General features: G+C 35.8%; 4 protein-coding genes across 6 annotated transcripts in view; 1 reads left to right on the top strand and 3 right to left on the bottom strand.

Annotated features, from left to right (window-relative positions):
• LOC137834222 (uncharacterized) overlaps positions 1–3,931 on the bottom strand; it is an 18,439-nt gene extending 14,508 nt beyond the window's left edge. Inside the window, exon 1 of the mRNA XM_068642283.1 lies at positions 3,619–3,931. Coding sequence (XP_068498384.1) covers positions 3,619–3,931 — 313 coding nt within the window. The remainder of the gene's footprint in view (positions 1–3,618) is intronic.
• A 29,290-nt stretch (positions 3,932–33,221) lies between these two features.
• LOC137835355 (probable disease resistance protein At4g27220) lies at positions 33,222–36,509 on the top strand. Its single transcript, XM_068643827.1, has one exon. The coding sequence runs from the start codon at positions 33,528–33,530 to the stop codon at positions 36,507–36,509; it is 2,982 nt and encodes a 993-aa protein (XP_068499928.1). The 5' UTR covers positions 33,222–33,527.
• On the bottom strand, positions 35,548–37,795 carry LOC137835356 (uncharacterized). 3 transcript variants are annotated; one of them, XM_068643830.1, is made up of 4 exons: positions 37,151–37,795; positions 36,734–36,827; positions 36,376–36,581; positions 35,548–36,235 (listed from the first exon to the last, which is right to left on the bottom strand). In XM_068643830.1, exon 1 carries the CDS (start codon positions 37,565–37,567, stop codon positions 37,298–37,300), a length of 270 nt encoding a protein of 89 aa, XP_068499931.1. In that variant the 5' UTR covers positions 37,568–37,795; the 3' UTR covers positions 35,548–36,235; positions 36,376–36,581; positions 36,734–36,827; positions 37,151–37,297. The 3 variants fall into 3 exon arrangements, with proteins under 3 accessions (XP_068499931.1, XP_068499929.1, XP_068499932.1); XM_068643828.1 differs by having other exon boundaries at positions 36,376–36,569; XM_068643831.1 differs by having other exon boundaries at positions 36,376–36,522; positions 37,151–37,789.
• A 13,970-nt stretch (positions 37,796–51,765) lies between these two features.
• Positions 51,766–52,433, bottom strand: LOC137834468 (uncharacterized). The gene has a single exon (XM_068642510.1). The coding sequence runs from the start codon at positions 52,335–52,337 to the stop codon at positions 52,062–52,064; it is 276 nt and encodes a 91-aa protein (XP_068498611.1). The 5' UTR covers positions 52,338–52,433; the 3' UTR covers positions 51,766–52,061.
• Between the last annotated feature and the right edge of the window lie 19,656 nt (positions 52,434–72,089).

Below are 72,089 nucleotides of genomic sequence, written 5' to 3'. Positions count from 1 at the left end.
CAAAATTCAACAAGCTGCAATATTATAAGAGTTGCATGAGGAATCCTACAGAGAGTATAAACAGGTTCCATGCAGGGCATTTGAACCTCACTCCACGTCTAGTTGCATACATCATAGCTTGGCAACTGATTCCTAGAGGGACAAACCATGCTGTCTTACATGAAGAGGATCTCATTCTCCTATATTGCATCATGAACCAGATTAAGGTAAACTGGGTGTTCATTGTCAATGAACACATGCTCAAGTCAAAAAGGTTGGCTGATTACAGATTTCCCTATGCTATTCTTGTTTCCAAATTAATTGATTACTTTGGTGTTGATGTTACAAATGAGAGAAATGACCCTATCAAAGCTGTAAGTGAGATTGATACTTCAACTCTCACCAAAATGGGTTTTCACAAAATTGAAAACAAGTGGGTGGTTCTCAAGGAGAAGGACACTCAAGCAGAACATGAGGATGAGGATGAAGCTGTTCCTATGGATGATGACTCACCTGCTGCCCAATCTGAACACGAGGAAGTTGCTGCAAATGCCATAGTTGCCTATCAAAGTCCAGAATACCGTGGAGAACCAATGTCTATGTTTGAGAGGCAAGTGTTGTACCGTCTTGATGTCATGTCTGCAGAACAAAGGGCACACTTTGAGGCTACTCATGCAAGGTTCCAACACCTTGATAATCAGATTGAAGGAGTTCAGGCACAGCTTGCAGAGCTTTACTACAAGGATCAGTAGTTTTCTGCTTTTAATGCTTTCTTTATCAGTTTTAAAGTTTCTGTAATGTTGAACAATTTGGTTTTCTGTTTCTGAACTATTATGATTGTGGTTTCTGCTCTATATCCCTTTATTCCCTATGCTTATATGTTGTTTGATGAATCCAAAGGGGGAGAAAAATAGCTCACCATGCTAGGTGAAGCTAGCTGAAACAGGGAGTTAATTCTGCACTTTAAAACCATGTCTTATGCTATGCAATACTGCTGTTTTTTTTCTGGTTTAAAATCTGGTGCAATTCTGGTTTAAAATCTGGTGCAAGTACTTAAAGCAACAAAGCTATGAGGTTAGCTATGGGGATTTGTCTCCATCAAACAGGGGGAGATTGTTGAAGATGGTTGCTGCCCCTTCAAGATTGTGTTTGATGAAGACCTATATGTAGTGTTTGATGAAGACTTTTATGTACTTTTCATGTATTTTTGCTTTGCTTTAAGTATGTCTTAGTTAGTGCTTAGAGGTTGTCTAAGAGTAGCTTTTTGCTGAGTAACTCACCTCATAACCACTGGCCATGTGTTAAGAACAAGCATAAGTTTTCTTAAACTGTTTTTCACATGTTTTACACAAAAACACGTTTTACTGCATAAAAATAAATCTGTTCTTTTCTAAATAAACAGATTCATTTTCTTCACTGATGCCTTGGCTAAAGTCTTGTAAAAATTTGATTTTGTGCATCAGGTATTTTGACTAAGTCTTCTTCTTTTCAAAACGACTGAGTTTTAAATAGTTAAACTTTCTCTGTTTTCGTTTTGAAAAATAAATCTGTTCATCTGTAAATGAATAGATTCTTTTTGCCTCTGGTGCCATGTCAAGCTTAAACGTTTTTCAATTTTAGCTCAGCACCAGAATGGTTGACTAAGTCTCCTCACTTAACAAATTCTCTAACTGCCTTTGAAAATAAATCAGTTCATTTTATTTTCAATCTGTTCATTTTATAACAGCTTTAACTGTTTTTCAAAATTCTGTTATAAGCTGGCTTTCTATAAAATGCAAACTTGTTTCTGAGTTTAATAACGATTCAAACAGTTCATACATTTGCAAAAAAAACAAGTTTTGACAGCAGAGAGTTAAGTGATTTCAAAGGATTAGCATTTGTTCTTCAAAGATTTCAAAAATCACAAAGTGCTTGTTCATGGTTTGGTTCCAAAAGCTTGGTGTGAGGTGCAGCTACTGTTCTAGCAATCTTGCCTACTGGTTTAAGGCAAATCTGTGTATCCTCAATCAGGTGTATTCGTTTCACATCTCTTTCTTGTAATAGTTTGGTTGAACACTCTTCTTGATAGGTGTTCTTGAAGAGTGGGTGTGTGTGTATGCTGAAATAGGTTTTTTCAGCAAGAGTACCTAAGTTCTTGTAGGTTTCAAGAACAGTGGGAATTGTACTTGGTGGTACTGTATGTTAGTGATTTCCACCTGTTGTTGGTGAAGACTGGATGTAGCTCAGGTTGAGTGAACCAGTATAATTGCTTGTGTTCATTCTCTCTCACTCTCTGCAATTTCGTTTCTGCATAATTGATAAAACAGCAAAGAAATAAATCTGTTCAATTGAAAATAAATTTGTTCTTTCTGGGCACTGTGCATACTGTTCTTGATTTCTGAAAAAGTTGTTTTAATCTGATAAGAACATATAAAATCTGCTAAAAGCCATTGGAACAGATTGACTGTGATAGGCTGCTCAAGAAACTGTCAATGCTATTAATTGAACCTTAAACAATTGCTTAAAGTTGAAGCTTGCTGTTCTGTAATTCATTGCTCTTAATTTCTGGAAAATTGCTTGACATCAAGAAGAACACTCATAGTCTGTTAAAAGCCATTGGAACAGGTTGTTTGCAAAGGTCACTCAATTAACTAGCATGCTATCAATTGAATCTTAATCACTTGCTTGAAATTAAAGCTTGCTGTTTTGTGTTTCACTGTTTTCCAAATCTGATATCTGTGTGTGTGCATCTGGAAACTCTCACTGCATAATCTTGTGATTAATCTTGCTGTATTAAAAGCGTTTCAAACAGGAAAACAGTGCTGAAATAAATCTGTTCATTTTCACATAAATCGATTTATTTTCTGTAAAACTGGTTAAACATTGTTTCTGCGAGAAAGTTTTAAAAGGTCAATTCACCCCCCCTCTTGAACTTTGGCACTATTAAACCCAACACATAGCCTTGGCTTGGGTGGCCATTTCCCCCTCCATCCGCTCCATCTTGTCAGCCTGCTCACAGCAACGGTCCTTCAAGTCCTTTTGAACTTCTGCATCAGCTTTGACCAATTCCTGAAGGCCCGTTATATGAACTTGGAGGGCGACTTCCCGAGTATAAAAGTCAGCCTGGAGCTCCAATGCCTCTGCCAGTTGCCTCTCAGCTTCTGCTTTGGACTCTTGAGCCCGCTTCAAGGAAGTTTGGTAAGCTTCGTTCTGGCGCCCAGGGTTCTTTTCTCCTCCTCCAGAGTAGTCGCCTTTGTTTCCAAGGCCTGGAGAGTTTGAGCTTGCAGGACCGCGTTTCTGGCCTGGGCGCACCATTCAAGGGCCACCGCCAAGAAGGCCCCAAGTAGAAAGGCATGCCTTCCTTCCTGTCGGTACCCTCTGGCATAGTTCCGCCACTGAAGCCCCTCATCAGATGCATGATTGGAGGAGGGATGGCGATGAAATCGAGGGTGGCAGCGACGGGAGTAGGGGAAGCAGTGACTTCTGCCGGCGGCGGAGGCGGGGCAGATTCGGCGCCTTCGCCCCCTTCCTCTTGGAGTGTCGTGGGGGGAAGTGAGGTCGCACTTGGGGGGTTGTCCATGAAGGAGTTCCCTCCCTGGGGCGACGCCTCTACCAGAAGAGGAACCCGCGTAGATTTTCTCCTCTTGAAAGGTGCCACACCTTCCGAGTCCTCATCATCTGATAAAATCTCCAAGACCCGTTTCCCTTTGTCAAGGGGGGTTGGAGTCGGTGACGAGGCCGTGGCTAGGGGAACGGCGGCGATGGGCGGAGGAGAGCTGGGAGTTGGAAGCGCCTCGGGACTATGTGGAGATGATGGAGATGAGCTTAAAGGAGCTTCGGCAGTGACCGGAGGTGGCGGTGACAGAGTTGGTTGGGGGATCGGAGCAGTAGCAGGGACGGAGGAGGCGCTCGCCTTGGCGGCACGAGCCTCCTTCATTGCTCTCGCCAGCATCATCCTTTTAGAGGCGTCCATCACCGATCCTACATCAAAACAGACCAAGCAGCAGAAATTAGGACCAAAGCAGCTATGCAAAATTACAATACACATAGAGGCGTGAGATGCAAGTCACATGGCACAATATAAAACGAGTAGAATAGTCTGGGGGAACAAACATCCGGTAGCAGGGTGTTCACAACAAGAAGGATGAGGGGAGAGTCCCCTTACCAAAGTAGGTGGTCAGGGCGTGAGCATTGTACTCGCTAGCAACAAGCTTCAAGGTATCAAAAACGATCCCCAGCCCGGCCAAGGCTTTGCTTACCTCCCTGTCAGCGGGATATAGCTCTTCCAGGGTTTTGGCCCTGAGCAGTTTAGGGCGCTCCGTCCAGTAAAGGGGGAAGCCATCCAAGGCTGTGGGATCGTGCTTAGCGCTGCACACTCTAAAGAATTTCCCCTTCCAGTTTTTGTAAGAGTTTTGGAAGAGGGAAAGGAGGATTCTACCCGCGATCCCGGAAAAGCTTACCCAGAAGCTTTTCCCCTGCTTTTTCACCTCAAAGAAATGCAGGAAAACGTCTACGGATGGGAGGATGCCCAGGTGTCCACAAAGAATTTGAAAACCTCTTACAAACGCCCAGCTGTTGGGGTGGAGCTGGGCGGGGGCGGAATTGATTTCAGTAAGGAGTTCTCTCTCGAAGGGGGTAAATGGGAGACGGACCCCTACGCGTTTGAACACTGTCTGGTACATAAAGAAGAAGGGTTTCCCCTTTCTAGGTCTGTCATCCAAACAGACAGGTTCCCCAGGCCTGCCGGGACGGACGGATATGTGGGCGTCGTGTGTGCGGCAGAAGGCGTTAAAGTTGTACAAATGGGGATCCCCACGATGAGCTTCCAGGTCCTGGAAGGAAGTCAGGCTGGTACATTCGCTCAGGAGCTCGTCGGGGGCCCATGGGTAGAAGGCTTTGTAGTTGGACTTGGGGGTCTTGGGGGAGGAATCAGGCTCCGCGTTCGTGCGCGTCATGGTGTAAATAAATAGCTGGAGAAAGAAGAGAGGAAAAAGGGTTTAGCAAGTGTAGCCATGACAGGAAGGGGAGTGAACCCCAGGAAACATCACCCACGCGAGAAAACCCAGAGAAGGAAGGAGAAGCGGAAGAACGCAGTAATGCATGAATAACAACAGTCCCAGGCAGTTCAATAAATCATACAATGCGACGAAAGGGAAGGGTCGTGAGTGTTCGAAAATCATACCTTTGCTATCGAAGGGAAGGTGGAAGAAGAGCACAGGAAGGGGAGAACAGCAATCGCGGAGAAAAGGGGTTTGAAGACGACGAACAGTGCAGAGACGCAGAGGGGATGAATGTAACAGTAGGGTGAGCGCGGGGTTTGGAGTAACTTAAACGTTACATTTCGCAACTCAAGAGGCGCTAACTAAGGGCCGTGAGATCGTACCACGAGTCGAAGGATCAATCGCCCCAGGGAAACGCAAGGGTCTCTAGAGGCTGGCCGTGCGATGGGCCACGTGGCGCGCGATCAAGGGTAGCCCCAAAAGGTGTTATTATCCCCGTTTCAGAGGATGTCCAATCTGTCATTAAGAGCGCTCGTATGGTTCAGAGAGCGTCACGTCAATAATTCGAGAATTGTTGAGTCAGCAGGGAGCGACACGTCATCAAGATGGCATGTGGACGGCGTGGGCGAGGCCTTAGTCTTTACGCTGAAGACAAGTCTTCGGCTTAAGACTGGGGGGCTTGTGTACCGTCCCGTACCCGGGCGTTGACTAAGTCAAGGTCAAAGTCAACGCCAGAGGTCAAAGTCAACACCAGGCGTCGCATAGGTGAAGAGACGCTAAGTGCCAGCGTCACCAAGAAGAGGCGTCTCCAAGGCAAGGCGTCGCCTAGGTGAAGGCGTCGCCCAACCAGGGCGTCGCCAGCTCAAACAGTACTAAAGCAAGGCAATCACAGTGTGGTTCCCCGATACCCATGGGTAGGAAAGACCATGGAGGGAGCGACACCGTGGGGAGGCCTCAAGTCCCGATAACCCGGGGCAATGATAAAGAGAAGGAAAAGGTGGCTTCAAGGCCATAGTAATAGCACCAGTGTAGGGCAGCCTGACTCGTGAAGTACCCCTACCGCCCTAGAGACGCTTTTGGGACAGATACGACTCAAGAGGAAGGTCACGCCCAGGGTAGCCGGGTGCAGGGTACGAGAGGAAGGCAGATACGCTCTCAAAGTAAGTGACTAGATAATTGGGGGCATGAGTTGGCACCCAAAAAAGTCACCCCTAGCGCAGTAGCACTCCCAAGCAGGAGGACTCACACGTAGAAACGCCCCCAGATGGGGTCATGGCGTCGTGAGGCCCTCCACGTGTACGACAGCCATGTCAGAATAGAAACACCCTCTAGTCAAGTGCCAGGTAATTAAAGTCATTCAATACAGTTTTTGTTTCGAACATTCAGGTACTATAATGGCTCCCAAGCGTTTCAACGTCTTAAATGCGCTACGTTTCCTAAATTAGATACGCTGATTGAGTGCGTTACATTTGCAATTAAAGGCGCGTTAAGGCGCTTTAAATGCTTGGGTAGTTTAAATAGCGCGGAGGATGTTGGAAACAGGGTTGGAACTTTTGGTAAATTTACCAGAGAATTCTCTAGTTGCTTGCTCGTGCTTGAGGTTACGTACAAGGGACTGGGGAGAAAACACACACACATATACACAGTTCTTTTTACCACCTTCAGAGTGCCATACGCGGTGCTCAGAGACGGAGGTGCACAGTTTTGGTGTTTCTTGCTGGCTGACTTGAGCGTCGGAGTGCAAACGGCCGCTAGGGCGCCTCTTTGTCCTCTCTTTTGCAGGAATCCACAGGTAACCAGTGGGAAGGAGTCCCTAGCTGACGGTTGAGGTCGCGCACGAAGACGTCCCGGTCAACCGGACGGAACATATGTCTTCTTTTGAAAGATACATGGTGAATAGGCTTGATGGCTTTGCTGAAAATCAAAGAAATCTCCATGATCTTTGTGTGACCAACTTCCAGAGCATTGACAACAGATTCAATAGCATGGATACTCGGTTTATGACCCTGGATGAACATATTGAAGTTGTTCAGAACTAGATCTTTGAACTTCAGTATGGCAAGGATGATTGAAGGAAAAACAACCGGTTGAATGATCGAAACAACAAATTGTTTTTTCCTTGTATCAGTTTAAGTGCTTTTGCTTTTAATTTCTGTATAATCTGGAACAATTGCCTTTTTAACTCTTCTTATTATCTATTTGTGAAGACAAATAGGGGGAGATTTTATGTTGTGTTGTCTTTTATTTTCTGCAAACTCTATGTTTGTTTAAGTGAACTTTAATTTTTTTGCTTTGCTGCTGATATGCTGGTATCTTAATTCTGCTGATATGTTATTTTTGATTTACTGCTCTAACCTTCTATCAGAGATATTGTGCTTTGCTTAAACTTTGTTTTGCAGGAACTGCTTCATATTCAAACAAGACCAGCACAAATAACAAGGGATTTGTCTTCATCAAATAGGGGGAGATTGTTGAATCAAGTGTGTTCAAGCTTTGAAGAATCCAAATCCTTTGTTTTTTATGGAAGGCTAGATGTGCTTGTTGTTGCTAAGGTGCTTTAGAATAGGATCTGGGGTAGATTATATTTGTAATCCACTCATTGTTGAATCTAAAGCTTAAGTGTTTTCAAATCTTTTAAAATTAAAGTGTTTTTCAAACTAAGTGAAAAACACCCTTTTGTTTTATCGAAACAATCGATTGATTCGCTATTTCAACCGATTGTTTGTTTGGAATCCTAACAGAAAACAGTTTTGTTTGTTAAAAGAGCTTTAATTGATTTCATAACTGAATACGCTCATGCTTTAAATGCTTTGACCAAGATTTGAATACAATAAATAGTTTGTTAATGTTTTATAACAAACAACAAGACAGAAAAATAGATTTGAGTTTTTCAAAGAGTTTTGAAGCATTTGAGTTTGAACTTGAGCTTTGGTTATTCAAGAGAGAAGTGGAATAGGATTACTCTATATTGATTTTAGTTGATTCTGTAACAGTGTAATTCGTTATGTGATTTGTGAACATTGTGGTGTTGTAAATCCAAGAAGGGTTGTGTGCTTTTGAGGTTGTCAAGATCAACATTCTTGGTGGTGTATGTGCTGAGCCAAAGGAAGTGTGTGTCTTGAGGGGATCAAGGTCACTTCTTTGGTGGTGTGTATGTAATCTGGATTTGATTACCTAGTGGATTCCCCAGTGGTTTCTGGGAAACTGGATGTAACTCTTGGGTTAAGAGTGAACCAGTATAAACTGTTTGTGCAATTCTCTCTTCCTTAAACTCTTTAATTTCAGTTGTTGTTATATTACTGGTATAAACAACCGATTGTTTCTGCGAAACAACCGATTGTTTTTCTGTTTTGAGCTTTATTCTTGGCAAACTGAATTCCTAAATCTGGTTTCTTGCAAAGAATTTCATTCTATCTTAAAAACTTTGCGAAAACCCTTTTAAACCATTCACCCACCCTCTAGTTTAAACTCATACATTCTAACAAGGGATACGTGTGATCACTGAGCAGACCCATGAGCCAGGCGACCTGAGCCTGCAGGTGAGGTTCAAGAGAAAGAGTTTGCGGGAAAGAAGTTCAAGCTCGACACGTCACTGGGCCCAGAGATGCAAAACTAGATCATCGAGGTTATAACGAGGCATTTAAAGGCTTTTACGTGGTCCGCCTTTGACATGCCTGGCATCAACCCTGACTTCTTGTGCCACCGGCTCATGATGGACGCAAAGGTCAGGCCCATGATTAAAGTTCAACAAGGAGAGAAGCTTGGTCATTCGGGAAGAAACCCAGAAGCTATTCAGCGCGGGCCACATAAGGGAGATCCAATACCCTGAGTGGCTAGCGAATGTCGTGTTAGTCAAGAAAGCCAATGGGAGGTGGAGGATGTGCGTCAATTTTACCGACCTGAACAATGCCTGCCTTAAGGACTCGTATTCGCTGCCCAGCATCGACGCCTTAGTGGACAGTGCCTCAGGTTGCCGACTCTTCAGTTTTCTAGACGCGTTCTCGGGGTACAACCAGATTCGTATGCACCCTCACGATGAGAATAAGATCGCATTCATGACCGAGCTCTCTAGTTACTGTTTTAAGGTCATGCCCTTTGGGCTAAAGAACCCCAGGGCGACATACCATAGATTGATGGATAGAATTCTTGCTCCTATGATAGGGAGGAATGTGCTTGCATACATGGATGACATGGTCGTCACCTCGCCAGAAAGAGATCGGCATGTGGCTGATCTGAAAGAGCTATTTGCCACAATAGCTAAGTATGACTTGAAGTTGAACCCCGAGAAATGTGTGTTTGGGGTAGAGGCATGGAAATTCTTAGGGTTCTTTCTCACTGAGCGGGGAATTGAAGTGAATCCCGACAAGTGCGCAACAATCATAGGGATGAGAAGCCCTACCACTATAAAAGAGGTACAACAGTTGACTGGGCGGATGACTGCCCTGTCCCGATTTTTGTCAGCAGGAGGAGATAAAGGGTATCCTTACTTCCAATGTTTGAAGAAGAATAACGCTTTGTGTGGACTAGCGAGCGCGAGGAGGCGTTTCTCAAGCTAAAAGAGTACTTGGCCAGCACGCCTGTTCTTTGCAAGCCGCTGTCAAGTACTCCCCTCCGCCTCTACTTCGCGATGACAGATCGAGCGATCAGCTCGGTTCTGGTACAGGAACAAGATCAGGTGCAAAAGCCGATATACTTCGTGATAGAGGAGTCTAACGAAGGGAGGAGGGTAAACCTAGATTTAGTTGACGATGTGCGAGAGCAAGCACGTGTCAAAGTCGAAGCCCTAACGAAAAGGGTAGAACGGAAACAAAGGCCCAAGCTTAGATCTCGACAGTTCCAAGCTTAGACCTCGACAGTTCCAAGCTGTCGACCTGGTGATGAGGAGAGCTCACCCCTACCAGTTGGAGAACAAGTTGTCTCCAAAGTGGACCGGCCCATTCTGTGTGGTAGAAGCACTTGGAAATGGAACATATAGGCTCGAGACTCTAGAGGGTGGAGCCATACCTTGAACATGGAATGGGGCCAACCTCAAGTTTTATTTCAGTTGATTTTTTTCAATCTTTATGAACAATCTGAATAATTAAGGGGACGCTTTTTTTTCCTTACGAGGGCTTTTTAATGAGGTCACCCAATGGAAACTATTCTTGGAAAAATATTTTGCTAGAATACTTCATTAGCACGCAAGAAGGCGACTTAATCGATAAGTTATCCGGGCAAGCGCAAAATGTGCATGATCGACAACAAAATGAGGCCACCTATTCCCTTGGTAAGTCTCTATCGCTTAGGTAGCTCGACAATCAAACTATTTAGATATCCTCTCAGAAAGACTCTAAGTTTTGACGCGCTGAATAGGGTTAAGATCATCCACCCGAGGGCAGGTAGACTGACCTCCCTCGGGGTCGGGGAGCAGACTTGGCGAGTAAGCCAACTCCCAAGTCAGATACTCCAAGTAATTGTTCAAAAGTAGACTTGGCATGGAAGCCAAGTCAAATACTCCAATGAAAAGACCTTAATAGAGTAGACATGGTGTGTGAAATAACACCCAAGGCAAACACTCTAAAGGCCTACAAAGTTATGAAAAGGATATCTATAACCGGATATTAAATAGGGTGACCTTTGCTCAATAAGACTCTAAATTAACCACTAAGGTTGATTGGCTTAAATTAGGGGAAGATGACCTGGCTTGGTAAGATTCTGAGTTCGGGCACTCTAAAGCGTACACCATGAACTAGCATGCTTCCTGCTCAGTAAGATTCTGAGTCCAGGAGGTATTGGACCACAATTAATAATACCTAAAAGCGCGCAACTAAGGCTATAAAGAACGACCCACCTCAGTGTTAGTAGAACCACCCGAGCTCGGCCATTTTGTGAAAAAGAACCAAGGGTAACCCTGTGTTAGTAACCACCACGGGGGTATCACGAGTAGACTTGGTGTGTAATCCAACACTGAAGTTAGATACTCTAAATAATGAAAATTATCAAAGGAGTAGACTTGATAGGTGGATTAACATTCAAGTCAGATGCTCTAAGCCACTAAGATCCACCCAAGGGCAGACTTGGTGAAGAAGCTGGCTCCAGGTTAGATGCCCCAGTCACCCCAAGCCTTGGGGAAGGATGAGCCAAGAAAGCAAATGAACCTTCTAAGTGCGCAAGTCCTGCACAACCAAGTCAGAAAATCGAATCCCTTTCTCGTGTAGCTAGTCAATGCTCAAGCAACTGTGACATTCTTCGCAGATAAAGGAACAAGTCATCTATGAAATAGCCCCACTGAGAGCGTTATCATTTACCATGCTTAATCGATGTGTTACATTGATAAGGTGGTTGATTATTATCTATTGTTAAGTTATGATAGTCGTGCTTACTACAACGTGCATGGTTGAATAAGACAAGCAAGATAAATAAAAGCACCAATATATATATATATATATATATATATATATATATATATATATATTTATATATATATATACACATAAAAGGTAAGGGATTGTTCAAAGGATTGCGAAAGGCAGCTAGTTACAAAAGGGCTCAACCTTCTATCCTATTCCTCTTCATCTACCAGGCGCCCATCCACCACGATCTTCCCCAGACCTAGTTAGAAGAAGTCCGTCTTTGGGTAGATCCCTAAGGCTTGGGCAACAGCTTCCTCAAAGCCCGCCATAAAGGAGTTGGCAGCATCATCAGTAAGGGTTTCCATTTCCCTTGCCTGATCTTCATCCTTTCGGAGCAGCTATTCGTTCTTCTTGGCCAACTCCTCCTCTAACCTCTCCACTTTGGCTTGGAGCTCCACATTCTTATTAGATAAATCTAGGGCTTCCTTGGCGTTCTCAGTCTCTGATGGAACTTGGATGCTTGATACTCAAGACCAACCATCCGTCGTGTGAGCTCAGCAGCGTTCTAAGACTCCTCTTTAGTTGAGCCTTTCCACCCTCTTAGTTTGGATATGGCCAGGAAGTTAACAACCAAAGCTTGTCCCAGTTGCCTCGTTGCTTGCTCCACTAGTTTATCCTCCTCCAAGCACTCCAACTTTTCTTTGGCCTCAACGGATAGCAAGGTCTTCTCAAGGTAAGTGGGGGCATCCAAAGTAGGATCCCATAGTCCACCCACTAGCGCCCTTGCACCCTCTTGCACTGCTATGTCTCAAGAAGGAGGAGGGCTAGTGGGAGGAACTTGGGTTCGAGGAGAGGTCGCGCGACCATTTGAGGCAGAATGCTCAGCAGACTCAGGAACAGCCTTTCTCCTCCTTTTGAAGACTGGCCCTGAGTAAGTTTCCTCCTCATCGGAGGGGCCGACCTCAGCCACAACCTTTAGCTTCAGATCCTTTAAGGGAGAAGCTTGGGCAACAACCTTCATTTTCTTGGCCCTAGCCGCCAAGTCTTTCTTGCTCAGTCTGAGCATACTGTCTGCAAGAGAGCACAAGTGAATCAACAAAACAAGCACACAGGTTAATACTAGTAAAAGTAAAAGAATGAAAGATACCAATGTATGCCTTGAGCCCCACAGGGGAGAACTCTTTTTTTATGAGGGTGGTGGTGTCAAAAACCATTTTCAGACTGGAGAGGAAGAGGCACACCTCTCGTTCTTTTTGGGGCATTTCATCCAAACACCTAGGCCTTGGAATCTTGGCTTCTCAGTCAATACAAGGGGAACCCATAGAGAAGGGTTGGGTCCCTCTTATTATAGCGGATTTTAAAGAATTTACCTTTGATGTTCTTGTAGGATTGCTAGAAGAGTAACAACAAAGCTCTCCCAGCCACCCCATTGAAGGACACCCACAACTAGCGACCTAGGCGTTTGGCTTCGAAGAAGTATCGAAAAACCTCCACTGATGGCAGAGGGCCGAATTGAGTGCAGAGGATAGAAAATCCCTGAACAAACGCCCAGCTATTCGGGTGTAGCTGGGTTGGGGCAACGTTGATCTCAGTGAGGAAGGCTCTTTCAAAACTATACAAGGGAAGGCAGAGAAGCAGATTTTTTAAGACAGTGGAGTAGAAGAAACAGAAAGGGCTATCTCGATCCGATGCTTCGTCACAGCATACTGGTTCATCTACCCTACAAGGCACGACCCTAAGACCCCTATCATCTTCCCTACCTAGAATACACTTCTTAGGTCACTCACTCTTCATATAAAGTACTATTTCCTCGAACAATGTGTATATGCAGGTTTCCTCTAATAAGGTATCAGAGGCCCAAGGGTACATGGCTCGGTAATCCATCATTCAGTATATCAAAAACAAGAAAAGCAAAGAAGCAAGGCACAACCACACATTCAGACAATGAAGAACAATGTGAATTCAAGAAAATAGAGAGACTAGCAGAAATAGCAAACGAATGCAGAAACAGTTCCAGAACAGTTGATACAATGATAATGAAAGCATTAAAGGGTATAAGTTCATGGACGTGAATTAAGGGGAGGTACCTTCTTTTGGAAAATGAGACGAGGTGAGGAGGTTGCCCAAGAAGAAGAAGAAGAAGAATCAGAGAGTCTGGGTAAGAGCGCGTAAGTGAAAAAACGATGGAGTTTCGAATGTTATAAAATCCCATGTTGGAAAGGGTAAACGACAACAATTTTTGGCCACTGATGAAAGGCCACGTATATTCTTGTGATGGAGTATGGTGAGACGTCCACTCAAGAAATGCTTCATGCGTCGCGCCGCTTACACCACTGCCCACGGAACACGTAAGTCACCAAGGGAGGACTAGATAACCTCTTCGTCGAATCAAGCTCAGCTAGAGCCTGGAGGGCTTGTGTACTGGCCAGAGCGCTTAGAGCTCAACGCTCGCTGGTCGGAGCTCAGCCTCAGTTAGGTCAGCTCGGCTTCTAAGCCAAGCCGATGGGCCTAGGGGTTGGGCTCAGGACATGGTTTGACTTTTTTTTCTATATACTTAACATAATCCCCTCGTGCAAGGCCCAGGCAGTCGGCAAGAGGTAGTAATGGACTTAGGGGTGCACTTAGTGCATATGGGTCTAGCACGAACAAAATGTTTCCTTTAAACCTAAGCCCATGTGTACTAGGGCATAATGAATAGGTTGCATGTGTAGTACGTAGCGCCTCACCGCGGGTATCTACGTGAAACAAATTGGACCCCTGATGCTGGTACATGAGTTGGTACCCTGGTGGTTATTTTGTTAAAAATTGATGCACTCCAAAAAAGGAGAGATTCTGTTTAGCTGTGACGGTAAGAGAATGTTACCTAAAACAAAAATATCTTTATTGACGCAGGCTTTCAATTGAGAGGGACTCTTGTGATAGAAAGCTGCTACAAGAGGTAGGCTATAAAAGGGACTTTGATGGATTTGTGCCTTCCTATTTTTGGTTTTGTTGATGAATTGTGGAAGCTACATGGATTGGAGATGGAATAAGGTCCTCCTAAGAGTGGTGGTGATGACATTGAGCTCTTCTCTTTTGTGATTTTTTGGTGGTGGCGGAAGCTTGGACGGATTGGTGGTGGATCAAGGCCCTCCTAGGAGGTGTGGTGGCCTTGTAGGTGTAGGAAGAGTAGGGATGTGAGGGAGGTTTGGCCAGCCCTCTTTGGTAGGTGAATGGGTTGAAGATCAATAACCTAAATCTAGAGAGATTGTAGACAAAGGGAGTATATATGGCTCAAGTTTGGCAGCATAACAATACTCAAATTAATCTTGGATTTACATGAGGTAGGCAACTCCTTAAATAGCCTAAGAGGACCATAAATGTACATGCAAATGAAAGGAAAATGCTATCCAAATTAGATGCAAAAGTGAGCACATGAGAGCACATGGCACATGGGAGCACATGGGACACCTAGCCTTCACATGGCCGGATTTGCTAAGAGAAAAGGAGGTAGGTTCTAGAGTCCTCCCTTGTGTGGTTGGTCTAGAAGTTTACGCCCCTTAGGTCTAGCTAATTGGGTCGGCCCCTAAGTTTACTTAGAAATGGATATTTCTAATTAAACTTAGGTTTAGCCTTTTAAGTACCACTTTGCATGTTTCATCATATTTACAAAATGACTTTAAACTATGCTGCTTTGACTAGAAAAGTAAGAAGAACTATCACACACTAGAGTCTATGACATGTAAAAATGTGTCCTCTTGACCCCTCTTTGACCATGACTCTAGTGGTTGCCTCAATGTAGCATTTTAGTGGCCTCTCAAAGGATTGGTGTTGGGGCCTCTTCCATCATCCCCTCCCTCTTGAAAAGGATTTGTCCACAAATCCATTGCTTCTTCTTCTTCAATGCTAGGGGGATGAATGTGGCTGGATGGTGTCCATCATCTCCTCCTTCTTGAGAAGATCTATCCTCAGATCTACAGATTTGATCTCAGATAGCAGCCTCTTGTTTCTTCAACTAGGCTTGTCCTCCCGATCAAACGTCCATCTATGGAAATCTTCAAACAAAGCAAATGAGTTAGTTGAAGTATTTGTATAAAAATCAATTTTATGAAGTTGCCATTCTTTTTGTTTTTCTATTGTTTTGGGCAACTTTTTATAGTATTTCTCTTTTGATTGTTGTGTTTTTTTCTTTAATCCTCTTGTGTATTTTAACAAGTTCGGTTTTTGTTACTTTTCCCTTAGGCACAAATCTTTGTGGATTAGGAAATGGTAACAAAACAAAAGGGAAAAGAGGATTAAGTCCACACACAACTTCAAATGTAGAAATATTAGTAGTCTTGTGGACTACTCTATTGTATGCATGCTGAATATGGAAAAGATACTCATCCCAAGAGTTGTGGTTGTCTCTCATGATTACTCTAGGCATAGTAGAAAGAGCTATGTTTTCAATTTCATTTTGACGATTCTTTTGAGGATGATAAGAATTTGAATAGTACAACTTAGTTCCAAGTTTTTCCAAGAGAATCCTCAAATAATGGTTTTCAATTTTTGGAGCTCTATCCAACACTATGCTTGAAGATAAACCATGAAGACTTATCACTTCTCTAAAGAAGAGTTTATCCATATCCTTAAGAATGGAATCAAAACCTTTTGTTGTCCTAGGAATCTCTAATATAAAATCTAGATTTATGTCTTCCCATGGATCATTTGCAAAAGGTAAAGGAGTATAGAGTTCATGAGACATCGCCTTAGATGTATTTTTGAAACAAGGAATGTATCTAGGGTAATGTCTTTGAACATCTTTTCTCATGGGTGACAAGAGTTTTCCTTTTAGAAGCTCTAGAGTTTTATCAACTCTAATTTGGCTCATGAGTTCTCCTTCATGAAGAATTTCTCTTTTATGTGTGAAGGTAGTCTCGTTGATAGAACCTTTGTTCATGAAAATTTTAATTCTTTGCAATGGTTGTCTCAATAAGACATGACAAGTTTCTTTAGGCACTACCTCACATAAAAATTTGTCTTTGTAGATGCCTATAGATAACTTGACCTTCACTTGGTGAGATCTTAGCACATATGAAAAATAATCTACTACATTTTTATCTATGCAAGCCTCTTTTAAGGATTCTTCTTTTTTTACTAGGCTAGGTTGTTCAACAAGAAGTATATTTTCAAAGGTATTTTCAACTTTTCCTTCTTGTTGAATGACCTTGTGGGAAGGAACACTCTTCTCCCACGCCTTTTGCCTCCCAAGAGTTTTCTCTTGATTTTCTATTTTTACATTTTCATCACTCTCACTAGTTTCTTTTTCTTGGCTACTATCTTCATCTTTGTTCCTTAAGATCATAGATCTTTTATTGGAACATTGAGATGTTAATTGATCATTGCCAAGGTATGTAAAACATGGAATTTTTCTAGCTTGAGTGTGTGAGATATGCTAGGATAGGTTTTGGGAAAGTTCTAGAGATGTTTCTTTTATATGTTCTTCCCCTCTATGGAACTCATCCTTGTCATAAGATACATAGTATGAACTTTGTTTTCGACTTGATTGTTTTCTTAAAATTTGTTTTTCAACTTTAATGCTAAGTTGAATCAAGTCATGTAAATCTCTATAAGGTAAAAGTTCAACTTTGTTTCTTATCTCAAGTTTGAGGTCATTAAAAACCTAGCTATGGTGGTATGGTTGTCTTCGTTAATCCTTGCCCTCTTAATATATGACATCATCTTTTGCCAATATTCTTCTACACTCATATCTCTTTGATGAAGTCTTTGGAGCTTGTCTATCAACTTCCTATTGTAAAGTGAGGGAATATGGCGACATCTCAAGGCTCCCCTAAGGTCATTCCAATATGTAATGGGAGGGTCCTTGTGGAGATGTCTCTCTCTTTTTAGGTCATTCCACCAATACATAGCATCATCTTGAAAACTTAAGGTAGCTAAGGGTACTTTCTTTTCTTCACTCACATGGTTGCAAGCAAACAATTGCTCTACCCTCATCTCCCAATATAGATATGTTTCTACATCTTCTTTTCCATAGAAATGAGGTAGCTCTACCTTAACCTCCTTTAGGTTTTCTTGTCTCTCTTTTCTAGCTCTCCTAGGGGATGGTTGATGATATTCATTTATCCTAAGACTTTCTTCCCCAAAAGAATCATAAACTTGAGAGCTATATGCATGAGAATGTAATTTTTTTAAAATTTGAGACTTCTCATCCTTTGCTTTAGTCAATTCATTAGTTTTGATATCATTCTCCAATTGTTTATATGAAATTGATTGAATATCCTTGGAAAGTTGTTTTAAAAGAGATTTCAAGGATTTCACATCACTTTTAAGAGATTTAGAGGAGTGAGAAGACATGACTAAAACTTTATGTTTAGAAGTGCTTTACTTTAAGAAAGAAGAGGAAAGTTAATGAAGGTAATTTTCCAGGTAAGAGAGGTGAGTCACAAAGGACTACTTAAATACCGAGTCTTGCCTTAGCCAAAAACTATCCCTCAAAATCTTCACACAATTCTTTCTTTAGGTAAATCACTTAGAACACAATGAGGATGTAGAAATCAAATTTTATGCAAGAAAACAATGTAAAGCTATCTAACAATTAAAGCAATTTATCAAAGCTTTAAACAAAGATAAACGTAAGCAAATTAAAGCAAGATTAAGCAAATATTGACGTAAGGAAGAACTAGCTAAAAACAATTAACAAAGGCTAACCTAGAAAGCTTAAACTAGTCGTTCCTAGGTGAGGCTTCTTAGACACTTTGAGCCTTTGAAGACACACTCACCGTCTAATTCGTGATTAATCCACTAATTAACAAGAGTGAAATGTAATTACAATTCAAGAAAAGCAAATAAATTAAATTGCACAAATTAAATTTCAGCTAGGCACTCCTTTGACTTATTGTTACTCTTCTTTGTTGTGTCCTTCAAAGTGTATGCTGTATTTTGGTATTTACGTTTGCTGCTGCCCCTTGCCTTGATCCTCTTATGATTTAAGCAATTAAATTCTCCAAAACAGTACCTACTAAGTAGAGCTAGACTCTCCTCAAGTCAATTTCCACTCAACAAGCACCAATTGAAATTTATCCACCAACAATATAGAGGTCAAGAAAAGAAAGCAAAAAACAATTAAATTTTAAAAACAACACCACTACAATTGGAATTAATGAGATGACACAACTAGAAAGAGTTCAGAATGAATTGGACAAGCAAATAAAATTGGCACTCAATAAAGGATGGCACACAAAAGGAACCTAAAGATTGGCACTAGATTTGATTTGAAAAACCAAAACAGCACTACTGAAAATATTGTGGTTCAGAAAGCGTGACTTCAATGATTTATGCTGAGCTGGCTATTTTGTATTTGCTTCTAAAAATTTAAACACAAAAAATTCAGTGTCTTAACAAATTTTTGGCGTTGGTTTCACTCCAAGCACATGCACCAATTAATTGTGATAATTTTTTCAAAAACAATGCCCAATTACCGCTAGTTCCAGCGCCAGAATGCACACTTTTTTTGTGTGATTTATCTTTTTTTTCTATTTTGTTTTTTCACTGATTCTTTTTGTCTTATTTTGCTAACACTTCAAACCACTGAAATCCAGAATCTAATAATTTTCCTTTGACGTATTTAATTTTCATAAAACAAAACAGCCAGAACAGAATTTGTTAAAATAGAGGATTCTAAATTCGGGAATTAAAAACAGAATGAGATACTTCAAAAACACAATGGAATGAATGTGATGGAATTTGTATGGATCTAGCATACAAATAAGAACTCAAACTAAAAGTAAAAATGCACCAAAGGATCAAATCAAAACAGAATTCAGATTAAGCACTCAAATCCAAAACAAGAAACAAATAAATCAAGAAAAGTACTACTAAGATTTGTTGACAATTTTGGAATTACATGACTAGACAAAACTTATAGATTCAGAAAATAAAATGACTCAAACACATCATATGAACCAAATAGAAATTCAAGAAAGACTCAAATATCCTAAAATAAAAACAGCAACACAATTCACCATGGGACACAAAATTGAAATTAAGATGCTTAAGCACAAATTGAACAATTTCTACCGATTGAAATGCTTAGAATAGCATCCAAATCAAATTAAAAACGTAAAACAGCAAGACAACTTGAACAAAAGATGAACAACATGAAGATAAGAAGAACTCAAGCAGAAAAATAAAAAGAGATACTTATCTCTAGAAGACCATAGCTCTAGATACCAAATGATGACATTGAGCTCTTCTCTTTTGTGATTTTTGGGTGGTGGCGGAAGCTTGGACGGATTGGTGGTGGATCAAGGCCCTCCTAGGAGATGTGGTGGCCTTGTAGGTGCAGGAAGAGTAGGGATGTGAGGGAGGTTCGGCCAGCCCTCTTTGGTAGGTGAATGGGTTGAAGATCAATAACCTAAATCTAGAGAGATTGAAGGCAAAGGGAGTATGTATGGCTCAAGTTTGGCAGCATAACAATACTCAAATTAATCTTGGATTTACATGAGGTAGTAGCCTAGGAGGACCGTAAATGTACATGCAAATGAAAGGAAAATGCTATCCAAATTACTTGCAAAAGTGAGCACATGGAAGCACATGGGAGCACATGGGACACCTAGCCTTCACATGGCCGGATTTGCTAAGAGAAAATGAGGTAGGTTCTAGAATCCTCCCTTGTGTGGTTGGTCTAGAAGTTTACGCCCCTTAGGTCTAGCTAATTGGGTCGGCCCTAAGTTTACTTAGAAATGGATATTTCTAATTAAACTTAGGTTTAGACTTTTAAGTACCACTTTGCATGTTTCATCATATTTACAAAATGACTTTAAACTATGCTAATTTGACTAGAAAAGTAAGAAGAACTATCACACACTAGAGTCTATGACATGTAAAAATGTGTCCTCTTAAACCCTCTTTGACCATGACTCTAGTGGTTGCCTCAATGTAGCATTCTAGTGGGCTCTCAAAGGATTGGTGTTGGGGCCTCTTCCATCAGGTGGTGACCTTAAAGGTGCATGATAGGTAGGATTTGAGAGTGGTGAGGCCAACTCTACTTGGAAAGGGCGAATTTGTGAAGATTAAAAGCCTAACCTAGGAGGTTTTGGGCAAAGAGTGATATTGGCAAAATTTTGGCAGCAATTCACTCATGCATTAATCTTCAATTTACATGACCCAAGTTCCCCTATATATAGCAAGAGTGGGCTGAAAATGAAAATAGAATTAGAGGGAAATTCAAATGTTGGCACATGGGAAGGTGGCTCCTAAATTCAGCACATGTGAGGTAGGTTCTAGAATTCTTCCATGTGCTAGGAGTTCTAGAACCTTACGCTCCACTTAGGCTAAATGTGGGTTGGACCTAAGTTTAATTAGGAGTAAAAAACTCTAATTAAACTTAGGTTAGCATTTTAGGTACCACTTTGCATGTTTCAACAAAAATACAAAAGAATTAAACTATGCTACTTTTGACAAAAATTGTAAAAACTATTCCACGCTAGAGTTTATGACATGTAGAATGTGTCCTCTTGACCCCTCTTTGACCATAACTCTAGTGGTTGCCTCAATTTGACATTTTGGTGGCCTTTTAATGGATTGGTGTTGGGGCCTCTTCCATCATCCCCTCCCTCTTGAAAAGGAATTGTCCTCAAATCCAAGGCTTCGTCCTCGTCATTAGTAAAGGGATGTATGTGCCTGGATGGTGTCCATCATCTCCTCCTTCTTGAGAAAATCTATCATCAGATCAACAAAGTCGATCTCGGATAGCAGCCTCTTCCTTTGACAACTATGCTCGTCCTCCCGGATCAAACGTCCATCTATGGGAATCATCAAACAAAACAAAGGAGTTAGTTGAAGCAGTTGTATAAAAATCAACTTTATGAAGTTGCCATTCTTTCTGTTTTTCTATTGTTTTTGGCAACTTTTTACAATATTTCTCTTTTGGTTGTTGTATTTGTTCTTTAATCCTCTTATGCATTTTATCATATTCAGTTTTTGTTACTTCTTCCTTAGGCACAAATCCTTGTGGATTAGGAAATGGTAACAAATCAAAAAGGTAAAGAGGATTAAGCCCACATACAACCTCAAATGTAGAAATATTAGTAGTCTTTTGAACTACTTTATTGTATGCATACTCATCCTTAGAGTTGTGTTTGCCTCTCATGATTACTCTAGGCATAGTAGAAAGAGCTATGTTTTCAACTTCATTTTGACCATTAGTTTGAAGATGATAAGAATTTGAAGAGTTCAACTTAGTTCCAAGTTTTTCCAAGAGAATCCTCAAATAATGGTTTTCAAATTTTGGAGGTCTATCCAATACTATGCTTGGAGATAAACCAAGAAGACTTATCACTTCTCTAAAGAGAGCTTATCCATATCCATAAAAATGGAATCAAAACCTTTTTTTGTCCTAGAAAGCTCTATTATAAAATCTAGGCTTATGTCTTCCCATGGATCATTTGCAAATGGTAAAGGAGTATAGAGTTCATGAGACATTGCCTTAGATGTAGTTTTAAAACAAGAAATACATCTAGGGTAATGTCTCTGAACATCTTTTCTCATGGGTGACCAAAATAATTTTCCTTTTAAAAGCTCTAGAGTTTTATCAACTCTAATTTGGCCTATGAGTTCTCCTTCATGAAGAATTTCTCTTTTATGTGTGAAGGTAGCCTCGTTGATACGACCATTGATCATGGAAATTTTAACATTTTGCAATGGTTGTCTCAATAAGACATAACAAGTTTCTTTAGGCACTACCTCACATAAAAATTTATCTTTGTAGATGCCTATAGATAACTTGACCTTCACTTGGAGATATCTTAGCACATAATCAAAATAATCTACTAATAATCTTGTATGTGTTCCTTTACAAAAGGTAAGGCTTTGAGGTTGTTCAACAAGAAACATATTTTCAAAGGTATTTTTAGATGGATTTTCTTGTTGAATGACCTTGTGGGAAGGAACATTCTTCTTTCACGCCTTTTGTTCCCTAAGGGTTCTCTCTTTTTCTATTTTGATTTTTCTTTTCTCTTCATCCCTCTTTTGTTTCATTTGTATTTGATCTCTTACCACTTGGGAATGTGGTAAAGGATTAAGTACAAACTTCTTTTCTTTGTGGGTGAAGGTAATCTCATTAGTTAGACCATTATGCATGGTTTTCTTGTCAAATTGCCATGGTCTACCTAATAAGATATGGCAAGCTTCCATAGGAACTACATCACATAAAACATTGTCTTTGTAGTTTCCTATAGAAAACTTGACTTTCAGTTGTTTATCTACAGCTAGTTCCTCATCTTCATTTATCCATTGAAGCTTGTAAGGTCTAGGATGAGGGACTACTTGTAGATTTAACTTTTCAACCATCCTAGTGCTACAACAATTGCAGCATGAGCCACTATCCACAATGAGAGAACATATGTTTTCTAAAACTTTGCATCTTGTGTGAAAGATGTTCTCTCTTTGTGTTTCCATGGTTGCACTAGTTTGGTTGTTGAAGGTTCTTTTAATCATCAATAATTCCCCCTCTAAAGGATACACTCTTTCATCATCTCCCCATTCTTCTTTCTCACTAGGTTCGTCATCACCACCAGTATACTCATCTATTCCTTTTAAAAACAAGGTTCTTTGGTTTGGACATTGAGCTTGCACATGTCCTCTCCCAAAGCATTTAAAGCATTTAACATCCCTAGTGTGAATGGGTGGAGTGATCATATCTTTACTTATATTTTTGGGAGTCTCTTTTGGTGTTTCCTTAGATGTACTCGCCTCCCTTTTAATTTCTCTTTTTGGATAGGAATTGGAGTATGAACCTTCCTTATGACTTGAAGTTTTCCTTAAATTTTGTTGTTCAACTTTGATACAAAGTTGAACCAAGTCATTCAAGTCTTGATAAGGTAGAAGTTCAACTCTATCTCTTATCTCAAAATTTAGCCCACTTAAGAATCTAGCTATGGTGGTGGACTCATTCACCCTAATGGAGGCTCTCATCATGTATAGCTCCATCTTTTGCCTATACTCCTCTACACTCATTGTTCTTTGTTGGAGTTTTTGGAGCTTTTCCATCAACTCCCTATTATAATAGGAGGGTATATGACGGCGTCTTAGGGCTCCCCTAAGATCATTCCAATACTCTATGGGAAGTTCCCTATGAAGACGTCTCTCTCTTTCTATGGATGTCCACCAATACATAGCATTCCCTTGGAAACTAAGAGTGGCTAAGGGTACTTTTCTCTCTTCACTTACTTTATGGCAAGCAAATAATTGTTCTACCTTCATTTCCCAATCTAGATAGACTTCTACGTTTTCTTTTCCATGGAAATGGGGTAGGTCTACCCTAACCTCTCTTGGTCTCTCTTGTTCTCTTCTATCTCTTCTAGTTCTCCTAGGAGGTGGTTGAATATACTCATTTAACCTAAGACTTTCCTCCCCAAAAGAATCATGACTTTGAGAACTAGATGCATGAGAACGTATTTTTTTAGATTTTTGAGAATTTTCATCCTTTTCTTTAGCCAATTTCAACTCCTTGATTTGGGCCTCATGCTCCAATTGTCTATATGAGAGTGATTGAAAGTCCTTGGCTAATTGTTTTAGCAGAGTAAGTTGACATGACTAAAGATTTGTGTTTAAAAGTATTTTACTTCAAGAAAGAAAAGGAAAGTAATGAAGGTAGCTTTCTAGGAAAGAGAGGTGAGTCACTAGGACTTCTTAAGTACCAAGTCTTTCCTTGCCAAAACCTATCCCTCAAAAACTTCACACAATTCTTTTTCTAAGTAAATTACTTAGATCACAATGAGGAATGAAAAGTCAAATTTTATGCAAAGGAAAACAATGCAAAGCAATTAAACAAACAAGCAAATAAGCAATGCTAAACAAGTAATTAACGTAAAGCAATAAGCTAAGCACAATTAAAGATTGCTAACTACAAAGCTTTAAGCTAGACGATTCCTAAGGTGAGGCTTCTAGACACTTGGAGCCTTTGAAGACACACCCACCGTCTACTCGTGATTAATCCACTAATTAATCAAAGGTTGAATGTAATTACAACTCAAAGAAATACAAAGAAATTGAATTACACAAATTAAAATTCAGATTTCCTAAACTATGCACTCCATGGCTTGTAATTGCTCTTCTTTGTTGTGTCCTTCAAAGTGTATGTGTTTGGTATTTGTATTTGTGTTTGTTGTTGCTCCTTGCCTTAACCTCTTATGAATAGACAATTAAATTCTCCAAAACAGTACCTACTAAGTAGAGGTAGACTCACCACAAAGTCAATTCCACTGAACAAGTACCAATTGAATTTATCCACCAACAATTTAGAGGTCAAGAAAAGAAAGCAAGAAACAAATTAAATTTTAAAACAGTACCACAGCAAATGGATTTGAATTATGTGACACAACTTAGAAAGAGTTTAGAATGATATTGGACAAGCAAATAAAAATAGACACTCAATAAAGGATGGCACACAAAAGTAACCTAAAGAAAGGCACTAGAATTGATTTGAAAAACCAAAACAACACTACTGGAAAATTCAGGTTCAGAAAGCGTGACTTAAAATATTTATGCTGAGCTGGCTATTTTGAATTTGCTTCTGAATATTTAACCACAGATGATTCAATGTCTTAGCAAACTTTTGGCGCTGGAATCACACCAAAACTATGCACCAATTAATTGTGATAAATTTTTCAAAATCACTGTCCAACTACCATATATTTTTGGCACCAGAATGCACTCTTTTTTTGTTTTATTTATCATTTTTTCTCTATTTGGTCTTTTCATCTGATTCTTTTTTTTCTTGATTTTCTAACACATCAAACTGTATTAATCCAGATTTTCAAAATTTTTCTCCAACGTATTTAAAATTCATAGCAAAAAAAACAGCCAGTACAGAATTTGAAAAACAGAGGTAAATGAAGAACACAAAAATTAAAATGAAAGAAGACACTTAGCTCTTGTAGAACCGGAGCTCATGATACCAAATGATGGATTTGTGTCTCCTTTGTTGCGGTTTTTGTGTGAATTTGCGGAAGCTACACGGATTGGAGATGGAACAAGCTCCTCCTAAGAGTGGTGGTGACCTTGAAGGTGCATGATAGGTAGGATTTGAGAGTGGTGAGGCCAACTCTACTTGGAAAGGGCGAATTTGTGAAGATTAAAAGCCTAACCTAGGAGGTTTTGGGCACAGAGTGATATTGGCACAATTTTGGCAGCAATTCACTCATGTATTAATCTTCAATTTACATGACCCAAGCTCCTCTATATATAGAAAGAGTGGGCTGAAAACGAAAAGAGAATTGGAGGGAAATTCAAATGTTGGAATATGGGAAGGTGGCTCCTAAATTCAATACATGTGAGGTAGGTTCTAGAATTCTTCCATGTGCTAGGAGTTCTAGAACCTTACGCTCCACTTAGGCTAAATGTGGGCTGGACCTAAGTTTAATTAGGAGTAGGAAACTCTAATTAAACTTAGGTTAGCATTTTAGGTACCACTTTGCATGTTTCAACAAAAATACAAAAGAATTAAACTATGCTACTTTTGACAAAAATTGTAAAAACTATTCTACACTAGAGTTTATGACATGTAGAATGCGGCTTTTGACCCCTCTTTGACCATAACTCTAGTGGTTGCCTCAATTTGACATTTTGGTGGCCTTTCAATGGATTGGTGTTGGGGCCTCTTCCATCAGACTTGAGATCCTAGGTAAAGGTAGGTTGTTTCTAAGACTAAAACTAGTTACTTCTTGTTTCTATAAGCCATGTACTGACTTTATCGTCAGAATGCAATCAACAGGTAGGGCCCCCTCTGTCTCAACGGAGCCGCGTTCCAGCACCCCAAAGGGAAGAGTCCATCAGAGATAGACGAAGCCAGAGCTTGGGATTGAAGTTGCTCGGCAACTTGATCAACCGACAAGAACAACTGCTTTATAATTTGTTGCATTATTTGTTATAACTTAGATGACATTTTCTTCCCCAACCTCTTCAACAATATCATCCATCGTTTTGAAGTTTTTTCAGTTGTCTTGCATATACCAAATGCATCAATAGACTTCAAAAGATAGTGCCCTTTGGACTATTAACCAAAAAATAAAGTATAGTCCTCCTCTTTCTATCGGTCCATCCATCTATCATTATTGTACATCCAGTTTTTTTCCAAACAACTTTATGTTCTTTTAGTATCAGATTTGTCTTCTCAACCTCTTACTTCAAATATTTCACTATAATTTCATGATATGATGGTGACTTTAATTCAGGACCATGTCTACCAATTAAATCAACCATTCTCTTAAATTCCTCATGTTAGAATATATGGTCTTAAACGAGGGGGGGTGAATTGTTTAAGAAAGATTTTAGTAAACTTTTAAGCTTAGAATGAAAAATACTTCAAGAAAACCTTGATTAAGAATTCAGTTTTTCAAAACATAAAGCAAAAGCACAATACTGGAAAAACAATCGGTTGTTTTACCGAAACAATCGGTTGTTTATACCAGTTATTAATTGACAAAACTGAATTTAAGAGATAGGGATAGAGAAATTGTACACAGTTGTTTATACTGGTTCACTCCAAATCCAGAGCTACATCCAGTCTTCTCAGAACCCTGAGGAAATCCACTGAGCAATCACCACTTGATCACTTACACAACAACCAAGAGAATGACCTTGAACACCTCAAGAAACACACTCTCCTTGGCCAACACTAAGATTGCTGATCTTAAACACCTCAAGAACACACAGCCAATCTCAGCAAACACAGAACCAAATTGTTCAACAGAGTACAAGGATTACACTTGTTACAGAAGATAATCTGAAATCAATACAAGCAGAATCTCATTCCAACACTTTGATCAACCACAAACTCTTAGCAATCTCAGCACTTTGAAAAACTCTTTAGAAAAACTTTGTCAAAGATTCTTAATTGTCAAATCTGTTTTTCTGAATTTATTCAAAGATGTAGTTTGTTATCAAATCTTAACAAACTCTTAAATTGCATTAAAAGATTGGTCAAAGCATTTAATGACTGGAGTGTAATCAGTTAAAACATTTAAAGCTCAGTCAATAGAGAAAACAGTTTTTCTGTTATGGTCCCAAAACAAACAATCGGTTGTTTCCTCGAATCAATCGGTTGTTTTGGTACTTTAACAGTTCAACCATTCAAAACAGTTTTCAATCTTTTTCTCAAAACACCTAAGTATAAACAATCGGTTGTTTCGACAAAACAATCGGTTGTTTTAACTTAGTTTGAAAACATTTTACTTTCACAAAGATTGAGAATGCTAATGCTTTAGATTTAATCACATGGTGGATTACAACATATAAACTTCCCCAGAACAAAGCTTAAACCAGCACAGCAACATCAAGCATAGCAGAGGCTTCAACATCCTTCAAAGGATTTGGATTCTTCAAAACATGAACACCACTTGGTTCAACACCTCACTCTTTGCTACATTGAAAGGAATAACATTATTGTAGAAAAACCAAGCAATCTTTTGATATGCATCCTCTCTGTCATTCTTCTTGAAAATGGAATTAATAGTACTTTGAGTTCCATTTCTTTTAAAAATATTTGATGAGTTCCCAATCTCTTCTTCACTTGATCTTTTTCTAGGAGTTTCTGTCTGTTCCATACAACTTTCTTCTCTACAATTTGATTTCCTTAAGAAATTTTGTTGTAGACTAACAACAATATCCAACATTGATTTTTTAACATTTTCGGGCACTGATACACAAGTTCCCACATCCTTTGAAGTCCCTGCTAGATGGTGCTTTAATCTGTAAAACCCTTCTGTCAAAACTTTCTCACAGTATTTATATTTTAAGTTCCTTGTTTTTTCCATCAATAGAGACATAATGCTTCCAAGCAGGATCAGTTCTTCCACTTGCCATAAGTTATAACCCAAATCACGCAAGCAGTGGCGGAGCAGAGCAAATCACACGAGCAGTGGCGGAACAAAGCAAATCGTGCGAGCAGTGCAGGAGGCAGTGCACGGTGGTGTGCAGTGGCGGAGGCAATGCAACGGTGGTATACAATTACAGAGACAGCGTGTGCGGTGGCAGAGGCAGCGCGAGCAGTGTGTGTTGTGGCAGAGGCAACATGCGCGGTGGTGGAACGGCACAAACGGCGAAGGTGAAACACACCACTTGTGATGGCGACACGTAACGCGAACAACGACGACGACATAGGTTCTTCAAATTAGGGTTACATTTTAAATTTAGGGTTTTTTAGTATTCAAATTATGGTTTTTTAGGTTTTATTGGATTTTGGGGTTCTTTTTGGGTTGCGTCAATGGATCGCGGAGGCCCATGGATCGTCCGATCCAACCCATGGATCGCTGGATCAGAGCGATCTGGTGAGATTCCGATCCAGCCTCCGATCCAACGCGTTTTGTGCTTGAAAGATCACAAGATCGCGAGTTTTCCGATCTAACTCGTGATCTCGACAACACTGATACTAATAATGACTACCACAAGACTTTATTTATTTGAAAAATTGAATTATTTATATTCGAAAATTATTGAATTATTTATTATAACTAATATGTAATGATTTGTTTACACGGGATATTTATTTAATATGTTCCAAAATCTACACATTACATTATCAAATCATTCTAAAAAATGATAATTGAAATTAATTTATATAATTTTATAGTATTTTTTATTATAATTATTTTATGATATATTATTATGAAGGTTATAGATGAAGAGAACAGTGACAAACCTTTTGGTGGTAAAGTTGTTGTATTAGGAGCTGATTTTGGGAAAATTTTGCATGTTGTCATGAAGGGATCGAGATAAAACATTGTAAAGGCAACAATAAACTTTTTTGAATTATAGAAATACTGGAAAGTTTTGAAACTTTCAGAGAATATGAGGTTAACAAGTCAAGAATTAGTAGAAAGTGCTTCAGACATCAAAGAATATGTTGATTGGATTCTAAAGTTTGGTGATGGAAATATGAACTTAAATGAAATGGGAGAAGGCATAATTGAAATACCCAAACATCTCTTAGTCAAACATAGTGATTTGTTAAAATGTGTGGCCAAAACAAGAGAGAGGTGAATTGTTTCCACAAGATTTTCGCAAAGATTGGAAGTAGAGTGAAAAAATCTGAACAATCAACCAATTGACTTTCTGTTCAACTGGATAAAATTTAAGTTTTATAGTTCTTTATAAAAAATCAACCAGTTGTTTTCTCAAAACAACAGGTTGTTTATACCAAAAACAAAGAACAAATTTGCAAATCGGTGTATAAGAGAAGGGATAGAGAGATTCACACAAAGATATTTATGTTGGTTCACTCCTAACCAAAAGCTACACCCAGTCCTCAATTAACCACTGAGAATTCACTAAGCAATCAAAGCAAGATTACAAAACACACACCAAGAGTGTTGATCTTGAATCCCTCAAGAACACACAACACTCACTAGTAACACCACAATTTTCATAAACCCTTTTTTGAAACTGCCTTACACAAATTTACAGTATTCAAAAGAAGGAAATAGAATACACTTGGGTTTTACAAAGCAATAGTACAAAAGTATAGAAATCCAAGCTCATATTTCACACACAAGTGAAGATCCAAAAGCCCTTGAATCTCTTGAAAATGTTTTTAATAAGCTCTCTTTCTTAGGTTCATGAAAAGATCATAAAATAGTCTTTATATAGACTCAAAGAAGTGGTTAAAAATATCAGATCATTAATCAAAAGCAATTGGAAACATTTAAAAACAGTTTGGAACTCTTAACAAAATTTTGTTAGAAAGCAACATATTGTTTTACAAAACAACTGATTGAAATTATTATTTGTTAAGGATTTCATATAAAACAACCAGTTGGTTTATCGAAATAATCAGTTGTTTGAGTTTTACAGAAAATACAAAATAAAGCAAAGCTTTTTCAAAACCTTTTGAAAACCACTAAGTGTAGAACAACCAGTTTTTTCGACAAATTAACTGGATAAAAAACTTGCTATAGACTCAAAACCTTTGAGTAACATCTTTTTCAACAAATTGATTTGAAAAACAACTAACTAAAATTTCACAACTTTTTAGAAAACACGAATTTTTAAAAATAATAAAGAATCAAGTGAGATTGGATCAATACAAGATATGAATTGAAAATTCAAAAACTACTAAGCAACACATACAAACACTGCAACAAGTTCTTCTAGTCTTTGAATAAGATTTGGAAGAATTAAAGCACCTTGTTCAACAACCTCCCTTATTTGATGAAGAAAAATCCTTGGTTTGTTTGTGTTGTAGGTTTTGAACTTAAGAGCTCATGCAAAACATAATTATACACTACACAATGCAAGTATAATAGCATGATAAAATAGGTTCACAAAGCACACTTAAAGAGCTAGTTTCTGCATAGTCAGAAATGTAGAAAAAAAAAACAGAAAAACTCAAAGTGTTTTAATGTAGAGTAGCATCAACATAATGTAGTGAAATACAACCAAATCAACCATAAACTTCTCCCCCTATCTGTCTTCACAAATAAACAAAAAGAATAGATCTATAAATAGAAAATAGAATGATAAATCAATAGTCCAGCAATATAGAAAATATAGAGCATAAAAAGAAGCAGAAAGTGATACTTTGAGCTTTCAAGCATCCTTGCTATATGGGAATTCAAAGAGTTGGGTTTGCACAACTTCAATTTGCTCATATAGATGTTGGAATCTGGCTTCACAAAACTCAATGGTTCCTTTGATCACTTGCCATGTTTTCCAAGCGGTTGATAATCAATCTTTCAAATTGTGACATGCAGAGCAAACTCTTCTACAGCTCCAGTACTTGGACCAACTTCATAATTCGTATCAGTAGCTTGCACTGTTTGATTTTCAGTACCTTGTTCAGTTTATTCTGGTTCATATTGATTTCCAGCATTTGGTGCAGCTTGTTGTCCATCATTTGTTCCAGACTGATCTTCACGAGAAGGAGCCACTTGTTCTTCCTCTTTGCTAACCCATTTGTCACCAACTTTGATGAATCCCATCTTGCTCATAGACTCTATATGCTCCTTGAAGACATGAATCCAATTGACTTTGATGTTCTTCATTATGCAGTAGATTAAGACAAGGTCCTCTTCAGTGAGGACAACATGATTACTCTCCCTTGGAGTGAGCATCCATGTGACAATGAAGACAATGATCCTTTCAAATTATTTTCTTGTGTAGTGTATTAATGTTTTGTAGTACTATATTTTAACAAACATTAATATAATTGGGTCAATTTACACTACAATTACTCAAATTTTCATGATTAGATCATTTTCAATCAGTTTCAACTTCTTTTTTTGGTTTATCGGTTATATTTATTTCTCCCATTTTCCACTTCTTCTTTGGAGTTATTTATAGTTATTTTTCACCAAATTTTTATCAAGCCATTGTCAAAACCGTGTAAAAAATATAAATATGCCTAACTTAACTAAATTTAGATAAATAAGGTTTTACTTCTTTTAATTTACATAATTCAACTCGACTCATAAATCTTCCCATAGAAGAGGCAATGCAAATTTAAATTTTGAGATTTGAATATGTGAAATTCCTCTCTAAATAATGTAGTCAATGATCTAATTACAAAAGATACTTTAACATAATTATCCATTATTACTTTTAAGCGTTCACGACGGATTTAGAATATAAACCAAAAATGCAAACAGTTGCAGACAAAAGAATAAACTCATATTTCCAATTGTTTTTTTATAGAAGCAACTGTTCTTGTTCTTGATGGAATTAGCCCCTATATATCTTTGTTGCCTGTTAAGGTTTAGATACAAACTGTCTTTTTGTATATGTGTAAGGAACCATCAAACCTAGGTGGGATGTGCGAGATGAGGTTTTTTGGCTGGTCATAGAATTTTATTTTATTTTTGTAATAAGGTAGGAGTATCCTCAAATACTTTTATTTATTATATTCTTTATTGTTGATAAAGAAAAGTTATAGACAAAGAAAAGTAACATATTAAGCTATTTTTATCAAAGACTGACGACAAGTGTGTAAAAGAAAATTCGTACATTTGACTCACTTCAAGGAGAATGAATCTTCCAAGGAACAAAACATAATTTATTTTTAAATGTAATATATTATTATAGTAGATTGTTAAGTAGACGTTTTTTTTTTGTGTAGAAAGTAAATTTTTCCAACAAGAGTACACTCAAAGAATATACTGAGAATAAACAACATCTTGATCTGGTCAGTGGTATTAGGGTGTTTGCGCGTGAGTTTGATTCAGTTTTATTATTAGAAATGGATGCAAAGCAAATTGTAATTACTTTAATATATTTTGAGTTTTTAACAAGTAAATGGTGATTATTACCAACTAACTTGTTTTTTCTACGTGCTGACTTTTCAAAGACAATACCATGCAGTCACGGCAAAGACTTGGGAACACCAGTGGACTGGCATAATTTTTTCTTCTTCTTTTGTTTTGGCAAAAACTGAATTCTATATTGCATGCTCATATTTTTCCATATGATTCTTATGCCATGCTTGGTTGGTCGTGTTGGTTCACATGCACATAGATCATCGTGCTATCATTTATACGCCGAATAAGGATCCCTGGATCAGAAAGCTCTGTTGATTCTAAGAATTCAAATCTTGTTATACTCAGGTAAGCATTAGCTTCTTAGTTCCACTGTTTATCACTTTTTTTTTTGTTATTTTAATTCCTGGCCCTCAATTGAGTAAATTCAATTTCCTTTTTCTTGCTGGATGGAGACTAGTAAAAGTTGTTTGTTTTCTTTTGCAACTGTGTTTTGTTGGCGTGTTGGTTATTCGAATGTTTTGCCTGGAAAGATGATAGCATGCGTTTCTGGTTCTCCACAATTTAGTTTGAATAAACGACCTTTTATGTTTGAACAAGTGAGTATAATTTATTGATCTGTTTTTAAGGGATCATACGCTTATAATGATTTCACATAAATAATCTTATACCAGACACCGTTCCTTAAGAAAAATTAGAGAAGCCAGGAACATGAACATGTTAATTACGAATTTCAATGAATTTCCTTAAATCTAGGAGATAAATGGTATTCTGCAAGCGCACTCCGCAGACTGCATAATTGAACCATTACAGTTTACAAACATTCTTTTTGCATACCAGTAGTTGGTTTATTGAATAGCATTCGAATTAGAACATTTTTCTTTTATTTTTCTTGGTACTATTTTCCTCTTGCGTTTTGTTTAGGGAACTTTTCCTTTTAGAGCTTTCTTTGGCAAACAACTGCTTATCTTTTTCCCTTCCTTTTCTGTTTCTTTTTTCTGCAGGAGCATGTTATGGCCACTAGAATCATAGAAGGCTTGGTGAAAACCCGTGAAATATATACTCTAATCTTGGATATGCTCTGCGGATTCAACGGCTTCAATGACAATGTACAAATGCTCGAAATGAAGCTAGAAGAGCTTTGCAGCCTGGAACATGACATAAACAAAGAGCTAGAAATTGAAGAGCTAGAGCATGGCAAGAAAAGGAAACGAGAAGTTGAAAATTGGTTGAGAAATGTTCACAGAAAGAAAAATGAAGTGTATGGCAAGGTTCAGGATTTGAGATACGGTGGAGTGTTTAGGAATTTCAAGCTAATTGTACAAGTAAAGAAACTAACAGGACAAGTTACAGATCTTGTGGGGCGTGGTAGGTTCCCTGAAGGAATTGTGGGCAGTGCACAGGAATCTAGAGGATATGCATTGTTGACAACAGAATTAGCTGGTGCAATGTTTCAGAAAAATGTTCGTAAGATATGGGACTGGTTGATGAACGATGGTGTGTTGATGATTGGTGTGTATGGCATGGGAGGAGTGGGGAAAACAAGTGTGCTAATACACATACATAATATGCTTTTAACAGCGGTCACCAACTTTGAAAGTGTGTTTTGGGTGACTATCTCACAGTCATTTAGCATTCACAAATTGCAGTGTGATGTGGCAAAAATAGTTGGCATAGATATTTCAAAAGAAAGTGATGAAAGGAAAAGAGCAGCAAGATTATCATGGGCCTTGATGAGAAGGAAGAGATGTGTTCTTTTTCTAGATGATGTGTGGAATCATTTTCCTCTAGAGAGGGTTGGAATTCCTGTGAGAGCAGATGGGCTAAAATTGGTTTTGACAAGTCGTTCGTTAGACGTGTGTCGAAGGATGAATTGTCAAAACAGTGTCAAAGTTGAGCCTCTTTCTATGGAAGAAGCATGGACTTTATTTGTGGACAACCTTGGACAACAGACTACTTTTTCTCCAGAAGTAGAACAGGTTGCCAGATCTGTTGCAAAGCAATGTGCTGGTTTACCCCTAGCAATTATTACAATGGCCAGAAGCATGAGGGGAGTGGAAGAAATTTGTGAGTGGCGGCACACACTGGAAGAACTAAGAAACACAAAAGTAAAGCCGAAGGAAATGGAAATGGAGGTGCTCGGTGTGTTGAGATTTAGCTATGATCACTTGAATGATAAAATGGTCCAGCAGTGCTTCTTATGCTGTGCATTATATCCTGAAGATTTTGAAATAGACAGGGATGTTTTGATAGAAAGTTTTGTTGATGAGGGACTGGTGAATGGAATGAAAAGTTTGGAGGCTACGTTTAATGAAGGACACACCATACTGAATAAGCTTGAGAACATCTGTCTTTTGGGGAAAGTGGAAAATTATGTTGGTGGAAAGAAATGCACAGGACTACAGGATGCCAGCAGTCATATAGCTATCAGCATGATGAAAATGGGATGCCAACATGTGGAACCAATAGATAGTGTGGAAGGCTACTATGTGGGAAGTCAATTGGTGAAAATGCATGATTTGGTGAGAGCAATGGCTATTAATGTTATAAAGGTGAACAACCATTTCCTGGTGAAGGCTGGATTGCAATTGACAAAGATTCCTGATGAAGTAGAATGGACTGAGGACCTAGAGAAGGTTTCCTTGATGTGTAATTGGATACATGAAATTCCAACAGACATATCACCTAGGTGTCCTAAACTTAGAACCTTGATTTTGAAGCATAATGAATCCTTGACTAGGATCTCTGATTCGTTTTTTGTGCACATGTCTGCTCTTGAAGTTCTTGATTTGTCTTTCACAGACATTGAGGTTTTGCCAAAATCTGTGTCTGAGTTGAGTACCCTCACTGCTTTGTTGCTAACATCTTGTAAGCGATTAAAGCACATGCCTTCACTAGCAAAGCTTCAGTCCTTACTAAGGTTAGACCTATCTTTTACTGCAATCACAGAAATGCCTCAAGGTTTGCAAACGTTAGTAAACCTTAAATGGCTTAATCTTTATGCAAAAGATTTGGTGTCATCAGGAAAACAAATAGCAAAATTGACTCGTCTCCAATTTCTTATTCTCCATTGGTGGTCAAGAAAGATAAAAGTGAAAGTAGAGTATATATCATGCCTGAGAAAGTTGGAAACTTTTGCAGCTAACTTGTACAACATGCACCATTTCAATGCCTATGTGAAAATAATGCATATATATGGACCTAGAAGTTACCTTCTTCAGTTAGACACTGAAGAATCTCTTGGTAACTCTCCGTGGTGTTGTTTTGCTGAGGTTTGTTTGAGGAAGGATGTGATAATTTCAAATTGCAAAATCAGAACAGGAGAAACGCCCCTTATCCTCCCTCTAGACATTCAACGCTTGAAGGTTGAAAGATGTCATGACATTCAGAGCTTATGTGATGTTATGTCATTAAAAAACGCCACCTCTTTTAGGCGCTGTGAGATTGCAGACTGTGATGGACAAGAGTACATGTTTTCTTTATCTTGCTCTTCCTCATGTTGCACCTCTCTTCACAGCTTAGAATCATTGGAACTCTATAGCCTGAAAAACTTGCTTAGTCTATGTAAGGAAGATGAAGTTGTGGCTCAAATCTTTCCACCAGGAAGAGCTTTTACTTGTTTGAAGTACTTTTTCATCTACCGTTGTCCAATTATCAAGAAGCTTCTGACACCTAGATTGCTAGCTTATCTACCAAACATGGAAGAGATAACTGTTCATAACTGCAAGTCAATGGAAGAAATAATTTCAGTTGATGGAACAGATTATGAAAGCTATGGGGGTAAAAAATCTTATGTGACTAATAGAGATACTATTATAGTCACACATTCAAAGTTAATGTCATTATCATTGAAGCACCTACCAGAACTCAGGAGCATAAGTAGTGGACAAATGTTGTGCGAGTCTCTCCAAAACATTAGGATCTTTAAATGTCCAAAACTAGCGAGGCTCCCAGAAACCGCTACCCCAGTTCAGATTTTGTACGATTCCTTCTAACTCTGCCCATACTCTGTATTGATATGTATATATTGGAAGTATGATGACTGTGTTGGGTAACTGGAATGAAATCTAATTGAAACTTAGTTGATTGAAATGTAAATATTGGGAATATGATGACTGTATATGATTAATTGATTGCACGAGCTAATTTCTCAAATCCTTAGAGAAGACTGTTCAGACAATTATACAGACTCGTGGCTAATGTTAATGTAGAAGTTTACCATCTCAAACAGTTCCGTGTTTCTTTCATTGACAAGTCTTTAGCTTAGGGAATAACAGACTTCTAAATTTTGCTCACTCCATCCACAGCATCCTCTATTGAATCAAAGACAGAAAAAAGATCAGTTAGATTGATTGATCCGATTAGGTTTTCTTAATTTTGCCATCCATTGTTTATTTTAAGCAGAAGGCAGTAATTTGATCAAAATAACATGAAAGCATTGTGTTATTTGCATCCTTTACTTGTTCATTTTTTTATAGAAAGTAAAGCCAGATCCGATTAGGACATTGCTGTTATATGGATTTGCCCACTAAAAATAATTCACAGATCCATATACCCACATAATAAAAAAATTGAAACATAACACAAAAACTGAAAATTAGACCTCAAATTTCATTTCATAGGATCATATATTTACCATTTCATGGACAAAATTTTGTATGAATCAAAGACATGCATAACATAAGGTATTAGGATGACATCACAAAGGCTACAATGCAGTATAGGATCAAACTTGTAGCATAATGATGAATGGGATCTGAAAGGGTGACATTCACTTCCCACTCTAAAACCTTATAGTATTGGGACCCCAACAACCCAAGTCCATGACTTTCCTCATGGACTCCTCCTTGGTCCTATTAACCTTGTTGGGAACTGCAGCAGAAGTGACAGAGGACAAGCTCTTGGCCTGAGTGTATGATCTGATGTTGCTCTTGGCATGCTGCTGGAGCGACCTCAAGGCATAGTTCCACCTGCACACCCCCAGTTGATCCTTCAAGGCCTCCACTGCCCCTATGCTGGATGCCACAATCCAAGCTCTAGTAGCTGCACTCATGTTAACTGCTATGGCTTTTGATGAAATATTGGGATGTGTTGTTTTGATGCGTGGAGGGAATGGTATGTTTCTTCCTATATCTATATATATATATATATGTGTGTGGGTGATTGAGGGATTTTGAAGAAGGTGGTTGAAACCAAACCACAGGCTTAATTGGGGCGGAAGGGAATTGAAGAAAAGCAAAACCAGAAAACCAGGGGCGTTGTAACCCACTGTTTTAAGCAGAATCCTAGGACTTAACTCAACAAAGTTAAATATATATCTATGAATCAATAAAAATAAAGATAAATAAAGATTTAGAAATAAATATATATAATAAAAGGTAAATTTAGAATTAAATGATATGAAAAATATTAAAATAATAATATTAAAAGTTATAATGTGATGGTATAAAAATTGTTGATCGTTAATATATCATTAAAAAAAATAAAAAATAATAGTGTTTTTATACATGTGTAAGAAGTAACTAGGGAGATTTCTTTTAATTTTCATTTAAATAAAAAGATTTATGCTGATTTTGTATAAGATTGTTGTATTTTACTTAAATATGTTTATATATGTATTTTATTATAATATATAATATATAAAATTAAATATTATATCAATTTATTTAAAAAATTTAAAAATATTTAATTATGTTATTAATAACAAAAAATAATTATAAATAATAAAAATAATATAATAAAATTATAATATCAACAATATATATATAATAATAAATATTATTTTTTATAGTTTTCAATATATTTAATAAATTTATTTCAATTTATCATAAAAATATTTTTTATTACTTTTTTTAATTTTTATTAAAAAATACAAGTAATTATGGATATTATATTAAAAATATTTAATTAATTTAAATCTAAAAAAAAAATATTATAATTCATTATTCAAATATTTTTTTAATAATAAGGATAAATTTGTAAACTTATATTTGACATCTTTAAAATAATTTATAAATTTTTCCTCAACTATCACATCACTCATAAATTTCAATCAAATGTCCTCACAAATCAAATATCACATCACCCATCCCTCAAACCAAACAACCTCACTGTTCTTGCCGGTTGACTTCGACGACTGGTTTAGGCTTCACCTGTCTCCTCTAAAATCTGCACTTCTCTTGATTGTTGGAAGCTTAACTTGTAGAGACAAATGACACTCTTACGGTCGTTTGCACTCCGTCGCTCAAGTCAGTAAGGGCTTAATAAAGAATAAGAAACAACTAGTTTTAGTATTCAAAAGTGTATTTAGAATTGCGTACCTTCACCTAGGACCTTAAGTCCCTTTTATAGAATATCGCTTGGTTATCACTGACAACTACCTTTCCTCTCGAGACTCCTATCTCCAGTGAGAGTATATTCAATAATAATAATAATAATAATAATAATAATAATAATTATTATTATTATTATTATTATTATTATTATTATGTTATAGGGTGCGTAATCTTAACAACACAACCGTGTAGAATTCTATCTCCTTGGGGTGCAACAAACCCTAACAGAATAACCACCTGGGCACCAACGAAGGCAACCACTCTTGGGGTCCAAGTTGTTTTCAAGTATATTTGTCTGCTTTTACGTATAACATATGCAATGGCTCCAGGAAAAATAAAATCTCAACTAGAATATAATTGGAACATTATCTTTTATCTTTTACCTTTAAGGTGTAGACCGCAAGTAATTACGAATGGATAATCCTATTTTTAAGATTATATCATGCATCAAACAACTAATTGCGACCCCTCGTACCATGCATGCATAACGTTCCATAAACCCTAACGCACCTGGGCTTGGGCTTACACATGATGCTTTTTCCTATGCGGGGTCTAAATGCGCTAAATACATCCCTAGATCCCTCGATACCCTTCGTTGGCCAACCAAGCCTTATACGCGAGGAATTATATCGAATGCATGAATGCGAGTTATTGCACAAGTACCTGATTCCAAACGCGTGACCCATCACACCTGCCATAGACTTGGACGTGTTAAGTACACCCATAGGCCTATTTAATGTCTTTACCTTAGCAATTCATAAAGGATTACCTTATATGCATGTATGAGAGTCAATATATACGTATACCTGGGACCTAGTCACAAAGCCAATGAAACCCATGTGCCGAGCTGACCTGTATGAGGGAAACGACATCACCTTATAGCAATAGTTGGCATGCTTTGTCAAGAAAGCGGTATTACTTTCATCTCGAGGGTGCATACAAATCTAGTTGTACCTCGAGAACGCACCTAGAAAGCTAAGAAGTCAGCACCGGATGCACTATCTACCAAGATGTCGATGTTGGGCAGTGGATACGAATCTTTAGGGCAAGCTTTGTTGAGATCTGTAAAGTCCACGCACATTCTCCACTTTCCACTAGCTTTTTTTACCAAAACCACGTTTGCTAACCACTCGAGGTATTGGATTTCCCTTATATGGTCAGTCGTCTAATAACTTTAGCGTCTCTTGCTTAATGACGAGACGCCTACCAATAACACTGATGGTACCATCTGTAAGAGACGCCTCGCTTCGTTGAATTTTCTCCTCTTCTGAATGACTGGTCTAACCTTTGGGTCCATCGTGAATCGATGACACAAAAATTCTAGATTAATGCCCGACATATCTGATGCGTACCATGTAAAAGCATCTAAATGTTGTGTTATCACCTCGACGATCTTCTCTTGCAATTCTTGGCTCAGGGACTTGCCAAGCTTGAATTTCTTACCTCCGATCTCCCTTTCCTGAACCTCGTCCGCCGACTTAGGTTGCTTATCAGTAGCGATTTGCACGCGCGAGGTGTCTCCCTCTTTTGTTGGTCGAGCGGTGACCATGCACACTCCTCGCTTTATTTTTAGGTTATTTTCGTAGCATTTTCTTGCCACCTTTTGGTCGGACTTAATAACAATTACACCCCGTTCTTGAGAGGGAAACTTCATCTTCATGTGCCTCGACGAAGCCACCGCTCCTAACTTATTTATGGCAGGTCTACCCAGGAGGATGTTATAAGCTGAAGGAGCGTTCACGACTAACTACCTGATATTAATGATCTGAGATGAGACGCCGTCTGAGAAGGTCGTCCTCCGCTCTACGTGCCCCCTCACCTCTACTTGGTCCCCTGAAACCCATACAAGCAACCATTGTAAGGCCTCAACTAGTTTGGTGACAGTTGCAACTTATTGAATGTCGACCAAAATAGCACGTCGGTCGAGCTTCCCTGATCCACAAGAACCCAATGTACCCTTCTTCCAGCGGTGACTAGTGATATTACTACGGATCATTGTCGTGTGGGACAATGTCTCTCAAGTCTGCTCAGGTGAAACAGAGATCAGGTTTGGTTGGTTGTTCTAATCCTTATGCATCCACCGCCATTACCTCCCTCACGTACCTCCACTAGTGCAGAAATGTAAAACAAATGCGGCTATTTTACATTTACAAATGCGGTCATAGAACCGCATTTGATCAGCACGCATTCGTAAATCTGGCATTTACAAATGCGATCCTATGACCGCATTCATAAATCACATTTACAAATGCGATTACCTAAAATAATCGCATTTGTATATTATTCTGAATTAGGGAGTGGGTTTGGGGTTTAGGATTTATGAATGCGGTCTTGGTAAAAACCGCATTCATAAATCACTATTTACAAATGCGGTCTTGGTAAATGACCGCATTTGTAAATAGTGCTTTTTTTTTAAAGTTCACTTTGTTTTGTGCAGAAACCATATATTTTAATAACCTGCATAATGATCAAACTCAGCCAGACAAATACAGAAATATAGTAATCAATTGAAATCATCAAAATGTACATTTACAAGTGATCAAATTACATATAATAAAACCACTATTGTTTACCTATGCTAGAGTTATAAAAAGTAATGAAATATGTGGACCAAGAATCTTTAACATATGAAATGCCTTCCTCATTCATTGGTGTTTCTTCTGTGAATAACTGCATTGCAAAGTTGACATAAATTAGTTTTTAGATATATATATGTTCAAGAATTATAAAAATGATTTAACATATATAGTACCTCTTTCCAACCAGTTTTAACACCTAGTCTTATAATGGTAATCATCCATTGCATAATGTAATAGCCACACTCATAGCTTCCTGGTTGTTTATTACACTATAATTCAATAAAAAGTAATATATTAGTATATTGATAAACAATGATAATAGAGAAAGAAAAAAATTACAAACCTTTACTCTTATGTAATTCAAATTATTTGAACTGGATCGACCTTTTAGGATGTTATATCCACGCCATGAACTGGTTAATACAAAAAAACCTCGTTAGTAGATGGTTAATTAGTAACATACAAAGTTAAGTTTATACTATACTTACTTATCAATGATATCCTTAAATTTTGTGGGCATCTTCTTGTGTAGGGAACAAAACCACACAGCAGTCTTATCAACCATTGATAAGACAAGTAACTGTCAATGATGCCTATATGATCAATGAAAAGAGTTAGTAAATATTTAAAACATGAAATAATAATAATTGATGACATATAATTAAACTTACTCATTAATATAAGGGCATAAATAAATTTGTTTTCCCTCTTTTTCCAGGATGTTAGTGATGTATGCTTGAGTCTCAGTTGAGTTTGGTCCAACGGGATTAGTATATGCAGGATCTAAGAATCCATACATATTTTCCTTCCCCTCAGTGATACAGACTCTATGCAAAAACCTACAAGTTTTTAGTTAAAGCATAATCAATAATAATTTAACATAAAGTAAATTGAATAATAGGTAAAGATACTTACATCATAAAAAATTGAATTATACTTATATTGAGCTCCTGTTTCCCAGATATAAATTCTGATAAATCTGTGTTGTAAATCATCAGTGGCAGTTCAGTGTTTATTTGAAAAAATGTATCATCCCACAGAACTGGAAAAGGATCATTGCCAATCTGACTAGCAATGAGACGTCGGGAAGCCATAGGATCGTCAACTGGAACCTCACGCTTCTTTTTCGGACTTGGTGGCTGAAAAGGTTTCTACAAGATAAACAACATTTGTATTAAATTATATGTAATATATAAATATAAATAAAAAATAATATAATGAAACGAAATTATTACATGAGGTTCGGGCATAGATCGAATGAGCTCTCTGGGCCAGGCAACGAATGTCTGAAATGCATCGGCCACAGTGGTTACCTCATCTGAAGGTAGTGGAACACGAGCATCAGGAAATCGTACTTTTTCAACTGTTACCTTCGCCACATCAGGGGAGAGAGGAACATTATGTAAGGTGGTGGCGTTTTTATAGACTTTTCCAAGTGCCACCACCCGAGGAAGTTTGCCGCCCACTACCAGTAGCTCACAATCCTCTGTCTGCCCATTGATATCATCCCCTGATGTTGAAGGAGCCGCACAACTCCCCTTTGTGCTCTTGGGAGTGGGACTAACAAGGGGTTCAATCGGCTTAGCACAAACTTGTTGCGATAGAAACTCTTGTCGCATTCGATCATTCTCCTTTTTCATCTCCAGCCACATCAAATCAGTCTCCTTTCTCATCTCCTCCATTATTTCTTCACATAACTTACTCTTCTTGGAGGATGAGGATGGCTGTCGTTCTGAAACTCCAAAATAAAGTTTAATTCCGACCCCTTGTCCAGCGGCACGAACACGACCAGAGTGTTCAGGTCGTCCAATTGCTTCAACCAGGATATCGTGACGACCTTCAGCAACAAATTTACCATCGGATTCCAAGGAATCCTGCAAGAGTACACAAAAATCATATTTTCAATCATTAATATAATTAATGCTTTAAAAAAATTGAAAATAACAAAAATAACTTACAATTTTTTCGATTATAACCCCGGATTGCTCAGAACTTGGTGCACCCGACTTTTTAATTCGGGCCCTCTTCCATTTTACATGGCGAAAAGGTGGTGATGGAGGAGAAGTGACCCCTGTTTCCACATTCTCAGACAACGTCCCCTGTTGAGATTTCTCCTTTTCCACCATCAGTGTTTGCTCAAGTTTTCTATACCCCGAACGAGACATAACGTGCGGGGTAAGATTCTTCAAAGCTATCTCTTGAGCTTTCTTCCGACGATCCTGTCATAATTGAAATAAACAAACTGAAGTAAATAAGATAAACTTATTAATGTTATATAAACAAAAAAGTTACTTCACTTACCATCCAAGCCTCATTTTCACGGCTTTCTCTAAAAAGACGCCATGTCTCTTCATCAATATGTTGGTACTTTAAACATGGATTTTCGTCTTTAAGGTCGCCAAAAATGTATCTCGAAGTCAGTCTTGACTTAAAGGTACGAAATTTAAGTGCGATATTGGATAATATCTTTGATCGAAGCGGTTCCACATCAGGAATGTCAAAGTTTGCCTGGAAAATAACATCATCAAATTAAAATTAATTAATCAATATTAAAAAGCATTATATGATAACAATAATAATGTAAAGCTTACCAGAACATCCTCCCATAGCATGTTCCGATCAACCTCTGAAACCTCATCCCATGAATTAATCAAAATGGAGAGCCTCTCACGAGAAACAACTCCAAGATAGCTCATAAACTCATCTGCCTTAGGACCAAAAGCAACTCCAGTGTTGACGTCAATGTCAACATGTGTCTTCTCACCAGCAGCACGTCTCAATGCAAGACGCTTCAATCTAGTAGGTCCTCTACTGCCTCGTCCAGATCGAGGTCTGTCTGGAGTCTGGTCGTCATCCATGTCTCTGTTAAAAAAATTAGGTAACAAACATTAGTTAATGTGCATCGAATTAAAATCATATAAAAATAATACAAAAAATTCTAAATGTTTATTTACATGTTGCATGTGGGTTGAATGTTTATATGTAAATTCCTTCACTGTGGTCTTTACGGGTTGCATGTACATCATCAAGTACATCGTCATCTTTATTAGTTATCATTGGTGTGAATGAACAAGTTTCGCCATTTTCAATATCATCTATGGCTTCCCCTTGTTTTTTCCCGTGTAAAACGACATACCAATGTTCTGACGTAGGATCTTTCACATAGAAAACCTGAGATACTTGTTGAACCATTATAAATGGCTCATCTCGATACCCTATCTTTCAAAAGTCCACTAGTGTGAATCCTGATTCATCAATTTTAACCCCACTTTTATTGTCAACCCATTTACACTTGAAAACTGGAACGGAAAACTTAGTGTAGTCAATCTCCCATATCTCTTCTATAAACCCATAGTATGCCATTGATCCAAGTACTGGATTTGTATCTTTCGAAGTCGAAAACTGCATTGACTCGGCTTCAAGAGTAACACCAGAATTTTGAACTGTACTCTTTTCATCCATGGACTTCGTGTAAAATATACAATTATTCACTTCATACGCTGTACATGAGATGACATCAAACTTCAATCCAGGAGCCAACCAAGTCAAGGTCTCTGATGCCATTGAATCCTTGAACACCTCATCTTTAAACCAAGGCATGAAAGTTCTATTATGTTCCATCAAGACCCATTTCTCTGCTTGTCTTGGGTTATTTGCCTTCACAATGGCTTTATGAGCTTCTATGTAAGGTACAACTTCATCTGTGTTATTCAATATGTACAAATGTGCTTGCAAGACTTCTGATCGAGATTTGCTTACAATATTCACACCATGTAAACATTTAGTTGTAGAACGCCTGTGGTGCCATGAATTAGCTGGAACACCTATTGGATTTGCTTTTGTCATGTACTCTGAACAAAATTCAATACTTTCTTCAGCTATGTACCTTTCAATCATTGAAGCCTCTGGACGATAATGATTTTTCACATAACCTTTCAAAATTTTCATATACCGCTCAACAGGATACATCCATCTTAAGTACACTGGTCCACACAATCTAACCTCTCTTACCAGATGCACCACTAGATGAACCATGATGTCAAAAAAAGACGGAAGAAAAAACATCTCCAATTCACACAAGATAACAACAATTTCATTTTGAAGTTCATCTAGTTTTGAGGGATCAATGACTTTACAACAGATGGAAGAGAAGAATGAGCACAAACGGGTTATGGTATGTCTAACATTTTTTGGTAAGATCCCACGGATAGCTACTAGCAACAACTGTTGCATCAAGATGTGACAATCATGAGACTTCAACCCAATTAACTTCAAATCTTGCATTGACACTAGGCTCTTCACATTTGAGGAATGTCCTTGTGGCACTTTCACACCCTTTAGACATTGACAAAAACTAATTTTTTCATCTTTTGACATTGTGTAACAGGCTGGGGGCAAATATGTACGCTTACCCATTTCTATGGGTGCCAACTCGCCGCGTATGTTCATCTCAATCAAATCTAAACGAGCATTTAGACCATCCTTCGTCTTCCCGTTAATGTTAAGAAGTGTACCAATTAAGCTATCACACACATTCTTCTCAACATGCATTACATCTATACAATGTCTGACTTCTAACCTTGACCAGTACGGAAGATCAAAGAAGATTGATTTCTTCTTCCAAATATTTGTCACAGATGACTTTTTTTTGGACTTTCCGAAGGTGTGGTCTATGTTATTTACCTTTTCGTAAACCTCAACACCGGTTAATGGAGTTGGTGGACCACTACCCTCTTGGTGTCCATTAAAGGCTTTTTTCAACCTCCGGTAAGGATGATGACTTCTAAGAAACCTCCGATGCCGAAGATATACTGTTTTCCTTCCATGTTTCAATTGTTGAGAAGCAGTGTCTTCTTCGCATATTGGACACGCTTTGTGACCCTTAACACTATAACCTGATAAGTTACCATATGCCGGAAAGTCATTGATGGTGCAAAATAACATGGCATGAAGCTTGAAAGTTTCATTAGCAAATCCGTCAAATACTTCGACACCCTGGTCCCACATTAACTTCAAATCTTCAATTAGGGGACTTAGATAAACATCAATATCATTCCCTGGTTGTTTCGGACCGGATATCATCATAGACAACATCATGTATTTTCGCTTCATGCACAATCCAGGAGGTAAGTTGTAAATAACTAGTAATACAGGCCATGAACTGTGATTTGTACTCATATTACCAAACGGATTCATTCCTTCTGTAGCTAAACCAAGTCGGATATTTCTAGATTCTTTACCAAATTCTGGAAAGTCATCATCAAATTTCTTCCATTGAATAGAATCAGCTGGATGTCGGTACATGCCATCGCATTTCCTCTCATCTGCATGCCATCTAAGATTCTTAGCATCGTCTGGGTTTGCAAACAAACGCTTCATCCTTGGAATGATGGGAAGATACCACATAACCTTCATTCGGGGTCCATGCTTTTCCATCTCATCAATAGAATCATCATCTTTTTGTTTCAACTTATAACGTGATAACCCACACCTCGGACAACTTTTCAACAATTCAAAATCTTTCCGGTATAATATACAATCATTAGGACATGCATGTATCTTTTTGTACTCCATATGCATTGGACAAAGAATCTTTTTGGCCTCGTAATTACGATTAGGTAGACTATTTCCCTCTGGAAGCATATCCTTCAACAGCTGGAGCAATTCCGTGAAGCTTTTATCAGTCCATCCGTTTATTGCCTTCAAATTCATCAATCTTAACACCGCCGACAACCGTGTGAAGTTAGTTGATCCAGGATACAAAGGAGTCTCTGCATCTTTTGACATACTTTCATATCCATGCGCTTTTGCAAAACACTCAGCTCCCACATCACGAATCATGTCCTCCAATCGATCATCATCTCCATCATCGTGTACTGCTTCATCCATGGTAGAACCCACATATTCTTCAGTTACGGAAACACGTGGTAAATTTAATAATTCACCATGCCATGTCCAAGTTGTATAAGATCGAAGAAACCCATCACATAGCAGGTGTTCCCTCATGATATTCACATCCAATATTCTTCCATTCAAACAGTTAACGCACGGACACCTGATCTTTGCTCCATCATGACCACTAATAATCGCGTTACGCTGCGCAAATTGTATATTCCTCTACTCCCCTTTCGTACTCATCACTTATACGAACAACATTAATCCAACTTCGATCCATTATATATTCTGGAATATAGTTAGGATTTTCTAATAATTAGTATTCTATTCAATCTCACACATTTGCCGAGGGTCGAACACCCCCGGACTCAATCCAAACACGATATTTCTATTCTAAAAGTAACAATAACTAACATAACATAAAACTTTTATTAAAATGTAATTAACAACTAACTAAATATATAATATAAATTTAAGAAAATAGAAATTATATAATGCAAAAATTCAAAATACACACAAATATATAAATTATTAGTTATTAGTTATAAATTCCAAGTTGTATTAGTTATTAATTAAATATATATTATAATACAGAAAAATAAAAATTCAAAATATTAAATAAAAATTCAAAATATTAAATATAAATTTAAAATATTAAATATAAATTCAAAATATTAAATAAATATTAAATACAACACCAACCTTTAGGTTGATGGTGATCGAAGTGGCAGAGGCACAAGACGAAGGCGAAGGCGGTGGCAGAAGTTGTGGCGGTGGCGGAAGCTGTGACGGTGGCGGAGCAGAAAAAACCAGCGAAAACCAATAGAACAGTAACCTATATGCCACAAACGAGTTAGGAAACGAAAATGACAATGCCAAGGAAGTGAATAATGAATGATGCAAAAACGAAAACGAAAACAAATGAGTGAAACGAAGAGCGGAGAGAACTGAAACTTACAATGCAGAGAGAACTGAAACTGAGAACGTTGAAACGAAGAGTGGAGAAGACGAAAGTGAAAGTGAAAACTAGTGGCGCGCTTCAATTTTTAGGGTAAAATTGATTTACAAATGCGGTTCTAGGGTAAGACCGCATTTGTAAATCAATTAAAATTATTTACAAATGCGGTTTTTACTATGACCGCATTTGTAAATCAATTAAAATTATTTACAAATGCGGTTTTTACTATGACCGCATTTGTAAATCATTCTGAATTGATTTACAAATGCGGTCTTACCCTAGAACCGCATTTGTAAATCAATTTAATTACAAAAATGTCACCGCGTTTTTTACAAATGCGTTTAAGCGCAAAGCCGCACTAAATAAAGGGTCGTTGTTTTCATATTTTGTACTAGTGCTCTTTCGTTGGGATGCGGTACAACCTCCTCCAGAGAATCCTCCAGATATAGTATGGATTTCACCATGGATGGGCACCTCATGCCTTTGTTCTCCCGTCGATGCTTCTTCTGTTGTTCCCTCTTGGTCTCCCTGCACATAGTCGTGCATGAAACCTTCTTTCAGCAATCTTGAGAACTAATAGCGCAAAGCTAAACAGTTCTCCACGCTGTGTCCATAAGCCTTATGGAACTCACACCAAGTAGTCTTTCTCGGTCCCAAAACCTTATTGGTCTTCGATGAGGACTCCAGCTTTTCCGCAATAGCCGGGATGACCAGTAACTCCATATCGATTTAGGAAATCCTTCACAGATTCCCTCTGGTTTTGAATCACCCCAAATAGGTCAAAAAGAATAGGGGGTGGTGCTTGATTTACCATGAACTGTGTCCCTAAACAACGTGGAGAACTAGTCAAAAGTGGTTATGAGGTCGTTGGGTAGGCCAATAAACCACTTCGGTGTTGTGCCTAAGAGTGTGCCTACGAATAGTTTGCAATGTGCGACTTATGTGCCTCCTAGAATCATCGTCTGGGCCTCAAAGGCTGCAAGGTGGACGCTCGGATCTTCGGCACCAGTGAAGGTGATCTTATGCGTCGTCATGTTTTTTGGTACGACTGCGTCCAAGATCTCTTGTGAGAAGGGCATTGTGTGGGCCCTATTCTGAACAGGTGGGTACTGATCGCCAGCGACGCGTTGCCAAGTCCTGCGCAGTTCCTTATTAGCTGCCCGTGACGCATCCAACTCAGTCCTGAACTGGTCTTGGTTTTGAACCTGCTCAGCCCTGGTTGCAGCCACTGTCTCTTGGGGAGCTGTGATGATCTCCATAAGCTGCTGGTTGTGGGGGCATCGACTTCTTCAGATCCTGCGGAATCGATTTGTCGAGTATTCCTCATGTCTTCCAATTGCCTTGCATACCAATGTGGATGGGACCTAGTTTTGTCGGGTCCCACGGTGAGCGCCAAATGTTCTTGCCGGTTGACTTGGTTGTCGGTTGACTTCGACGACTGGTTTAGGCTTCTCCTGTCTACTCTGGAATTTGCACTTCTCTTGATTGTTGGAAGCTTAACCTGTAGAGACAAAGGGCGCCCTTACTACCGTTTGCACTCCAACGCTCAAGTCAGTAAGGGCTTAACAAAGAATAAGAAACAACTAGTTTTAGTATTCAAAAGTGTATTCAGAATTGTGTACCTTCACCTAGGACCTTAAGCCCCTTTTATAGAATATCGCTTGGTTATCACTGGCAACCACCTTTCCTCTCGAGCCTCCTATCTCCAGTGAGAGTATATTGAATAATAATAATTATGTTATAGGGTGCGTAATCTTAACAGCACAACCGTGTAGAATTCTATCTCCTTGGGGTGCAACAAACCCTAACATAATAACCACCTGGGCACCAACGAAAGCAACCACTCTTGGAGTCCAAGTTGTTTTCAAGTATATTTGTCTGCTTTTACGTATAACATATGCAATGGCTCCATAAAGAATAAAATCTCAACTGGAATATAACTAGGACATTATCTTTTATCTTTTACCTCTAAGGGGTAGATCGCAAGTAATTACGAATGCATGCTGCTATCTTTAAGATTATATCATGCATCAAACAACTAACTGCGACCCCCCGTACCATGCATGTATAACGTTCCATAAACCCTAATGCACTTGGGCTTGGGCTTACACATAATGTTTTTCCTACGCGGGGTCTAAATGCGCTAAAGGTACCCCTAGATCTCTCGACACCCTTCGTTGGCCAACCAAGCTTTATACGCGAGGAATTATATAGAAGGCATGAATGCAGACTATTACACAAGTACCTGATTTCAAACGTGTGACCCATCACACTTGCCATAGACCTGGACGTGATAAGTACACCCCTAGGCCTATTTAATGTCTTTACCTTAGCAATTCATAAAGGATTACCCTATATGCATGTATGAGAGTTAATATATACGTATACCTGGGACCCAGTCACAAAGCCAATGAAACCCATGTGCCGAGCTGACCTGTTTGAGGGAAATGCCGAAGTCTGATCGGTGAGCTCTGAGCACTACGAGTTCAGATCCAGTACACTCACATATCCTCAAACATCCTCTCTAATCCTCATAAACTCACTCCCTCATTTCCCTACAAATCCCCTCCCCAATCCAAAGCCTAAGTTATTTAGAATATTTTAAATAGTCTTTTACATTTTCAAAGTTTGTAATTAAATTTCTTACATTTATGAATTATTTTCAATTGGATCTTAACTTCACTTTTATTAAAAGTATGTAATAATACTAATAATCTTGGGTTTAGGGTTTAATTGTTTAATTTCTTCGTTAATTTTAAAATAAAATGTGTTGATAATATTTTTTAATAAAAAACATTTTTATTGTACACGTCTGTAAACTCTGTATTTTAAATAAAAAAATCAAATAATCGGCTCACAATATTATGAAAAACGACAAGAGGGTACAATAAAATCTGCAAGAAAGAATAACTGATTCAATAACACATTACACAACTAAGAAGATTTAACTATTTTGTTTTGTATTTTTTGAAGAGTCGATATATTATATAGTGTATATTTTAAAAAAAGAAAATAGCAATTTACTCAACATTTCACTTTATAATCTAAAGACAGAACATATCATAAATAAAAGAATCGTTAAAATACTTTTTTAGTTTTTTATAATATACAACTGATTTCATTTTGTTTTTCTTTTTTAAATTATATATTACAGGAAAAATATCATAAATAAAAGAGTAATTTAAATAAGTTTTTATTTTTCTTAATATAGAATCGTTTTCATAATTTTTAATTAAAAAATATTTTATAAATTTTCATTTAAATATCTAAAATTATTATTTGAGTTTCTATTATAAAATTTTGACATGTCTTATTATTCAATCTTTTATATATATATATATATATATATATATATATATAATATGTATCTTTAAATCAGATGTAATTGTATTTGATTTTAATTTATATAATATTGTAGTTTTATTTTGATATAAGCAACAAATTAATAGAATAGGATGATTTTTTTTTATCAACTTCAGTTAGATAGATCATGAGAAGAACTACTTGATGTCCATGACAATCTATTGGGAAATATTTCTGGGTAAAGTACAGAAAAAGTTACAGAATTTGAAACGAATCCAGAATCTTCCCGCCCGCCATAGGGTCGTAGAAAATACACCTAATTTTTTCTTTGTATGGATTTATAGTAGCTATAATTGGATGAATTAGATAGAAAAGTTGAGTTGGTGAAAGGAGTGGGAATAGGTCAGTAGTTTTTGCAAAGGAAGAAGATTGGAACAAAAAATAGAAGGCTGCATAATGGGATTGAATAATGCAGATCTAGAATCTGGTAGTGGTGGGACCCCAGCAATTGAATTCCATGACTTTGTTCATGGACTCTTCTTTGGTTCGGTTGATCTTCTGGTGGGAAAGTGAAGCAGAAGATGCAGCAGAAGAGGATTTGGTAGCTTGACTATAAGATCTGATGTTGTTCTTGGCATGTTGCTGCAATAACCTCAGAGCACAGTTCCATCTGCAAACCCCTAGTTGGTCTTTCAAGGCTTCCACTGCTCCAATGCTTGAAGCAACCACCCATGCTTTTGTTGATGCACTCATGGTCAGAATCTGAAATTGGTTTGGTTTATTTGGTTGAACCTCCTATGGTAAGAGAATGATCCTTAAATATGTCTACTTAGGAGTGAAACCACAGGTGAAAACACAAAACCAGGTGCGCTCCAAGTGTTTTGCACAACTTGGAAACTTGGTGAGTCAATATTTGGATACCAAAATTTGTACTGCAGTGGATTCACCTTATGATTCCTCACACCAACCATTTGTTTTACCTTTATTTATTAGTGAGTTTCAATGTTATTTACTTTTTTAACAGTTATAATGTGAAATAATTTGGAGTAACTTACTAACTTGTGCACATATCATTTACTCTTGCGTATAATATGACAAACTGTGTAATAATTTTATTCCATTTTTATGTCAGAAATTTTCTACTTGTACAGGAAAAGCTTTACAGAAAAAAGGCAAAACTCCCTTTTGCAATTTATATATTTTTGGAATATTATTTAACTTTTTTCTGTCTATGCTTTGTCTTTGTTTTTCAACTAGTCTTTATATTTAAAATAATCCAATTTTAGTTCAACGGTTTATTTTTCATTTTTATATTTCAGTTAGCTAAATTGCTTTCTAATATTTACTACTTTAAATTAACTTGTTAAAGATTTCCATTAAAAGAAATAAAACGGAAATAAAAAAATTAAAAATTAGAATTTTCTGAAATATGAAAAAACTAAAATACTAGAAAAATGGAAAAATAAAATTACAATTTCAAAATCCGTATGTGACCGTTTCGCTTGTATTTTAGGTGAAAACCTTTGGCAGAGTCAATAATGGAGGAAATGAGAAAGCAGGGAAAATGAAAAAGACAAACAACCAATTACCAAACTCAAATTTCTAAGGTTTTTCTTACCAATTATTCATTAATCGGTTAGAAATTAAATTAAATTTTTAAAAAATAACTATTTAATATTTGGATCTTCAGATTTATCATCTATCTTCTACTACTGCAAGTAATTTTTATTCCTTTAAAAAATATCACAAAATCCTCAGAAAATAATTACGATTTCTAATCATATACTTTTTTTTAAATAACAAAATTGACTATCTTTTAAAAAGTTCACAAGGTGAAAACAAATACTTCCCACTTGACTCCTTTGTGATGGATTCAGAAGATTTTGGTATAGAGTCAATATAATATAGAAAATAATAAATATTTTAATATTATTAAAATTTAAATATTAAATGAATGAATGCTTATGAGTTGGAGCATAATGAAGATTCAGGTGGCTAGCTTCATCCCACCGCTCAAACAAAACAAAACTACTTCCTAAACAGCCTTTCCAAAGTGCCGTGATTCTCGACTTTTCAAAAAATATAAAATAAATATATATTATTTCAAACTAACAGCAAAAAAAAGCTCTAGCTAAAAAGGTGAAGCTGAAAGTGGTTAAAAAATGTATTTTTCTTATATAATTGTATAAAGTTTCTCAATTTTATAAATAAAGTTAATCCTATAAAAATCATTTAATGTTTTTCATAAAATTTAAAAGTAATCATTTTTCCAAAATTGTGTCATAAAGCATGAATTTGGGATCTTAAAGTTGGGCACTAAATTTGAAATTAATGTTGGGTATATGAGAAGAAAAAAAATACCAATTTTTTTTGCTTTATTTTGTTGTTGTGGGAATCAGATTCAACAGCTGGTTCAATTACCTGAAAACTGATTTTTTTTTTAATTAGGATAAAAAATGATCGCGAAAAACAATGAAAAATTGATAAATTGAGTACTTCAATAAATGGTTAAAAAATATGTATTTTTTTATTGTATTGGATTTTTTAAGATATTTATAGTTGCTAATGAATTTTATTTATTATTTTTAACTTACTTTTAAGTGAAATTTAAATTTTATAAATTTATGTGCATAATTTTTAACTAATGCCACTCATACATTATATTATTATATAATTGTTTTAAAAAAATAACATTTTATTGAAATTAATTTGTTTTGTCTAAATTTTTTAATCTTAAAGTCATTTATTAATCAGTAATTGATCTAATTTTAAAATACCCAGAAAATAACATGCCATAACGATGTCTTGAAGAATTTTTATGCAAAAAATAATTGTTTATGACTTTCAATAGAAAACTATTCTTACATAATTTTCCTATTTTAAATTATTGTTTCTTTTCAAAATGATAAAATATTCTAATTTTAATATATATATAGGAAAAAAGTATTAAGTTCTATAATAATTACAATCTATTTAATTTAATGGATTTTATCAACGTTATAAATAAAATTAATTATTCAATAAATATTTATTAAATATCATGTGTAGTCAAATTATTAAAGATCAAAGTTAATAGAAAATAACAGTACATTCATATGTTATACTTATATAATTTTTGTTTATTTTAAAATGTGTTTATATAACAATTATTTTAAAAATTAAAAATATTAAATTTTTACATGTTGTTTAATTTGTTGATTGAACTTACACAAATATTCTTTGGCCTATGTTGCTATATATAAAATTCACACATTTTTTTGGTAATTATTTCATTTCTCTAATTTTAAGTGTAGTACATACACATACATAATATGTGTATGCATACAAACGTAGCACGTATGCACACGTGTTCACACAGAAAACACATGTGAAAATATGCACAAATTCAATACATCTACTTTTCTCATAAAAGTTAATTAAAAATGTAAAAAGTATCCTTTTTTATATACTTTTAAAATAGTACTCTAAGTTAAAGAATAAAATTTTCCAAAGTAATTAAAAATTTAAAATTTTAGAATTAAATTTTGAAAGAGTATTTAAAATGTGTTCTAACATATTTCTGGAAGTTCTTAAAAAATTTATTTGAAAAAATTAAACACTTTTTTCATACATAAAGCATATTTTCAAAACGTCATATTCGAAAAGTTAAGAGTAGCCTTCTGGAACTTGTAAAAGCTTTAAAAACTCTGTGTTTTTTCATGCCTTGTATTTTCTTTATCCTACATTTATTTAAAATATCCAAATTCTTTTGAGTAATTCAGAAATAAGAGGTATTTAGTAAGTAAAAGGTATTTTTAGAATAAAAAATTTAAAAGACAAAAATCATTATAGAAAATATCTTTTCTAGAACATATTTTGTTTATTTTTAAAATGATAAATTTGGAATTCATAAAATATATTTCGGAAAGATATTCCAAAAAAAAAAAGCTACAGATTGCTCTGCTCATAATGTAATATGCATGTACTCAACCACTTTATAATATAATTTGTCATTCTACCAATTCTAGAATAAAAAAAAACAAGACTTACCTTATTTTTTTGACAAACCACACTTTCAAAAACATTCAGTTACCACCAAATTATAGTTGAAAACTATACACATCCACTAAAAACACACCAAAATTATTGAAATTTTTAAAAATCTCAAAGTTAATTTTGTAAATTTAAAAAAAATGTAGGAAAAAAATGTTGAGTGAAAAAAACAATCCATTCCGAATTTGGTGATTAAACTCTACTGCGATGAGGTGACGATACTGTAGGGGAGGTCCTGCGGAAAAATAGCTCGGTGTCAGGATGATAAAAAGCTTAACACCTCTTCACATTATGACAGTTTCTTCCTGCACCCCTATATTTTTCTTCCGGAACCCCCACAATTTTTTAAATTCCAAAACTGACCCTCACAATTTCGAAATCTGGGAGTGTGCTACGGATTCATCAATCCGGAAGTGAATCATGTTGCATTCCGGATGAGGGGTATTCCGGAAGCAAAGTTTGCATAAATTATTTATTTTTGGATTGCTGAATCTGGAAGCCTAATTTCTATTACGGATTGGTGGATCCAGAATGATTTTTTTCAATTATAGATTTCTGAATCCGGAATGCATATTTTTAATTACGGATTGGCGGATCCAGAATGGTTTTTTCAATTATGGATGTTTTGCATTTTTTTATTTTGAATTAACACTATCATTCATGTACTACCGGAAGCATCAATCCGGGAGATTACTGGATGCACCAATCCAAAAATTTACTGGGTGCACCAATCCAAAAATTTACCGGATTTTATAATCCAGAATACAAAAAAAAAAAAAATGTACAGTTTATATAGGGACAATTTTATCTTTGCGCAACCTTGTGGAGGTGCAGGAAGAAAAACATAGGGATGCAGGAAGAAACTGCCTCATATTATTTGGATAAAAAACTGTAAATTGGCCCAGAATATGTTAAAGCAAAGGCAATTGCTTCCTGCACCATATCACTGCACCCGATCTTAGTGGAAAAGACGAAACTGTCCTTAAAAAAAATTTCTGAAATATGTGTTCTGGATTTTTTTTTCCAGAACGAAATTTTATATTGCGGATTTTTTTATCCAGAATGAATTTTTTATTTTTGTTTCTGAATTTTCATTTCAGAAACACAATAATTTCTTTTCTGGATTTTTTTTTTCGGAATGTATTATTTTTCAATTCTGGATTTTTTTATCCGAAATAGAATTTTAGTTTTTGTTTCCAGATTTTTATTTCCGGAACTCAATAATCACTTCTGGATTTATTTTTTCGGAATATATTATTTTCAATTCCGGATTTTTATTTCTGGAATTAAGGGCAGTTTTGGAAATTAAAAAAATATGTTGGGTGCAGGTTAAAAATAATTGGGTGTAGGAAGCATTTGCCTAAATCTAAATCCTTTGGTCCATTTATTACAAGCCCAAAAGTTGCTGGACAAGGATTACTTTATGGTACTACCAAAATTGATCTAAATCTAATCAATATATTTTTTAATTATCAATTTGCCCATATGATAATTATTATAAATTTAAAATTTAATTAAAATTAATAAATTTGACAAATTTTATTTATCTAAGTAGATATTTCGCTCAATATTATTAAAAAAGATAATGATAACTTTTATTATTACAAAAAATTTAAAGTAATTTTAAACAAAATTAGTACATATAAAAATATATTTAATCAATAAATTATATACACACACAATCCTCTATTTCAAATTATCTATATCATAATATCATAATAGATTACCTTATATTTTTATTTTTAAGTTATAAAATAAAACAATGATAAGTAAATATTGTTTTCATATAAAAAATTCATTGAGATTATGTAAATGATATTGCGGGTTTTTAGTAAACTTCTTTGAATATTATGAAATCTAATGATAGGTGTAATATTTAGAAATTTTACATTTTGATGTGAGGAAATTTTTTAATGAGGATGATTCATTTACCATAACAATTCATGTGAAGATGATTCATGTACAGAAAAAATTGTAATTTATCTTTACCATCTGTAAAAATTCATTGAACCAGAAACTATCATAGTACCACAAAGATAATTAGTTTGGATCTATTGGAGTTGACTTGAGGAATAGGTTAACTATAATATGTCAAGGTAATAAAGGAGTTTCTGAGACTCCAGGCAAACAATTCGTATAAATAGGTAAATTAATTGTTTTTTTTTTAATTATTTTCTATAATCAAATCACATAAAAATATAAATTTTAAAAATTTGGCGGTATAATAATATATTCAAGAATCAATCATTCTATAATAAAAAATAGTTTTAATGAATATTTATTTTTATATTTATAAGGATTAAAATATTCGTTAAATTATTTATTCTTTATTACGGTTCATGTAAACTATTTGTTGAGAACGTGTTTCCAAGAATTTTTTACTAACCTTAGGAAACACGAAATTTGGCCAGAGTTGTGTACCCTCTGGTATTTAACGAAAGTTTCAAAATTCCCACTCACTCGTGTGGGTCTAAAAACGCTGTTAATTATTATGGGTTTTGAAACCTTCATAAAATATCATGGGGTTTCAGAGTCTTCATAAAATATCATGACATTAGAACATACTAAACTATCATGGGTTTCAAACTTTGATACGTGATAGGAAATGCATTAACATTTTTTTGTAACACAACTTATAAACCTATTCAACAATGCTACAATTGGTTCTCGCTATTCCAGTTCACAAAAATCCTATCATCAACAGATAAAAATGAAATATCATCAATTGTTAATTGTTTTCTAACTTTTGTGCCTTCATTATTTGTCAAAAGAAATGTAAAATTTATTGTTAATTTAAGACAAACATAAAACACAAATATTATGTGAGTTGGAAAAATACACATAAAAAGCAAGAAATTAACAACTACAATAATCATCTTACATATTATTGATCCAAGCTTACCAATGACATCAACAAGTCATGATCTTTTACGTGATACATACTTTGATTGTTCAGTTTGCATCTCAATATCCATATTTTTTGCCCCTTCACTGTCAAATTGTGACTTTATTGTAGGTTTATATGTAGATTCATGCATAAATTCATTTGTAGATTGATTATCAAATTTTCAGGGTAGAATTGGTCTTGCTAGTGGAAAATAACCTCTTCTTTAAACATCCTAGAAATTAAATCAAGCCATTAAATAAATATATAGTACATGAAATGGTATGTAAGTGATATGTACGTAACAAAATGATACGTAAGTGAGACATCTTCCTAAATTGAAATGTTGAAAGTATTGAATTATATTGAGATGCAGGTGAGAGTGCAGGCTGCTCCTTATTATTCTATATAGGATAGGAATTCAGACGAGGTGTTACATAATAATTAGATGAATACATGTTAAAACTAAGATACTTTTAATAATAAATATTTATCTTTATATCCTTTCTTCCATCTGCTACACAAAAGAAAACCCTTACACAACACCTATCTATAACATAAACTGTCCACAACATACAAAATAAAAGAATAGACAAAACAACACTCTGCACTAGCTTAATGATTGCAGGCAATTTACAAACTAGTAGTTTTATCTTTATTTTAGAGTGGAAGTAAGCAATAAATATTAGAGCAATAAATATTAGAGTTGTCTATGATTAACCAACGTGTAAGTCATGAGTTGGTGAATTTTTCTTCAAACATTACATAAAAGATAAATAAAGAAAAGGCAAAACAAACCAGTTCCTCACTTCTCAATTTATGTCCCAGTTTTAACATTCTAAATGCGTAAATCGAATCATTCTTAATATCAAGGGAAGACCATAACAATACTAAAAAAATTATCCTTGTAGCCTATTTCAGGGAAAAATGTTCATGTATCCTTGTAGCCTTGTGGTGGTGTTCTTGTAGACTTATAAACAAAAACAAAACATAGCATATAGGAAACAAAATTGCATAGAGAGCAAAGGGACATAAAGAATTTCAACTTACATAATAATAATATTTGCACACCCTTGCCGCTAACCTTGCCTCGTTGTGTTTGCTTTTTGTTCAGCCACCACAACCACAATCGAATTGGTGCTTCGTATAAGCCCCAAAAGTATTGAAAATGTGGAAAAAGATCTTTTGATAGTGTGTATAGTCACAAATAAATATGATATCACAATTAATTGTCAAATCATATTTAAATTTCAAAATAAAATATAAAATGTCCATTACATTGAAAATGACAAAAAATAAAATATTCAACAATAAATTCAAACTTGCATATATGAGATGAGACTTAATTCTACTTCAGAACATTTAAACTACACAAACATTTTAAAAAATAAAAATAAATGGTATTTAATATGATGGATTTGTGCCTTCCTATTTTCGGTTTTGTTGATGAATTGCGGAAGCTACATGGATTGGAGATAGAGCAAGGTCCTCCTAAGAGTGGTGGTGACCTTTAAGGTGCATGATAAGTAGGATTTGAGAGTGGTGAGGCCAACTCTACTTGGAAAGGGTGAATTTGTGAAGATTAAAAGCCTAACCTAGGAGGTTTTGGGCAAAGAGTGATATTGGCACAATTTTGACAGCAATTCACTCATGTATTAATCTTGAATTTAAATGACCCAAACTCCTCTATATATAGCAAGAGTGGGCTGAAAAAATGAAAATAGAATTGGAGGGAAATTCAAATGTTAGCACATGGGAAGATGGCTTCTAAATTCAGCACATGTGAGGTAGGTTCTACAATTCTTCCATGTGCTAGGAGTTCTAGAACCTTACGCTCCACTTAGGCTAAATGTGGGTTGGACGTAAGTTTAATTAGGAGTAGGAAACTCTAATTAAACTTAGGTTGGCATTTTAGATACCACTTTGCATGTTTCAACAAAAATACAAAAGAATTAAACTATGCTACTTTTGACAAAAAAATGTAAAAACTATTCTACACTAGAGTTTATGACTTGTAGAATGCGTCCTCTCGACCCCTCTTTGACCATAACTCTAGTGGTTGCCTCAATTTGACATTTTGGTGGCCTTTCAATGGATTGGTGTTGGGGCCTCTTCCATCATCCCCTCCCTCTTGAAAAGGATTTGTCCTCAAATCCAAGGCTTCGTCCTCGTCATTAGTAGGGGGATGTATGTGACTGGATGGTGTCCATCATCTCCTCCTTCTTGAGAAAATCTATCCTCAGATCCACAGGGTTGATCTCGGATAACAGCCTCTTGCTTTGACAACTATGCTCGTCCTCCCGATCAAACGTCCATCTATGGGAATCATCAAACAAAGCAAATGTGTTAGTTTGAGCAGTTGTATAAAAATCAATTCTATTAAGTTGCCATTCTTTTTGTTTTTCTATTGTTTTTGGCAACTTATCATAATATTTCTCTATTTGTTGTTGTATTTGTTCTTTAATCCTCTCATGCATTTTTTTAAAAAATTCAGTTTTGGTAACGCCTTCCTTATGCACAAAAGTTTGTGGGTTAGGAAGGGTTAACAAATCTAAAGGAGCAAGAGGGTTAAATCCATATACAACTTCAAATGGGGAATTATTGGTAGTCTTGTGAACTACTCTATTGTATGCAAACTCAATATGGAAAAGATACTCATCCCTAGAGTTGTGGTTGTCTCTCATGATTACCCTAGGCATAGTAGAAAAAGCTATATTTTCAACTTTGTTTTGATCATTCGTTTGAGGATGACTAGAAATTGAAATTCTCAAATTAGTTCCAAATTTTTCCAAAAGAGTCCTAAAAAAATCGCCTATAACTTTTGGACCTCTATCCAAAACTATGCCTTTAGGTAATCCATGACATCTTACCGCTTCTCTAAGGAAGAGCCTATCCACAACCATAAAAATGGAGTCAAAACCTTTTGTTGTCCTAGGAAGGTCTAATATAAAATCTAAGCTTATGTCTTCCTATGGAACTTTTGCAAAAGGTAAAGGAGTATAAAGTTCATGAGACATTGCCTTAGAGTTAGTTTTAAAACAAGAAATGCATCTAAGGTAATGTCTTTGAACATCTTTCCTCATGGGTGGCCAAAAGAATTTTCCTTTAAAAAGCTCTAGAGTTTTATCAACTCCAAATTGACCCAAGAGTTCTCCTTCATGAAAAATTTCTTTTTTATGTGTGAAGGTAGTCTTGTTGGTACGACCATGGAGCATGAAATTTTCAATACTTTGCAATGGTCGTCTCAATAAGACATGACAAGTTTCTTTAGGCACTGCATCACATAAAACTTTATCTTTGTAGGTGCCTATAGATAACTCTACCTTCACTTGTTGGTTATTTTCTATTTTCATATTTTCTTCACTCCCACTAGTTTCTTTGTCTTGGCTACTATTGTTATCTTTTTCCCTTAAGATCACAGATCTTTCATTGGAACAATGTGATGCTAAATGATCATTACCAAAACATTTAAAACATGGATTTTCTCTAGTTTGAGTGTGTGAGATATGTGCGTATTTGGGTAGGTTTTGGGAAGGTTCTAGAGATGCTTCTTTTATATGCTTTTCCCCTATTTGGACCTCTTCCTTGTCATGAGATACCGAGTTTGAACTTTGTTTTTGACTTGATTGTTTTCTCAAAATTTGTTTTTCAATTTTAATGCTAAGTTGAATCAAGTCATTTAAATCTTTATAGGGTAAAAGTTCAACTTTGTTTCTTATCTCAAGTTTGAGACCACTTAAAAACCTAGATATGGTGCTATGGTTGTCCTCATTAATCCTTGCCCTTATTATATATAGCATCATCTTTTGCCAATATTCTTCTACACTTAGATTTTTTTGATGAAGTCCTTGGAGTTTGTCCATTAACTTCCTATTGTGGTAGGAGGGAATATGGCTGCGTCTTAAAGCTCCCCTAAGATCATTCCAATACTCTATGGGAGGGTCCTTATGAAGGCGCCTTTTACTCTCAAGGGCATTCCACCAATACATAGCATTATCTTGAAAACTTAGGGTGGCTAAGGGTACCTTTCTTTCCTCACTTACTCTATGGCAAGCGAACAATTGTTCTACCTTCATTTCCCAATCTAGATAGGCTTCTACGTTTTCTTTCCATGAAAATGAGGTAGATCTACCCTAACCTCTCTTGGACTCTCTTGTTCTTTTCTTTCTCTTCTAGTTCTCCTAGGGGGTGGTTGATAATATTCATTTATCCTAAGACTTTCTTCCCCAAAAGATTCATGATTGTGAGAACTAGATGCATGTGAATATTTTTTAGATCTTTCATCCTTTTCTTTAGCCATTTTCAACTCTTTGATTTGTGCCTCATGTTACAATTGTCTAAATGAGAATGATGAAAAGTCCTTGGCTAATTGTTTTAAAAGAGTTTTAATGGACTTTATATCACTTTCACTAGATTTAGAAGAGTGAGTTGACATGACTAAAGCTTTGTGTTAAAAGTATTTTACCTTAAGAAAGAAAAGGAAAGTAATGAAGGTAGCTTTCCAGGAAAGAGAGGTGAATCACTAGGATCTCTTAAGTACCAAGTCTTTCCTTGCCAAAACCTATTCCTCAAGACTTCAGACAATTCTTTTTCTAAGTAATTTACTTAGATCACAATTAGGAATGAAAAATCAATTTTTATGCAAAGGAAAACAATGCAAAGCAATTAAACAAACAAAGAAAATAAGCAATGCAAATCAAGTTTAACAATACAAAACAAGTAATTAAAGCAAAACAATTAACTAAGCACAAATTAAAGATTGCTAACTACAAAGCTTTAAACTAGACAAATCCTAAGGTGAGGCTTCTAGACATTTGGAGCCATTGAAGACACACTCACCATCTACACGCAATTAATCCACTAATTAATCAAGGTTGAATGTAATTACAACTCAAAGAAATACAAAGAAATTGAATTACACAAAATAAAATTCAGATTTCCTAAACTATGCACTCCTTGGCTTGTGGTTGATCTTCCTTGATGTGTTCTACAATGTGTATGTATTTGTATTTATATTTGCTGCAGCTCCTTGCCTTAACCTCTTATGGTTAGCCAATTAAAATCTTCAAAACAGTACCTACTAAGTAGGGATGGACTCACCACAAGGTTAATTTCCACTTAACAAGCACCAATTTGAATTTTGTTCACCAACAATTTAGAGATCAAGAAATGAAAGCAAAGAACAATTCAAATTTAAAATTAGGACAACAGCAAATGGATTTGATTTATAGGACACAACTAGAAGGAGTATTGAATAATATTGGACAAGCAATAAAAATAGGCACTCAACTAAAGGTAGCACACAAATTGAACCTAGAGAATGGCACTAGAATTGATTAGAAAAACCAAAACAGTACTACTGGAATTTTTAGGTCCAAAAAGCGTGACTTATAAAATTTATGCTGAGCTGGCTATTTGAAATTTGATTCTGAAATTTGAACCACAAACAATTTGACGTCTTAGCAAAATTTTGGCGCTGGAATCACACCAAAACTATGCACCAAATAATTGTGATAAAGTTTTCAAAATTCTTGTCCAATTACCGTATCTTTTGGCGCCAGGATGCACACTTTTTTTTGTTTTATTTATCATTTTTTCTCTATTTTGTCTTTTGATTTGATTCTTTTTTCTTGATTTTATAATACATCAAACTGTATAGATCCAGATTTTCATAATTTTTCTTCAATGTATTTGAAATTCATAACAAAAAACAACCAGCACAGAATTTGAAAAACAGAGTAATCCTAATTCTGGAATTTAAAAACAGAATGAAAAACTTCAAAAACACAATGGAGTGAATGTATATGAATTTGTATGGATCTAACATACAAATATGAACTCAAACTAAAAGAAAAATGCACCAAAGGATCAACAAACACAGAATTATAGATCTGGACTCAAATCAAATCAAGAAACCAAAATTATCAACAAAATCAGCACTACATGGAATTGATGACAAATTAGGAGAAACATGACTTGACAAAACACAATTGGATTCAAAAATCAAAATGAGTCAAATGAACACAATATGAACCAATTAAAATTGTAATAAAGACTCAAATAAACCAAAAACAGAACAGCAACACAAACTATATGAAATCCTACACAAAATTGCACAAGGATTGCTCAAGAACAATTGAACAAGATGCACCGATTGGAATTTCCAAACAGCACACAAATTCAAAACAAAAATTAAAAAACAACAAGACAATATGGAAGTGATGAACAACAAGGAATCTAGAATCAAACACAAAAATTAAAATGAAAAGAAGAAGGCACACTTAGATCTTGAAGAACCATAGCTCATGATACCAAATGATGGATTCGTGTCTCCTTTCTTGCGGTTTTTGTTGATGAATGCGGAAGCTCCATGGATTGATGGTGGAACAAGGTCCTCCTAAGAGTGGTGGTGACCTTGAAGGTGCATGATAGGTAGGATTTGAGAGTGGTGAGGCCAACTCTACTTGGAAAGGGCGAATTTGTGAAGATTAAAAGCCTAAACCTAGGAGGTTTTGGGCAAAGAGTAATATTGGCACAATTTTGGCAACAATTCCCTCATGTATTAATCTCGAATTTACATGACCCAAACTCCTCTATATATAGCAAGAGTGGGCTGAAAATGAAAAGAGAATTGGAGGGAAATTCAAATGTTGGCACATGGGAAGGTGGCTCCTAAATTCAACACAAGTGAGGTAGGTTCTAGAATTCTTCTATGTGCTAGGAGTTCTAGAACCTTACGCTCCACTTAGGCTAAATGTGGGCTGGACCTAAGTTTAATTAGGAGTAGGAAACTCTAATTAAACTTAGGTTAGCATTTTAGATACCACTTTGCATGTTTCAACAAAAATACAAAAGAATTAAACTATGCTACTTTTGACAAAAAAATGTAAAAACTATTCTACACTAGAGTTTATGACATGTAGAATGCGTCCTCTTGACCCCTCTTTGACATTTTGGTGGCGAAAGAATGTGGATGGTGTGTTTAGTACATTCGAGTCTAGAACAAGTAAAACATCCTTTATAACACCTAAGCCCGAGAGTGCTAGTGTTTTGGGGAATAAGCTGCATGCATGATACGTAAAGGCTGGTACGCCTACAATGAATATATTGGACCCCTGATGTTGGTGCATGAGTTGGTACCCTACTGGTCATTCTGTTAAGAGTTATGCACTCCAAGGAGAGAAAATTCTGTACGGTTGCCACACTAAGATCCCTGGTAAAGGGACATTGTTTCTAAGACTGAAACTACTTACTTATTGTTTCTATAAGCCCTGTACTGACTTCATCGCCGGAGTGCAATCAATAAGTAGGACCCCTTTTGTTTCAACGGAGCCACATCCAAAGGGAAGCACAAAATCCACCAGAAATAGGAGGAGCCACTGCTTGTTTTTTAAATCAACCGACAATAACATATTCAATAATTTAAATGAATTAAATATTGATTTAAATTAAAATAATAAATTGTATTCAATTAAAAATAACTAAATAAACAATTTTAAAAATAAATATCATAAAAAATTAAATGTGATTTATTATTGTTTATTACCGCTAGTATTGTACTGTTGTTGTTAACATACTGTTTATTACTCCAATTAATTTGAGGTTTATGTTTGCCAATGAAATTTCTGCATGTTTATTTCAATTTTTTTATTAAACTATATTCAACATATTTTTCTCCATTGATAAACTTATGTAACCTTCATTATCATTTTATGCCATATATATAGATGTCATCAAGAGGTTTTGATCAACCATCACCGAGTAACAACCAAAAAAAGGAAAAAATTTATGTGATAAAATTGTTATCACGATTTAACAACCAAAGTCCATCATCCAATGAACCCAATACACCCATTCCTTCTTCAACTCATGGATCTACCCCACCAATAGCAGATGCTACCCAATCCACCTCACCAGTACAAGATGTTATTGCATCAACACCATCTCCACGTGTTGGTTCTAATGCATCAACCCCACTAGATATTACACCATCCCCATATACAAATCTTGGAGGGACGCACTCAGTTTCTTTAGCCAATAACTTAGAGGACGAGGTCCTCTCAGCTGGTGATCGCCCTCTGATTCAGCTTATTGGGGGAGGGTAAGAATATAACAAAAATCAATTTATATAATTTATTATTATTGTCTTATAATTTTGACTAACTTTGTTTTGGTATTTAGGTTTTATCCATAAAAAATTGCATCAAAGGCCATCACTGCCACCATCAAGCAACAATTTGGTGAGACATGGCCAACATGGGGGGCAATCCCAAAGGGTGATCGAGATATATTTTTTCAACGTTTCAAGGTACTTGTTTTTTATTCCTTTTAAAAAATTTATATTTTACAATTTGGATTGATGATTCTTGTTGTTTTGCAGAGGAAGGTCACATGGAGGGTTGAGGACGAGGAAAAAGTTAAGAAAATTTTCCATACAAAGGCTTCTCACACCCTTTCACAAATGTTTAAAGATGCTCGCCAAGAAGGTAAACGACCAGAATGAATTGACAATAATGTTTGGAACAACCTCTTGGAATATTGGAACATGTCTGTGTATCGACCCAAATGTGTTACAGCTAAGGTGGATGTATGCACACTGGAGGATCTATTAGTGTGCATGAACACGCTATTCGTTTGGTATGATTTCCATATAATTATTTTATATTAATCTATGATTAATTTTTATCTCCTTAATTTATAAAATGTTTTCTTTATAGACAGAGGAGCTTGGCCGCTCGGTCCATGTTGATGAAGTGTTTCAACAAACACATATATGGAAGAGCACTGAAGATTTTGTTGATGATAGATCGAGGCGGACACATGTTAGTTGTTTTAAACTTTTTTTTCATATACATTAATTACTATGATAACAAATATTTTTCATTTTAATAGGAAGATTTTAAAAGTAGATTGTCTCAAGCATTATATGAGTCACAATCTACCTCAATATCTACTCCATTAAATCCTGCTTAGGAGGAAAGATTGAGAAGCCATTGTTGGTTAGAAACTGTAGGTGGAAGGTACAAGGGACGAGTATATGGGGTTGGACGTGTTGATCGTCAGGACAATTGTGTTGGTCGCTACCTACAAGAAACACAACCATCTTCTAGTAATAAGAAGGTTGATTCAAAAGAAATTGTTGAACTTAGGCAACATATTCAACACATGGATGCAAGGTTTCAATCCTTTCAAGATTTCATGATGCAATATCTACCACCTGAGGCAGCAGCTGCTGCACAACATATTTTTCAACAGCCAAATACCCCGCAACCAACTCAATAGAATCAGATGCAAGATAATAATGAAGTGCAACATCATAGTAATCATGATGAACAACAAAATTCACCCGGTGAAGATTATAATAATTATTAGCTTCTTTAGAACTTTGAAATGACTTGAATTTTCTTTTTTTAGATTTTTATTTTGTTTTAATGAAATACATTTAGATATTTGGAAATAGTATTGTATGTATGGACAAATTTGAATGTGATGAATATTTGTCTTCTGAAAAAGTGGAATGTAATTACATACGAATTTTACATACAGATAAATCTGTGTGTAGTTACATATGAATTTTACATACAAATTTATCCGTATGTAATTACATACAGATTTTACATACGGATTTATCTGTATGTAATTACATACAAATCCAAAATCTGCATGTAATAGTTACTTACGATAGTTTTACATACGGATTTTTGTCCGTATGTAACTATGTTTTACATACGGATTTATTGTGTTACTACGAATTTTGGTTGTATGTAATTTGAGTTTTCCTTGTAGTGACTTCAAAGTCAAATGCCTCAAAATATAATAAATTGTAACTAATCTAGTGTAAGAGACAAATAAAAGAGCATGAAAAAATAAGGTCTAATATATCATCTCCATCCCTATATCTCTCTTTTGTCTTCTTTTTGCAGCACACTCCCTCCTTTTTTTACACTACTTTACAAAGCACCACTTTTGATTTGACCCTTTAATATGTGTGTCCTATTCATTTTTTATTTTTACAGTAACTTTATTTTAAAATTAATATAGCTTAAACAAGTTGCAGCATCACCCACAATATATGCACATTGATCACTAAACTTAAATACAATAGGCTTTTGGGTAACAGGGTAATGGAGATTAAGAAAACACTAATAGCAAGAATTAAGAAAATAAAAAACTGATAAAAGAGTGATTTTTTATTGGTATAACAAGATTCATTCTTTTAACAATCAATGTGGCATAATTAATGGAGAAAGAATTGAAGTAGATAGAGAAAGATCAGCAATACTACCAAATAAAAGGTTTATAACATAATTTATTCACAAATTATTGACAATTCAAAAATATTACAACAAAGCCAATCCTTAATGGAAAAACGCTCCACGGTATTTTATGAACATAAATTCCAATATAAAAAAAAATTAATTAGAAACAAAACCCGTACATAAATAAAACAAATAGAAACGAAAAATAGTAAATGAAAGCTGAATTAAACAAAATAATAGAAAATAGAAAAACTCTACTTCATTTGAAACCCATAAACCCACATAATGTTAGTGCACTTGTTAAACATAATCAAAAGAAGGCCATCCTTAAATCCTAAATGAATTTAAATCTCAAATTTCATAATAAAAACCCTAACCTATGAGAAAATCAAAAGAAAGATATACCTTGTTCACATTATTTTGATTATGAGAAAGAAGACCTTCATAGTACCTGCAATATTAGAATATCCCAAAATGTGAAAATTACCATATTTTTAAGAGCACCAAAATAAATGTGTGTAAAAATTTATTTTATATTAAAAAATTAATTACTATCATAATATAAAATTATATTTATTAATTTAATTTAATAAATAAAATTTAGTGTATAATTATATTTTATTCTTTAATAATAATAAATATATAATTTGATGTAACTAAAAGAAGAGATAAATATATAATTTAAATGGTAATGTTACTGAGTGTTTTGTTTAAGTTTACAATTTTCTTATAGTTAGACAAAGACTGTTTTATAATCAGTTGTATTTGTAGTTTAACATTTTTTATCATTTAATTTGATATATAATTTATTTAACGATTTATGTTCTTCTATGCTAATAAATTATATTTATATTTTTTAATAAAATAATATTTTTATTTTATTTTATTTAAAAAAGGTGTTGATTATATATTAAATTAAATATTATGTTTTTTATTTTATTTTTTATTATTTTAATATATTATGGTGTACATAATAAAAATAAAAATAAAAATTATAATTAAATAATTGTATATTACAATGTTAATAACAAGTTTTATTCTATATTTTTAGACAAAATTAATATATTGATAAACTTGTTTTAAAAGAAAATAAATACTTTTTTTTTCATAATTAGAGGTTTAAATATTAACTTTTTATTTATACTACCTGACTTTAAAATATTGAGAGATAAATATATATATCCCAACAATTAAATATTAATATATATACATAATAACTAATTTTGTTATAACTATCTTATAGAAATTTATCTTTGAATATTTTAACATATACAGAAAAGGCTATAAGTATATATTGATTCTTTAGAAACTATTCACCTAATCTTTTCATGTAATACTCATATATTTACACACTTAAATTTCTCTACTTATTGACTCAAGTAGTGAAGAATTTTTTATAGGTGGATCTCTATTTCTCACAACTCAGTGAACATTATTTCGTGAATACAATTTGACTTTCTTGAAACCCCATTTGTTCCACCCCGATTTAGTCATGCTTCTACTTGGTAAGAACATCCATTAATTTTATTTCAGTTGATTTTATTAATTAATTAATTTTTCTAATTCTTACTAACTTAAGTAGTGAAGAACTTTTTATAGGTGGATTTCTATTACCACAACTAAGTGACCATTCTTCCGAAAATATAATTCAACTTTTTTGAAACCTCATTTTTTTCACCTCGAACTATTCTCTACTCGGTAAGATTATGTATTTGAATATAAAAAAAGTCAGTAAAATAAAGCCAAAAAAATGTTATTCATTTTTTTGTTAAATTTATTTTAATTGTTAATAAACAAGTCATCATATCTTTCTCAATTAGAAAATATAAAGATGAGGTGTTATGTGATGTTGTGTTCATGGAAGAAATCCATATTCTTTTAGGAAGACCATGACAATATGATAGGAAAACTTTACATTATGGCTTAACTAATAAGATTTCTTTTCACTTCCAAGGCTATAAGATCATATTGAAACCTTTATCTCCAACATAGGTAAATAAAGACCAACTAAAAAGGAAACAAAAAAGAAAATACGAAAAAGATGACGAAAATAACAAAACAGGCTCATCACCTCACCAAACGTGGTGAAAACCATAATGTTGATCCATCCAAAAATACATATTGTTGGCTCACTTCAAAATCTTTCTAAAGGTTTACACCTTATAAGAAGCTTTTCACATCAAATTCATCCTACACATTCTCTACAAACATTACATGTAACTAGAACCATTCCACCCATACTCCTAAAATTCAATGAACATAAGTTTACTTCACCACTCACATATAGAAATATTTCTATCTATCAACTGAACAAACTAACTATGTTATCTGCATGAGTTTTAAATTTGAGTTCGAATTCTTTCCAACTTGGAGGGTATGATACAACCCAACTCGACAAGTCGATGACCAAGGACACAACAAACATTTCACAATTAAGTCAGTCATCTCAACATACAAGACCAGGTCCCTCCAAACCTCAAGAGAGCCTCAACAGAAGAAGAACCCGATATGGACCAGAATATCTGTTGTTCTTTTTTCTGATCTTTTTGTAAGACATGATCAAGTAACTAAATTGGGCTCACTTTAGGCCATAATTAGACGAATAAGCTAGAATAGGGTGTACTTAGTATAATATTAGGCTTTTGGCAAACCCACTTAAAACCTAGCTTCTATAAACCCTTTCCAAAATCGCCTCTTAACCTAGTTTCTAGAAGATGTAGGCTAGCTTGGGAGGCACTCCACTTTGACCTACCTGTTGAAGATAGGCTTTGATGTCTCTAAATTCATGAAGAATGGTTGAAGGCCTTGCTGCTGCTTGTGTGTGTGGGTTCTGGGTAGTTTGATTTTGTAAATCCACTATTAGTTAGGATCCAAAGTTGGTTTAAATGAAATTCTTTAAAAAAAAAGTGTTTTCCAAACAAAAGGAAAAATAACCTGTTCTTTTATCGTTTTAACCGGTTGTTTTACACTTAGTGTTTTTGAAACAGGTTTTGACAAAGCTTGAAATTGGTTGACCTTGTTGTCAAACCAATTCAGTCGGTTATTTCGACATTTCAACCGATTGTTTTTTTTTTTTTAAATCCTTAACAAAATTTGTTAAGTTTGGTAAATCTGTTTTAATTGATTCAAAACTAATTTTGCTTTTGTATTAAATGTTTTTAACAACCTTTTGGAGTTTAAATAATATGTTTTACGCTCCTGGTAGTGTAACATCCCTAACTTTTACGTTTTTTTTTTAAAAAATAAAAAATTACGTACAATATCTAATTAGCGTACAATATCTAATTAACATATAAACATATATTGTTTTCTCATATTTGTATCTCAAAA

Source organism: Phaseolus vulgaris, chromosome 5 (genome assembly GCF_000499845.2).
Source record: "Phaseolus vulgaris cultivar G19833 chromosome 5, P. vulgaris v2.0, whole genome shotgun sequence".
NCBI lineage: Eukaryota > Viridiplantae > Streptophyta > Magnoliopsida > Fabales > Fabaceae > Phaseolus > Phaseolus vulgaris.
Note: the sequence above shows the minus strand (reverse complement) of the source record. Positions and strands in the feature narration are given on the sequence as shown.

Bases quoted from the DNA above. Each gene is read 5' to 3' on its own strand.
- LOC137835355 (XM_068643827.1), top strand. From the start codon at position 33,528: ATGGCCACTAGAATCATAGAAGGCTTGGTGAAAACCCGTGAAATATAT.
- LOC137835356 (XM_068643830.1), bottom strand. From the start codon at position 37,567: ATGAGTGCAGCTACTAGAGCTTGGATTGTGGCATCCAGCATAGGGGCA.
- LOC137834468 (XM_068642510.1), bottom strand. From the start codon at position 52,337: ATGAGTGCATCAACAAAAGCATGGGTGGTTGCTTCAAGCATTGGAGCA.